The sequence below is a fragment of the Rhinolophus hipposideros genome (genome assembly GCF_964194185.1).
Source record: "Rhinolophus hipposideros genome assembly, chromosome: 4".
Classification (NCBI taxonomy): Eukaryota; Metazoa; Chordata; class Mammalia; order Chiroptera; family Rhinolophidae; genus Rhinolophus; species Rhinolophus hipposideros.
This window is the reverse complement of record NC_138050.1, coordinates 27,584,592-27,656,680: the sequence shown is the minus strand read 5'-3', so window position 1 is coordinate 27,656,680 and position 72,089 is coordinate 27,584,592.

The following is a 72,089-nucleotide window of genomic DNA, read 5'->3' as shown; positions in this document are numbered from 1 at the left end:
TCACCTGGTTTATTTAAGTAAACTAAATATATTTTTGGAATTTGCTGCGAGCCAATTAACAATGGATTGCGGGACGCAGTTGGCCCGGGGGCTGTTTTGACATTCTGGTTTAAGTTATATTAATGGTAGACTGAGGACTGCACATGTTAACATTAACGGATATTTAGTGCATTTGTTTTCAAAAAAGAAAAATATCATGGTGTGCCTTTCCATGGGGTGTCAGCATTTTTTTTCTGAAGAAGGGACAGTTTTTCTTGTGATCTGAAGGCTTCTTCCAGTGACATCGTCACTGTGCTATACACTCCTTGTCAGTTCCTAAGGGATGTGTATCTTGATCAAGAGCATTGCAGAAGGAATAGGTTTTGGAACAGGCAGTAAAACTGTGTTCATTCAGCCAAAGATATTAAGTTTTTTACTCCTTATTGTAGCTTCAAAAGAACCCAACTTTAGGACAGGAGGATAAAAACAAGCCTTTTCCTGAATAAAAATTTCCTTGTTTTTCTATATGAAATTTCTCAACTTAAAGATCAGCTAAGCAGAGGCCAGCTCAAAGGTGATATCTGGAATAAGGTACCCATACCAGACCTTGTCATTTGCTCTGGAATTGGGTGCCATGGCATTCCAAAGAAAACCCCTTGGTATGTATGTGTTTGGAAAAGGACAGCTGTTGGAAGACATGAGTACATCTTCTGCTCCACTCCTATTATAGGGAATCACACCATTTTTCAAAGATTCTCAGAGTTTGTGATCTACCAGATCCTTGCCTTACCCAAGCCTCTCATCTCCCCAGAAAGGGCTTCTGTGTTACCAGCTATATGCTTCTATTCTTTTCTCTTCTAGCAGCCAAGATGGCAGATGCAGTGCAAGAAAGTACACGGCCCCGTTTCTTCTCCTGTGGTTTTCATGAGCCTCACCAAGTTCCTGACAATATGGCAGGGGTCATTGTTTTATATATATATATATATATCACATATATATGTTATATATATGTTATATATGTTATATATATGTTATATGTTATATATGTTATATATATGTTATATATATGTTATATATGTTATACATATACATACACATATACATATACGTACATATGTATATGTATATACATATATACATATATGTGTATATGTCTATATACACAGATGTACATGTATATATGTCTATATATACACATGTACATGTGCATATATACATATGTGTATATGTATACACACACCTGTGTACATATATACACATGTATGTGTATATACATGTGTGTATACATACACACATGTACATATGTGTATATACACATATATACATACATGTTATCTGTATGTATATATGTGTATATATATCAATTCGATAACTGGGGGATGATAAAAAGGTGAGCACTCATAGTGACGTTACAGAAGCTCCATGGTTTCAATTCAAATATTAATTTATTCACTATTTAAGAACAGTGTAGTTGGAGTTGGTATTATTTTTAAATTGTATTTGAGTGTAAATGTTCACATGAAGCTATGTGGTTCTGGAAAAGGAAGACTTAAGGTACATCTACTTAAAGAACAGTTTTTACCAGGTGGACCAGTAAATTCTTCTGAACATTTAGCAAGCTCAATCAGTGAAATCAGTCAAGTTAGTACATTGTAAGTTGCCACATTTCTATACTCATGGGACTTGTTTCTAAAGGCAAAGAAAGACTCATAGACACGGACAATAATTTAGTGTTGAACAGAGGGTAAGGGGGTAGGGGGTGGGTGATGAGGGTAAGGGGAATCAAATATATGGTGATGGAAGGAGAACTGACTCTGGGTGGTGAACACACAATGGGATTTATAGATGATGTAATACAGAATTGTACACCTGAAATCTATGTAAATTTACTAACAATTGTCACCCCAATAAATTTAATTAAAAAAATAAATAAAGGCAAATTATAATGAAGCTCTAGATACAATGGCACACTTCTTATTTTGTCTTACCACAGGAGATAAAGTGTGAAATGGTCGGTTTATTTTATGACCTCTTCTACTCTTCTTGAGAAATTATATTAGAACAAATAGAAATTCCTTTTTAGATTATATCATGAGAAAATATATAGACATTGATTAGAATACTAGGTTCAAAAATACATGTCAATAGCATACTGGGACTTCTGGCCGTCTTTAAATTACAAAAACAGTAACTTTGAGTTTATTTTATAATTTACACTGGCAATTGGGAAATGCATTATCAAAGACTTTCATAGTTCTATTAATGAGGCACAACATAAAACCTTTACAGATACTAATCAATCTAGTAATGACAAAGACAAACCAAGTCTAGTGTGTGAGAATGCACAGGTTTGAGGAAAAAGATTGAGTTAGTGCTCTACAAAATCAACTTGTTTAGATGGGTTTTTCCTAAGCCTTAGCCGATGTTTGTGTAGGCTATCAGTCTTTTACCTTTGACATTTTATTATTTAGTTTTAATGCTGAAATATTGCACTGTACATGAGCCTAGAGGTTTTCTGCTTTGATTTGTTTATAAATCAGAATAATAAATAAACAATGATTTAGTTCAGTATTGACGTCAGTATTGTCATAAGTTTCATATTTTTTAAACCTTTCCCAATTCTGACTGAGAAAAAAGGATTAATTTCTGGTTACTTTCTTGATAGCTACTATTAGGCGGAGAACAGTTTTCAAGTATTATGGGCATTAGGTTATGCAAGTGATGTCAACTAAGAGCTACTTGTATTGAACGTTTCAAATAACAAATTGTTTTCTTGTAACTCTTTTACAAGTTTAATGCAAGTTTAATAACAATGGAGGGGCCGATAATTAATGTGTACTATTAAGAACATGTTCTAATGTTATTTTTGAATTAGAGATCAATCCCTCATAATACAAGTTTGGCACTTTGTGAAACTATTCAAACATTTCTCAGGTGAAGCCACAGTGAAAAAAAGAAAAGTAGGGGAAAATCTGTATCTATTTATTTAAATATGTTTTTTTAACATACCCAACTGTTTACATTTTCATATCGATTCCATATATGGGTATATTAACATATATTACCCATATCTGTAATTGCATCTTTACTAATTTAAATGTTTTTTTCTCTTAAAGAAGATTGAGATAGAGAAATTTTTAATATTCAACAAGTATTAAATATTTGCAAATAATCTTGTAAATGTTGTGACATTTGGAAAGCTTATTTTTATCAGGCTGTTTCCTAAAGATCCTGCAGAAATTATACACAGCTTATTTTAAAAAAAAGTTTTTGGTTATTCTATAGTCCATTTACACTCTGCCAACAGTTAATACTCATATATTCATTCTTCTATTCTCAGTAACTCAAAGAAAGGAGAAAAATAACAGGGATTTTTTTTAAGTGATCTGGAAAATCTTGAGACTTAGGGTGATATATAACCAGTTATACTTTCATATAAAATATGAATCACTTTGAAAATTGGTCTCCTGCAGTCAACATCAGCTAAACAACAAATCTATATCTACATAGATAGGTAGATAGAGTGAGAGAGATAGATGATATAGATATAGGTATAGGTATAGATATAGCTATCCATATAGAGATAGATGTCTACATAGATATAGACATGTATCTATATCTATATCTATATCTATATCTATATCTATATCTATATCTATATCTATATCTATATCATCATCTATATCTATATCATCTATATCTATATGTACATATATACTGTGTTTCCCCCAAAATAAGACCTAGACAGACAATCAGCTCTAATGCATCTTTTAGAGCAAAAATTAACATAAGACCCGGTCTTACTTTACTATAAGACCGGGTCTTATATGATATAATATAAGACCAGGTCTTATGTTAATTTTTGCTCTGAAAGATGCATTAGAGCTGATTATCCGGCTAGGTCTTATTTTTGAGGAGATATATTATATATAAACATATTTATATATAATAAATATAAACATATTTATATATATCTCCAAGTAAAAAGTATTCAACATTTTTCATTGTTAGTGCTAGGAAATATGTGTTCATGGTAGTAATCTTGGGTGGTATAAGTGAGACTTAATTGGTTCATTCACACATGTTTCTAGTCAATGAAATTTTATTGAACCCCAGACAAGTGCCGATCATTATGCTGTGTTCTGGGGATAAAAATATGAACAAAACAGCGGAGGATCCTGCCTTCATTAAGCTTCCATTTTAGAAGACATATATAGTGGTTACTTAAGACCTCCCTCAATACATTGGCACAGTGTCCACATTTATCTATTTTATGTGTCAGGGCATTCTGATACAATTATCAATTTGGTGATTTTCACTTTCCAAAAACATTTGAAAACATACTTTGTGTTGAAGTCTGATTTGCCACATAAGATGATTAAAAATGCAATTCTAAATTACTTCTAGGCATTCAGTATAAAGGGAAATATTCAAAGATACGTTTACGACTTAATAATTAAATCTACTGAATATGCCTGCTGGGACCTTCTGCAATAATAAAATAGACTAGCAGGTTCCAAGCCGCAAACAAAGAACTTTTCCTTTCAAAGATATGAGTCACAGCATATTAGTATTTAATAGATTTTTGCATTTTTAAAATGCATAATACCATAATTTCATGGTAAGGAGTCTTGAATAATTATTCAAGTACAATCCAAAAGGTTATGGAAAGCAAAGAATGGGAAGTAAATACTCAACAACATAACTAATCCTGGGACTCCACGTGCCTAAAACAGTGAGATACAACACTTTGATCTCAATTCTGGAGCTTGCCTTTCCCCCACCCCTATGTCTCATACTAAGATACTCAGTCTTCTTCTTCCTTCTACAGAAAAGTTCAGAGCTGGTAACAACATCCAATAATTTTAAGTGATACCTACAAGAGGAAATGGCTGGCTGGGTACAATATTAATGTTGACCAACAGACCTCAAAGTACTCAAGTTTTATTGAAAGTTAAAAACAGGAGAGCATAAGAATATGCATGAATTAGCAATGTCTCTTGTGACAGTGAATTCAGTCACCCTTTCCTTGATCAAATGATCACAGAAAACTGCCACTGGTCTATAGAGATAAGCAACAGCTAGGATTATAAAGATTATATACTTTATACTTTCCAAATATTTCAATACTATAGCCTAAATTGATTGTAGAGAAGATTTTGGAATACAACTTCATTTTAAGGTCAGATTTTAACTTCAATAGATTTCAGAAGATTAAACTGAATTATACATTTATATCTATATCAATCAACATTATTTCTCTACCTTCATAAGTCAAAGAAAAACAATGTTCTATCTTTTCTCCATGATAGTAACTGTAACTTGGAAAAATTATGTAATGATTTTAATTCCAGAGGTCTAAGGACAAAAATGCAACTCCCACTCTTCATCTGCATTCTCTGGCCACATAAAATCATAACACTTTAGAGTACTCTCAGAACAGTTAGGCGATTCTAATTTGTGTCCATTCTCCTCCTTCATTTCCTTCTCAATAAATAATGGATAAAGCAACAACGGGTCTTTGCTGACTTTTTAATTCTTCTAATATACAAAAATTATCTCTTAGAAATAAATTAATGTCTATACAATAGTCTGCAAATGGTTCGAAAGTAATTTGGTGGTTCTTAAAATGCTCCATGTATTGTATTTTATTTTGAACCAATTAATCACTCCACTTATCTCCTCCCTCTATCCCCACACTCTTCACACCCTTTCCCCACCTCAAAACACAAGCTTCTGTCACACTGAGGCAGAAACTCATTCCATTGTTTTTCCCCTATTTTTTCGGTTGGCTATCCAATTTTTATTAATAGGAACTAACTGACATATCAATAGTACAAATGAAAATATTATGCAAATCTCAAATGGAAAGCTCTTTTTACTGGAAACACAATTGATAACTATGTAAATATAATAACTGTACTAATTACACCCTACCTGATATGAAAAAGGTACTCTGGGTAAGTTATTTTTAAAATAATAGCTGCTTAGCTGTGTAACAATCATTGTGCTCTTTTTTTATCTTTTTTTTGCTTGTTTGGAATCTCAGGAAATAATGAAGGCATTATACACTTCTGTCCATTTAAAAACTATCATAGGAAATAAAACGGAAATAACCTGAATTGAGTGAATAGAGGGATGCCTCTCAATGTGTTGAAATGGATGTGACTTTGTCCTTTCACTAAATGACTTCAGAATTCTGTTTTGGTGTGCTAGTCCTCCTGCAATCGTTACTAAGTTCTGGAGTCATTTCCTGCAAAGGTTGGTTCATGTGCTTCTTTCCTACTATCCATCTCATCTGTTTTGGTCTCCCCTTCTCACCCCCCGCCCCAATCCAATAAATTATCAGTCAATTGCCATAGTTGCAGGGTTTCCTTCCTCAGATTGTAATTAAAGTAAATTGGAAGAGTAGCTGAGGGAAACCTGACAACTAATTTTGTGCCCGATAAGTAAAATATACAGAGATAATTTTTTCTTAGACTCATATTCTTTTTCCTTTCCATTTAATTTTAGATTCCTTCTGCCTTTGAGGTTTTTATGTAACTTAAAGCTTGATATATACATAAAATACAGTCTGTCCAATCCCATTAATCTTATAAGCTCCTGTAAATTATAGAACTCATTCTGGTACCAAGAGAAGTAAGACCATTGGCATAATCATTTTCCATGTAAAGTTTATTTCTAATAATATTCATACTGCTTATAACTACTTTGTTGATATGTAGTGCAGTGGACTGTACTAGTTTTACTTTATTTTATTTCATATATATCTGCCTAGTAAAAAGAACTGGGCATACAGTTTCTTTTAATAGGCCACCCATGAAAAATCAAGTCTTGTGACAAAAGCATTAAATTAAATTAGAATCACATAGTATCTTGCGTAAAGTAGGCATTAATAAATACTTACTGAATTGAATTGAACCATATAAAATATACTTACTTATTAAAAATGTTTACGCACACATGAAAAGGAATCTTCATTAATATTAAAATGAATCTTTAGTAATATTAAAATTTAGCACAGATTCCTATAAATAAGCATATTTATCTATTTCATAAAATAATATAGAACTTTGAGAGTGTTTATTTGTGCTGTTTTTTTGAGCATGTCTCATGTGGTGTTCCTTTTTTGTCCATATCACAAAATGGTATAATCTAGGTAAAGAATCAACAGATTCTAAGTTATGATTCTGACATTGATCATCTGTACAAAAGTGATTTAAATAATCACGAATATTTCTCAATTCATGCCTTTTTCTGGGTGGTCTACAATTCTCAATCTAGAACAGTATTTTTATAATCTTCATACTATCTTCAGAAATGCACATTTTGCATATTGAAAACTACTGTTGAGGAACTATCAAATAAATACTATTATCACAGATATTATCTTTTTAAACACATAAATAGAATTCGGCCACATTTTCACTTTGGTGCCTGAATAGTTTTAATCTTACAACTTAATTTTGGAATTGCAATAACCACATGTACAAATCGTACTAGAAGCCTCTTGAAAATGTACCCTGTAATTATTGTATGTAGCCTTCTATATATAGCTTTTAAGATTTAGATCTCATTAAACTATAAAGGCTACAAAAACTATCAAAATAGTAAATTTTCTATGAATCCTGAGAGATTATAAAAACAAATCACCAAAAATCTATTGGGGCAGATTGATAATTTTTGCTCTACTTTCTCCAAATTTGTTTTCCACTTCTGCCTGGGGACACAGCTGTCTAGCAAGAAAATAATGTTCCAACCTCTCTTGGAAATAGTGTGGCCATGTATTTAAATTCAGGCAAATGGAATGTGAGCATCTCTCCCTGGCCATTGACTTTTTTGCTCTTGCCATTGGCTGGAAGATGGATATAGCAGTGACCCTGCTCTGACTATGGAAGAAAATAACACCCTCCTGGTTTGCATAGAAAGAAGGTTGAGGCACTTAGTTCCCTGAATGACTCAATGGAGAAAAGAGACCCTGCCAGCCTAGACCAGCGGCTCTGCCTTGTCAAAGAGGAATATATCCAGTATTATTTAAATTACATGTTTTGGAGTTTCTCTTGTAATTTAACGTAAACTTTACCTTAATTCATCTGTTAATGACATAACCACAAAAGTTTTTTCTATAATGTAAAGCAAATAAAAACAACTCGATGGCATTTTCAGACTTCTCTGAAGGATGCACTAGCAGCTTTCATATTTTTAGAGTGACTTTATGTGAACAGGGCCTTCCCTTCAGCTTCATTCTTTTCATTTGTTCTTCACAATAAGGACATGAGGAGGGCAGAGCTGCCATCATGACTTTTGCTTCAGAATTATCATGGGAAGCACAGTTAGATTATGTAACTCTCCTAGACGTCTAGACAACGTCTATGGCTCCTACCTATCTATTGAGGCCCAGACCAAATGTCACCTCCTCTGGAAATATTCTTTTGACTTTTTCAACTAAAAATAATATCTCCTTCTTCTGAATGCCCATACAATTGTCTCTGGACATTAGGAATTCCAGCGTTTATTATAATTACAAATATACTTTGTCATTATTAAAATGAAAGGTTCCTCAATGAAGGATTGATAGCTGATTTACTTTGCAGAATTCAGTGTTTTGCATATACTGAGAGTAACATAAATATATGTTGATTATAACAGTGAATTAATTTTATTTTATTAAATTATGAAACAACCCTAATACTTAAGGAAATAATATAATAACATGTCTTGGATGTAAAAAAAAAATAAACTAATCCAGAAGTCACATAAAGTAATAATGATAATGATAATAATAATATAATAATAATAAAGATGATGATGTTTTCTTTTTTGCCATTCAATTTAGGCACAACTAAATGACATAAATATTAGACTGGAATAGTAATTTCATTTAACTTAAACAACATTTCTTTTCAACTGTTTCTAGATAACATTTTTAAAAGGCAAGAGCATGGCTCTACTACAAACTTTATGTCCAATTACAGCTAAACACATAAAGATCCAATTGAACAGAATTTGGTGGGAAATCTATAGCAATTTTAAAAATCATGTCTGATATTTACTCAGTGGATATCTTAATTACTAGGCTTTATAAGATCAAATCATGTGTCACCTACCAAATTAAGTCATAGTAGATTCTTCATTGATTCTAAAGTTAACTTTAGGGCTAGGTATCAGATCTGTGAGTTTTCAGTTCATCCTTATTAGCTCGGTACCAGTTTAACATATATACAGAGCCTGTTAAAAAATGTATACACAGATTAAGAAAGGAAAAAACTGTGTTAAAATTGTAATACTCACTATATACTGATGAACAAAAGATGACTATAAGTCAGTACATATTTTTTGGCACCCCTGGCATACATATATATATGTGTGTGTGTGTGTATATATATATATATATATATATATATATATATATATATGTTAAATATATATACACACACACATATATATATATTTAACACACATATATAAATATATACATTTATTTAACATATATATGTATATATACACACATATATAAATATATAATATACTATATACATTTATATATAAAATAAATATTTTATATATAAAATAAAAAAATATATATATATATACATATACACACACATATATATATATATATATATATATATATATATATATATATATATATATATATAACTTATCCATAATACTGAAAAGTTTGGGAACAAGAAAGATGAGTCCCAAATAGGCCTAGTAATACAAAAATAGATTTTACAAGTGTATTCTCAATTTTCACATTCGAAAATGGAGTTACTATTCACCAAAGAGAAATTAAAGAACTATGTATACACTGAATACTGAAACTACTCTCCTGCTCTTATTTGAACTTTAATCTCGTAAATAACTTGATTAATAAATTATGGTAAGTATTTTCTCTAATATTCTAAATGCTACTTTCCACTAAAAGAAGCTAAAAAAAATTCATGTTCTTAAATAGATTATGTGAATTAGGAAGTATCACCTTATAAAATCGTTGAATATTTTTTCTCAAAGAATTTTGATACTTGGGAAACTAAAAGAACACGAATTTGACATTCAGTAGCGATATTTCATGGTCATGTGAATTTGTGTAAGTTACTTAACCTCTCTGAGCTGCAGTTTCTATATCTTTGAAGATTGATGTGATATTACATATATACAGTGTTAATATTAAGAGTGGATGTATAATTGAACGTAAAATACAAATAATAGGACCTGAAACAGCAGACATTCATTATATATAAAGCCCTCTGATACTTCTGCAGTCTCAGGGAAAAAAAGCTAGTATTATTCCACTCACTTCACCTCCCCAGAGACCTCAGTGAGCGTACTGTGTTTCCCCGAAAATAAGACCTAGCCAGATAATCAGCTGTAATACATCTTTTGGAGCAAAAATAAATATAAGACCCAGTCTTAGACTGGGTATAATATAATACCGGGTATAATATAATACCGCATATAATATAGTATAATATAATAAAATATAGTATAATTAATGTAATATAATATAATATATAATATAATATAATATTATATTATATTATATTATATTATAACGGGTCTTATACAATATAAGACCAGGTCTTACATTAACTTTTGCTCCAACAGATGCATTAGAGGTGATGGTCTGGCTAGGTATTATTTTCGGGGAAACACGGTACTATAGTGGATGGTTAAAAATTATGCATTTTTTATTTTTGAATGAATAAATGTATTTTGTAACATTTTTATAAAATTTGGTAATTTTGTAAAATAAACTTATATTTCTATAATATATAATTTGAATTAGTAATTTTATTTTGGAATGAATAAGTATTTTAAAAGTTTTTAACTCTCTCTTCTTTCCTTTTTCCTTTTAGCATTTAAACACTAAGTATCAATGTTTTTTTTAAGGCAAATAAAAACAACTGCAACCCTTCCCCTGAGACCTGACATCAAGATATTCAGTAAGGGGGGTGGGGTGAGGTTGATGAGGGTAAGGGGGATCAAATATATGGTGATGGAAGGAGAACTGACTCTGGGTGGTGAACACACAATGGGATTTATAGATGATGTAATACAGAATTGTACACCTGAAATCTATGTAATTTCACTAAGAATTGCCACCCCAAAAAATTAAAAAAAAAAGATATTAAGCTATCCCCTAGAAGGATCATCATTAAACTACTACGGTACTAGTATTATGATTGAATGAACTGATGAATGAAACACACTAGGTAGTATTGAACTAGATGTCAGCCTTTAATAACCACAAACCATCACAAACCAAAGGACATAGAATAAATCACCTAAAAATCGTTTTGAAAATCGGACTATTTAAGAAAAGAAAAACAAACAAACAACAACAAAAAACAGTGCTGGGTCCTTACTTTGAAAGTTTAAGTGGATTGAAAAGTTAAATGTAAAAATCCAAATAAAGAAATGAATCAGGTTTCTGGGAAACATGACATGAAAATCACGTGTACACATTTAATATTTTCCTTCCTGACACTGCTTATTTACATCATAAATACAATAATAGGAAGTGAGAGAAGAGAGAATAGCAAAAAAGATTTTGGAGGCTGAGTAAACAAACAATGAGTGGTAATGGATTAATAGATGGGATGATAAAACCTAAGCTAATAATTGCGCAAGCTGTGGAACAGTCCTAATTTGTACTGTGCTAGTGTCTGGTCTGGAAATTTATTCTCTGGATTGTAAAACATACGATTTCTAGACTAAGGTATACCAGGCACATTCGAAAATTGAGTTAATATTCACCAAAGAGAAATTAAAGGACTATGCATACACTGAATACTGAAACTACTTTCCTCCCCATCCCTTTCTTTGATCCCTGATAACTGGCGTTACCCACCAGACAGACCAATAACAGAGGATTTTTTGAGGATTCTGACTTGCCCAAGGACTACCAAAATTATCTAACATTAAATAGCAAAAACAGAAAAAGGCAGCCAGATTTCCCTAAAGTTCAAAGTCAACACAATCCACCTAAATCAGTAGAATTTCCATTTAGTATTTTAGTCCCTAACTTTTAAATATAAACAATTAAAAAAAGTTTTGGTATAAAAGATGGAGATCAAAACATATAATCAAGAAAACAAAATCAGTTGCTGTGTAGGGAGAAGAAAGTCTTAAAATAATTTCCTCATAGAGATAAGAAAAGATACTTCATCCATGAAACAAAAACAGGATGTTATTAAAAATAAGGTACATTTAGAAAACAAAGAGCTTTTGGATATTAAAAACATGACAGCAGAAATGAAAAAGTCAATACTGGGAAATAAATTTGAGACGATCTGAGATGGAAAATAATCAGTAAAATATTAGAGAACCCTTCAAGAATGTACAACCCCTAGAAAGAAAGAAAAAAGAAAATGGACAAGAAGTCCCCATTATTAAGTCAGAAATGATGAGGGGTTTAGAACTTCACTCTACTTGAAAGCTAACAAGTTAGCCTGACAGAGATTTATAAACATAGGTTGATAGAAGACAGAATAGCTCTGCATCAGAGATACAGATAATTTATCACCCAGCTCAAAAGAGTAGCTGGAACAGCATGTTGTGTTGGATCCATATGCCCCAATCCACACAGGGTGACACAACAAGCACTGACTTTTAGCTGTGTGTGCAGTGTGGTACACCACTGGAGTGGCGTCCTAAGTTTTACAACTCTGAGCTTTATAGGCTGCTGGCACATCCATTCATTCACCCTTCAGAAAGAGATAAATTATTCATTATCCTGAAATGTAAGCAAATACCCCCCAAGAAGTAGTAGAAGGTTTGATCTTAACTACTCTGAAATGTATATGGGGAAGCATGTCTCTAACTCTAGATGGATATACCATCTCTAGTTTCCAAGACTGTTTACTACCGTGTTTCCCCAAAAATAAGACCTAGCAGGACCATCACCTCTAATGCGTCTTTTGGAGCAAAAATTAATGTAAGACCCGGTATTATATTATGTTATATTACATTATATTATATTATATTATATTAGGCCTGGTCTTATATTAAAAATATAATTATATTAAAAACATAATATTAAAAAATATATGTATATAATTATATATATATAAATATAATATTAAAAATAAATATAGGCCAGGTCTTATATTAAAATAAGACTGGGTCTTATATATTAATGTTTGTTCCAAAAGACACATTAGATCTGATGGTCTGGCTAGGTCTTATTTTTAGGGAAACGTGGTAATCAAAAATGCTCTTTGCATAAAATGCTCAGACTGTGCAGGTCCAGGCTCTTAGGAATCATGGAAAATTGTCTTCCAATCCTCATCAATAAAGTAATTCAATAAAATTTCCTGAGGCCACTTAACCTGTAGCCCATTAGGTGAATATAGACATGTGACAGGGCACATCACTGAAACTTCAGAACTTGTGGGCAAGCCAAAATTTCAACAAGCTTTCATTTCAGAGAGATAAAAATAGATCACATAGTCAGAATGACTTTTGACTTCCGACGGCACAATGCCTTCAAAATTCTAAAGAACAAGTATTTCTGAGTGCAACTTCTATACCAGGCTAAATAAACAATCAACTGAGGGTGGAATGAAAATATTTTCAGATAGCCAATGTAAATTAAAAAATGTGGCTCCCATATTCCTTTCTGATTTAGTTACTAGAGATTACATTGTACCAAAGGAAAAGAGAAAAATCAAGAAAATAAATAAATGGATTAAAAGAAACAGAAAATTCCACAGAGAAGAAAGGCATCGAGGAGTTCAAAGGAGGATAACAAATGGAAATTCTCGAAAGACAGCTCTATCTATCATAGTAGACAATGGGTCTAGATTACAGTAATTTGAGAGATTTAAGAGACAATGTGGATTTTACCAACGTGCCCAATATCCTTCTACAAACTTCTAACTTGAGAACAGGTTGTCTGGCTGAGTCTGTTCTGGATTATTTTCTGTACTTTGTCTTGACCATTTGCTGATGATATTTCTGTTCTCCCCTCCATGTCCCTCCATTTGGGTTAGTTGAATACACATGTTTTACCAAGGCAGGATCAGCTATGACAAACTCCTAAGAGGGGAGGTTAATCATAGTGAGCTCAGAAACAAAAAAAATTCCGAGAAGCTCCCTCAGCTGATAGCATTCCCACTGTCTATCTCGCCTAGTTTATCGTGGCCTCCCCAGGTACACGACACACGGTTAAGTGCCAGGTTGATCAGGATCACCGAAGGCTTTGCCCAATAAAGTATGTTCCTGAGTATTTTGCAGCAATGAAAATCATATTTTTGAGGAATATTTAAGACTAAAGAAAAAAACAATCATAATGAAATATAGAGATTAAAGAAAGGAGATGAAAAATTGTGTGCATACTATCTTCATAATTTTGTATCTAGGAGTTTCATCCGATCAATATTTATTAATTACTTCCTATGGGTTATGCACTGATCTAGGCTTTTCACACCTCCGCCCACTTTCTCTTCCTCAAAACACTCATTTTCCTTGGATTATATAAACCTGAATCTCCAGTTCTTCTTCTTCTTCTCCTTCTCCTTCTCCTTCTCCTTCTCCTTCTCCTTCTCCTCCTTCTTCTCCTTCTTCTTCTTTTTTTTTTTTTCTGTATGTCCTCTGAAAATCTGTGGCTTCCCAGAGGTTTTCCATGATCTTCTTTTTCATCTCATTTTACAAACTCTTGAATTCAGAAATTGCATTCGAAGTTGAAAAACAAGACCCAATCCATGCCTTCAGGTATGTCCAGTGGGTCAGCCAGCCCTTTCATTATCATTGAATGAAACAAAACAATATAAAAATGTGTGATCACAGATGAGAAGCTGGCCAAATTTAGCCTGCAAATTATGGAATAGCTGACCATAATCTCCCATTTATGGGTTTAATTTCCATTGAGGAAAACCCCCCAGGCAAACTTCAGATTCACTCTGAATTCAAATCCTAGCTTTATCCTTTACTAGTTGTGTGACCTTGGGAATAGAGTAGGTGCTTATTCAATTAGTCTACAAAACAATGTAGGAAGTAAAAGGTAGTATAATCAAGAGCTATGGAAGTTTAGAAAACCAGATGGGTGAGATGAGATTCAAACTGAACCTTTGGTGACATGTAAGAATTAGGTAGACTGAGTTTGTGATAGAAAGAGGCAATTTTGAATATGAGGAATGAAGAAAAATTCAGAGAAGGCAATAATCCAAGTTGTGTGATCTAAAGATAGACAGGTATAGAATTTTCATGCCAAGAAGAAAAAGATATTACATTCCAAAAATCACGGAAAATCTTTGAACGTTTTTTCAGAAAAGATTGATACATTGTCTTTACAAGCTTCTATTTGTCCATGCTCTGACACTCCTCACTAATTTCTTACAAATATACACTTAGAAATACTTAATCGAAGGTAATATTTTACCACCATTTATGGTAATTACTTCCCTTTAGTTCTTTTATTAAGTAACAGCACACTTTTATGTAGAATGCACAGTCCCAATTTTCTCAGCAGTACGTTATCTGACATAACTTGCAAAAAAACCAGTATCCGTAAGTTATTCTTCTAGTATAACGAGAGAACACAACTTAGATTTTTAAACATACAATCTTGCACTATTCTCATCTCACATGGTGAAGGTATAGCAAGTAGTTAATCATCTTATTCAGATATATCATCTCTAGTTTCTTCATGCACAGTGTTTTATTTATTTTTTGCATACAACTGAATTGGCTTTTGTGCCATATAGTTCAGTTAGAAGGAATAGATGCACAGAGCCACACTCTAGACAGAGATATACCAGAAGCAAACAATACCTCTCTGCAAAGATCACAAGAGATTTATCACAATAAAAGGGGCCAGAAGAATCTGGACATTTCTGGGTTACTGTGCTATTCCCTACTGCTATTCTCTAACCACCTCAGACAGGCTGACAGGAACTATTGTTATAACTTCTGCTGGTGTTGTATTTATACCATATTGGTTTGGCTGCAAGACCTCAGGAAAGGCAGGCACTATAATGTTCTCTTTGAATTTGCACACAGAAACTTTAAGAGTCTATTATCTGGTTTACGTACAGTGCCTATCATCACTGCTAAAAAATAGAAAATGGCACCATCAGGTTGAAAAATAGAAGAATGTCTGTTGTGTAGAGAATAAAAGAATATATTTTTAAAAGTCTCTATTGGAACATTTCACACCCTGTGAGCATCCACAATTTTCTCTTTGACATGACAACATTTGTGATAGGCAAGGAAATAAGACAGAACTCCTCTTGGTGACGTGTCAATAATTATTCGCATTCAACTACTAGAACATTTACCTGTTTCTAATGTGGGATTTAGCAGGGAGCCCAACAATGAAAATGTCATGTGAGTGATCTTGCCTGCATACATTCCGCTTACTTAGAAGTCAGCAGGCCCCCTATAGATTCAAATCTATGCATGCCTTAACACATGGTCCGTGGTGAGGGATCAAAATCAAATCAAAGCTTTAAAACTCAGTAGCTAAGAGACCAGTACATTCTGTGCTTCTGTTTATCCACCAAAGTTGGCAAGAATATGTGCTAATGATCCCAAACTGAAAGAAATATTATTAAAAGCAGTTACTGTTGGTGAGGTGTGTGTGTGTGTGTTTATAGATGGGGGGAGCAGGACGGGAGCTGAGGTGGAGAAAGGAGATTTCATATGTATAACAAAATGGTTTTTTTTTTTTGTTTTGTTTTCTGCCCCAGCTTTTGATATTTCCCGTTACTTTAATGATCAACTAACTCCAAATAAATCAACTAAACCTGGAGAATATTAATTAACCTTTCTTTAGAAATTACTTTGTGTCAGTTCTAAGTACTTTACAATGTTAACTCATTTCATTCTCACAAAGCCTTCAGAATAGATTTTATTTTTATGATTACTGTATTATAGTTGATAAAACTAAGGCATATAGAGGTTAAGCAAATAATGCAAGATCACTAATATGTGGTAGAACTGGGATTCAGACTCAGGAAGTCTGGTTTGAATGTGACTAGACTTAGGCTGGACAATATGTAGCCATAGCTACGAAGGGCTATTGATCAATTAAAATAAGGCTGACTGGAAATGAAATATGCTGCAAGTGTAAACTATACACAGGACTTCATTTAGTAAGGAATGTAATGATATCTTATCTTGAGTGTTTAACATCTCATTAAAGTCTTTTGTGTTGATTATATGCTAAAAGGATAATATTTTGGGTATACTTGGTTAAATAAAATGTATTATTAAAATTTATTTCACATGTTTCATTTTACTACTTTAATGTAGATAATAGAAAATTTTGAAATCACAGACGTAGCTAACATTATGTTTTTAATGTTGGCTCTGGTTTGGGCTTTTGACCACTCGGCAGTATTGCTTTTAAAATCAGAGTGAATGTTAACCCAATCATGAATGCTTCCTTCATTTTATTTTATATTCTGTTAATTTAATGAATATGAGCAATAATATAATTTAAAGGAAAACTTTAAAATCTTCAAGCTTAAAACATGAACTAAATCTTTACATAAAACCACCTACTGAACTAAGTATAGGAACATTAGTTATTTTCATAGGTTATGACCAAATGACAAATGAACACTGAGATTGAACAAGATCACCAGCATGCGGGATAAATACGACCCAGTTATTATCTGCAGGGGCATTAATAAAAACAACCATCATATGGGTAACATGTATTAAGCACGTAAAACAAACCAGACATTGGGCTGAGCCAGTGTCATTGCTAGGGTCTGTACTGTCCACTAGGGGGCGATCTGGAAATTTGTGGGTTTGTTTTTTGGTTGTCCTAATGGTTGATGGGTGCTAGCTCCTGGCATTTAGACAAAAGATCACAGTGTTACAAGAAGTCTTGAGTCAATCCTGCACAATGAAGGATGCACTGGATATTCTCATAAATAAAACATTATTTCATAATTATCTCAGCTTAATTGACTCAGTCTAAAACCTTATATAAAAACACAAAATATTTGTTGGTATGGGTTTTAATATGAACTGAGTTTTCCAGGAATGCAGCTACTATGGTATGTAAATCAAGGAAAGACTGTACTTTGGTCAGAGCTTTACAAAAGTCGTTTACCATTTTAGAAAATCGCATCACTGATGTTATTGCTGCTCTTTGTATTAGAGTTGCAAATTCAGCACACCTGTGTTCATATTACGATATTTGCCATATTCAAGATATATAAATGCAGGCATCTGATTACTTCCTATGTCATTTAGATTTGCCAGTCATGACCATTTACATATTCACTACATATTGCTTTGTTATAAATTGCTTTCCTTTTATTTTCCCCTTTTTATTGCAGTTAAGGAATTATATTAATTATATATATATATGTACATATATAATTAGTTACATATAATTATATTAATTACATATACATTATTTAAAATTATATGGTTATGTTATGTATAAATTATTTTTCAGAGAGTAAATAGGGTATTATAAAATACTAATTTGACAAAGGTGATATTGTTCTGGTAAGATTTAACACTGCTAGGCTATGTTCTTTATATGGACTAACTAATATTATCTTCAAAAATGACAAACTCCAGGGAGTAGGTACTACTTTTTTTTCATTTCTATTTTACAGATAAAGAAACTAAGGCTTAAAGAAATTAAGTATTCAAATTTTTCATGGTCAACATCTGGGATTCAAAAATGGAAAATCTGTATCTCAGTCTATGTTTGAACCAGAACAATCGTCTTTTTGTTTTTAACATAAATTAACTCTAAATTTTAAAAAGTGTATTTTAAAATATCCAATTTGAAGATATTTTTTTAAATGTTGCCTATTGATAATTTGTTGTTGTTGTTAAAGTATTCTTTATTCCAAATCTTGAGTAGTCTCCACTGCAAGCACAGGAAAGCAGCTAAATTTTGTTATTTGGGAAAGGCTGTCATAATCTTAAAATTCTGAATATACAGTATTTAAAAAATAGATTGAAGAATAATGGGATTTTTTTTTCAAAACTGTATAACATAGATGCAATATCTTGACTCTTCAGGTAATAGGAAGTTAAACTATTTGCATATGCATCTACCCTATATCCCAGAATTCCCATTTCTAGGACTCTATCCCAGTGGCATTACATTGAAAAACGATTAAAAGAAGTATACACAAGGCTATCCATTGCAGCGCTATTTGTCGTACCAAAAGATTGGAAATGATTCAAATGTGCACATGAGGGAACTAGTAGAATAAACTTTGGTACCTGCTCACAGTAGGAGTAAACTACAGAATGTAACCTTATGTGGAAAAATGAAATCAAGAATACTATTTAGAGCACTTATCCTCAAAGTGTGGTCTCCAGACCAGTAGTGACAGCAGCAGCATCACCATCACCTGGGAACTTTTCAGAAATGCAAATAATTGGGCACTATCCTAAACCTACTGAATCAGACACTCTGGGGGTGGGACCCTGCAATCTGTTTCCGCAAGCACCCTCCCCACAGGTGATTTGTTTGCATCTGAATTTGAAAGCTGTTGCTATACAGCATGCTGCTGTTTATTGTAAAAAGGGAGAGAATATAATTAATACAGACACACGCATGTGTAATTATACTATACATATATATATATATATATATATATATATATTATTGCCTCTTATTTGTTTAATGATTTAATCTTCTATCTTTTAAGAACACATAAGCAAATATATGAATATACAAATATACATATATATGTATATACATATATTTGCTTATGTGTTTTTAAAAGATAGAAGATTAAATCATTAAACAAATAGGCAATAAAATCATATAAAATGGTTACCTGCGAATGAGGACAGGATAAAGGCTGAGGGGACATGCACAGCCCTCTCTGAATATATTTTGACATGTATATTTGAATTTGAAATCATGTTAAATACATATAAAAATAAAAATAAAACAAGTGAACCTATGTATTTAGTGGCTTAGTAAAACAGAATTGTTTCTAGTCACTTTAAAACACAGTAATTTGTACTCTATTAGAACATAACAAAATAGATAAAAATAACTGCAAAGACACCTTAATTCTTTTCAGTAATCATTTTGTTTGCAACTATATTGGTATTAATATTTTTAAACTACAGTAATATTTATATTACTATAGGATCAAGAAAATAATTATGTTAATGTTATTAGGAACTTAGAATTTCATTAAGAGAAACATAAAATCAAATAATTTATGTTAAAAGTGTCATTCTAAATTTAAACCAGCAATATTACTATGAAGTATGATATATGTCCTCTTTTTAAATTGAGATACAATTGTCATATATTATATTAGGTTTAGTAGTACAACATAATGATTCAGTATTTGTATATATTGTGAAATGTTCACCACAAGCAGACACCACCATCACCACACAGCTACAAAATTTTTGTCTTGTGATATACATCATCTTGAAAATATTTCTTAGTGTTGTCCACTAAAACGCCTAAAAGCCAATGGGCAACCCCCTAAGAATATGTATTCTGAAACACAACTGTGATCTCAAAATACCGTCTCCCACTAAAAGTCACCTGGAATCCACGAGAAATAACAGAATACAGGTCTTGGGCAGAAAAGGTACTACATAAGCCTAGTCATCATGTCATATCAGAAGGCAAGGAAGCTATCAAAGACTACAGCGGTAATGTCCCAGCCAAGGGACCCAGCCAAACCGCAGAGGTTTCCATTGAGTTGAGATGGGACATTTTGAATATCAATAAGTGTAAAAAACCAAATAAATCAAAACACATTAAATATACACCGGGGGTACCCAAAAATGTACACATTTTAAGAGATGTTATATCTGTATTACTTTTCGAAGTTGAATTACAGTAGCGATGTGTAGTATGACGTTTGCTCAAAAGATGGCGTTAATCAAATGAAAGCTAACGTCATTCATTGTATTACAATTTTAACACAGTTTTTCCTTTCTTAAAATGTGTATACATTTTTGGGCACCCTCTGTTTTAGAATCCATTAATTCACAATTGTATAAAAAAACAAACAAACACGAAAAGCTTCACTGGTCATCTCTAGAGTTAGGAGAAATTTATCTTAAATATTTTTAAAACTAAAGGAAAAAGCCTAGCATTTAATCTGTGTTTTCTGAACTATTTTTATCCCAAGCCAAGCAAACAAATGATGACATAAAGTCTCTCTTTACAGAGTAATGCAGTTAATAAGTAATGCAGGAATTACAGAATTAGAATATCACCATGTGCCAAACCTTTATGAAATAGTGAATTTTATGTAATGATCATACTGGCCAGTACCTTAATGAAGAGAAAGATAACCTGATAGAATGACACATTCCCTATGAATTATCCCGGAGAAAAAAGAAAAAAAAAGAATTAAAAACAAATTAAAGTATTAGTTTATGTAATTTAGAAGAAACATAAACAACTCTACAGAATCCACTTAAGCATTTTCTCTACTTTTGTATATTATATGGAATTCTTTATAACAAAAAGTTAAAAAAATAGGAGGCTAAAAATGGATACCTGTAAGAACTCTGAAAAATGATTTTTATATAAATTATATTGAATTAATTTGAACAGAAAAAATTCCTATATGCACGGATCATAAGATTGCTATACTATTCATCTTGGTGTCCTCTGTAGGTCCTATCACTATGCATAAGCACATAGTAGGTACTTATTAATTATATAATAATTGTTCTGATTTTTTCCTAAGGCTACTGATTCTCAAAATTATTGAATAAAACATAGATCAAGCATGATAAAATTGTTTATGATATAATTATATAACTTTCATTGGCACACTTAATTTTAAAAAATATCAATATGTAAAGACAATAGATAATTCTAGTTTAGACTAGGAATTTTTTTTTTTCAAAAAAGTGTAATAAATACTATAAAATCAGCTTTGTTACCCAAGTCTTTTAGTAAAATATTTTATTCTTAATAGCAGATATTTTTAGCTCTGTTTAGAATGCCCTAAATATATCTTTAGAAAAGTTATACATATATAATATACACACATATATATACATATATACACATATATATACACATATATATATACATATATGTTCAACTTATGACATTTTTATATATCACTACAAAAATAAGTAGTAAAAAAATACAAGATATAAATAATCTTTTGAAGCATTTTATTAAACATTATTTTTAGTTTCCTTGCTTATATATATTTGTTTTGCTTCCTATTATAAATAAAAACCACATTAATTTTAACAAGTATAATGTGGGTAACACCCACTATAAAACTGATTTTTATTAATTTTACAAAAATCAGTGTTATCCAAATTCATTCTGTAAACTATAGAACAAAAAGCTCTTACAAAAAAAAAAAAACAAAAAACAAAAAAACATTTCATGTTTAAATACATTTGGGAAATACCTTATACTACATTCTGGCCTAAATTCAATAGTCATTTCTAAGCCATTTTTAATTACAGCACACAGATCATATAGATAAATTATTTCCTCAGTGTCATTTTATACACAGGAAAAAACCACAAACAATCAGTGAGCTATTAAAAATCAGAAGAAAATTATTGTTGGAGTTCAGGAAAAGAAATAATACCCTTGAGTCACAGACTGGTATGTATACTTTTCCGGTTTTAGAAACTAAAATATGTACTTACTATTTCAAAATGTCACAATTAAGTGGCTAGAAAAGTTAACATACTTAATTTATACTATGATAGACAATGTGTACTTTATTCATTGGAATAATTATTCCTACTATATGATATTTGTTTTCCAAAAAAGTGGAATAGAAATTCAGCGATAGTTTGAATTTCTGATTTTGTCATATTTTGTCATATTCCATTGTCCTGAATTCCTGATTTTGTCATATTCCATTGTGTAACTCACAGAAAATCAAACAATAAAGTAATTCTCCATAAAACATTAAATGGAACCAAAAATCCAAAACTATAAAAATCAGAAACACTAGTAAATTCTGTGTTTTATGATTTGATAAGGCTGTTTACGTGGACATTGGTGTTCTCTATTTTACTGATACTAGTAACATGCCAAGGCCCTTAGTCAGGCCCCAGGAAGGTACAGGCAGCTTCTTCCAGTGGTTGGCATTGAAACTCAATTTGCAAGGCAAACTATAGCACCCTATCTAGTTCTCTCTGAGGGTTTAAAAAAGAGCAGCAATATGATAATGGAAACATGCACATTTAAGGAAAGTGGACAACCTAAAATTATATATAGATATCTGAACAGAATAGAATGAAACAAAGAAAATCATGTAATGTAACCACTTAGAAAACCTTTAATTTCAGATTACAGCATCTTAACAGGTAATACTTAGTCTTTTTTAAAAACTCTAGGGTCCCTCTGAAGCAAAGAGGGGATAGACAGAAAATGATTTTAAAAAAAAAAAAAGCTGGATAGAAATAATATTTTTTATCTTCCTCCTTAACCTCAGCCAATTTATCTGCCTGGTCTATGTTTTTCAGAAAGTAGTTCACTACTATGTTTTTTACTATGTTAATAATTCACTACTATTAAATGGCTATCAAAAGATGTGTAAAACTCTTCTGGCATCTTGTCATGAGAGAATTAGCACAGGCTCTGAAATTAAAAGTGTGGTCCTAGACCCTGCTCTACCTTGTATGATCAAAGAAATCAGGTATATCTTGGTAAGCATCAGTCTCTTTTCAACTAAAATCTGCAGTAACATTTTAACAAATTACCTGTAAATGAATTTTTTCAAGTGCTACAGGATTGTCAGTTGTTAATACTGAATTCATCACCCCTAAGAACTGCAATATAAATTAACATTTGTTTTTTAATAGATTTTTTTTAAAAAAACACTTTATCAAGTTTCTTTGACTAGACACTCCTCACAGGTGATAAAAATATTTTACTTCTTTGTTTTACATTTTAAAACATAGATGGTTCTCAATAAATATACATTAAAAATGAAACATAACTAGGAACAGTGTTATGGATAGGAGGTGGCATCATCAAGATGGCAACATATGTGTAGGTCATTCCAGACTTCAGTCCCCCTCACGGGAAGGCCAACTAGAAACTATCCACAGACAATACAACATTGTGAAAAACCCAGAACCTGGCAGTGAGGCTGAAGCCCCAGTTTGGGCCACAGAAACTGAGAAGGACAACATTAGAAGGGTAAGAGGACTGGCTACACTTGACTGCATTGCCTATACCCTGGGCTGGCACATTTCTACACTGTGCAGACCTCCCTGGGCTTACAGTTTCTACAGTGGGAAAAGAGAGCTCAAGTTTCATATCGAGCACCCCCAGTGTTGCAAGATGCTTCCTGGAAGGCCCACTTGGGTCCGGCTTCATGGGAATCACTGAAGTAATTGGTGAAACTCCACCACTAGGGATCAGAGAGAGACGGAAACGAGGGAAAGGCTTATAGCAACTAGCATTTAGATCCTGGCAGACCACATTCTTGCTTATTGCAGTGCCCATGCAGAGACCTAAGCCAGAGGCTCTGCCCATCTACAGAGCTGAGCAGGTGGACTTGTCTGGCCAGGAAGCTTGGTTGGCAATTATGCTTGATCTGGGTCCTCAGTCAAAGAGCCATACTGACCATGGAGCCTATTTTACCATCCACTTAGACAGGGAAACAAATTTGCAGTCCCTCAAAACTATTAAATGTAGCCTCCAGTCTGGTGCATTCAGAAAGCATAGACAGAGAACTCTGGCAGCCACAGAGCCATTCTGTAGCCTTGCTGAGACAAGGATCCAGGCCAGCAACCCTAGCCAAGAGTTGAGCATAACCACTGGTCCCGCATAACCAGGAAGCCTGGACAGTTACCCCAGGCAGCCTTAGAGCATTGTCTATAGTACCAGCAAGGAGCAGAGCCCAGCCTAAGGCCCTGCCCCATAAGTGAACACAGCCTGTGGCCTTACCCAGGCAGGGGGACCAGCCAGTGATCCTGCCCAATTGTGGAGCACAGCCTATGACCCCACCTGAGAAGGGAGCCCAGACAATAACCCTTCCTGACCACTAAGGATAGTTTCTAGTCCGACCCAACTACACCCAACAAAGAATCCACAAAAAAAGTCAGAAAACTATGAACAAAATGGCAATGTAAGTCCTTATCTATCAATATTTACTTTACATATAAATGGTTTAATTTCTCCCATCGAAAGACATAGAATGGCAGAATGGATGATAAAAACATAAGATCTAATGATATGATGACTGAAATAAACTCTCTTTAACTTCAAGAATCCTCATAGATTGAGAGTGAAGAAAGCAGGGGTAGTTATATCAGACAATAGACTTTAAGATAGTCAATTGAGATAGTCTATTTAAGATAGAAAGGAGACAAAGAAGGTAATTATATAATGATAACGGGTTCAGTTCATCAAGAAACTATAACAATTGTAAATATGTATGCACCCAATATCAGAGTACCTAAATATATAAAGGAAGGAAGGAAGGAAGGAAGGAAGGAAGGAAGGAAGGAAGGAAGGAAGGAAGGAAGGAAGGAAGGGAAGAAAGGAAGGAATGGAGAAAGGAAAGAGAGAGAGAATAATACTTGTGGCTCATGTGAGTTCTATCTCACATACACTATTCAGAGGCAGGCTTCCATGTCCTTATATGCTGTGACTCTCACGGAAGCACTTAGTAGATTTAAACTAATATAGGATTTATTGACCTAATTATGGTATTTTTAATATTTTCCCTTCTTCTAAGAGATTCTAATTATTTATAATACTTTCCATTGCATTTACATTAGTTCTTATGAACATGTAGCTTATTGGACAGCCTAGCCCACTGAGATAGAATACATAAGCCATAGCATGTGACCTGTAGTTGTTTCAACCCTAGGTAATTTTTCTAATGTAGATAAAGTGGTTTATACTATTCCACCCCTGTCCCCTCCCACCCCCCCCGACGCCCCCAGGTCTACACAATTTTCAGACACTGAATAACTTTGGAACAATTTTGATGTTCACATATTTAACAATATATAAAATGAAAAAAAAAATGTGTCAATGATTTTGACAAGTTTAAGCCTGGCTCTCATTATGCTTAATATCCTTTTATAAACTTGATTGTCTACTTCTCTTTAGCTCGTGTTGAGGTATCTCCATCTTGACACAGTAATTTATTTTAATATATACAAAGTGATCCTCAATATTCATGGATTTCATGTTTATAAATTCACCTACCTGATAAAATATTTGTAAGCTTAGTGCCGAAGTGCTGTCTAGTGTTCCTAAGCACAAGAATGTAATATTTCTTACAGAGAAAATATATGTGTTAAATAATCTTTAATCAGGCATGTTATAGTGCCATTGCTGTGAGTTCAGTGTTAATGAATCAATAATGTACGTTAAGTAGGGTGTCTTTAACAAGAAACACACATGAAGCAAACTCACGTATTGATCAAATGATGAAAATGTTGTGATCAGGAAACATAGGAGTAACCCGATGTTTCCCCTAAGAGCCACGTTTCAGTGTGTTAATTCAGTATTTGTGGTGATTTTATAGAACATAACTATCGCAAAATGCCAAGAACTCACTACTACTTATATTTAGCACATGGTATATATTATATTTAAACGTACCCCCCTCTGATTGCCAATGTGGATGTTGACCCGTGCCCTCCCTAACACCTCATACTGCTCTTTAGCTACCGCATTTCTTTGATCCTCTTACAGGAGAACTTCTCAGTGGCCAAATCCAACATCCAATTCTCAGTGCGTATCTTAGATGATAAGATACAGCAGCATTTAGAAGTTTACTACTTTCTCCTCAGAAATGTGATTTGACTTCCTGAAAAGTTCACGTCTGGTTTTCTTTGTACTACATGGTATTGGCTGCATCACATCAGACACATTTCTTTCTTTCTTTCCTTCCTTCCTTCCTTCCTTCCTTCCTTCCTTCCTTCCTTCCTTCCTTTTTTTTAGTTTCCTCTAACTCCTCTTCACCTCTAAGTATTAGTACCCCAGGACTCAGTCCTCAAACCTCTTCTCGGATTTCTGTCCACAGTCTTATTTGGCACCATGGCATTAAATACTATCTATGTGCTGATGGTTCCCTAATTTCTGTTTCCAGCATTAATGTGTCCTGTGAGCTTGTCAACCAAATAGTCAAATGCCCCCACCCTGCTAATACCTGATTGTATAATATGCATTTCAATCTTAGTATGTCCAGAATAAATTACCAATTGTTCCTGCCCCACCCTAAACATACTTCTTCCTTGGCCTCTACATCTCAGTAAATGGCACCACACTTTACTCAAAAAAGTGCTCAAGACAAAAACTAGAGATTCATCTTTCTCCTTTCTCTCAAATCTACTCCCAATCCATCAAAAACTCTTTTCAACTGCACTTTTAAAAATGAGTCCTGAATCTAATAATTTTCCACCTATCTACTTTTAATCCCGGACTCCCAATTGCTCTTCCAATTGGTACCACAACTGGCATGTCTCTAGCTGTCCCCTACAATCCACATGTGCACAGCTGCAGACCATGTCCCCCCAAGTCCTTCCCAGAACCCCCCAGTCCCGCCCATGCTCAAGTCCTACATAATCTGGCACCCGTCTGCCCCTCTTGCTTCAGTCATGTTGGCCTTCTTACGTCCCATTTACATCTCAGGGTCTTTGCATGAGTGATACCTCAGCATGGAACGCTCCACACCTAGAGAGTCTTAAAATTACTCGCTCATTTTATTCAGGTCTTTGTTCAAATATTAAAATTTTAGCCTTTCCTAGCAGTTATCTCTAAAATGGTCTCACTCTGCCTTACCTCTTTATTCTCTTATGATGGATGATTTTTCTTCATAGGATTCACTGATGTGTTACTGTATATGTCTGTTGCCATAATTTCCTCCAATTAGAATATACATTCCTTGAAGTCAAGGATTTTATTGAAATTAACACAGTATCTCCAGTGTCTAGAAGAGGATCAGACACATAGTAGGCATACAGATACTTGATAAATGAAAAAAAAAAAGTTTTGAATAAATAATTTGAGTTGATCCACAATATACAGTATTTTCTGTAAATATTATAGGACACACATCCTTCTTCTAGCACAGTTTTTATATTTGAAACCCCTCTCCACTTCTGCCTCCCTGCTCATATACCTTTTGTGAGTATTATTATGAACTTAATAGTTTTTATAGATTCCACTTATTTCAACTGAGTGGTTGTTTTCTATTTCATATCAAATTGCAGCAATTTTGGAAGATCTTTTAAGTTTGATTTTTTCTAGATCTTATCCTTAACCCAGATAGTTTTGAAAGTATTCTTGCTTTTCTGAAAACACAAGATGTTCCAGCTCACTCTTGACATTTCTACTTGAAACATAGAAGCAGTTATTCTCCAAGACCCCCACTTTCTTTAAGGTAGTGGTTTTCAAAAGCACATTAGAATCATCTGGGGAGCTCTGAAAGCTCCCAGTTCTCAGAATGTACCCCAAATCAATCAAATGATAATCTTGGTGATGAGATCCAGGTACTAGTACTTTGTAGAATTGTAGCTAAGATTAAAAACAATATTGGAGACCTGGCTCAGGAGAATAATGACATGTTAAATTTTAGTACAAGTGTTGGGTAACGATAGACCACACGAAGATCTCCTTCTGTTCCTTTAGAGACAGAAAAAGAAAAAGAAAAAAGAAAAATAAAACATCCCAAAATAAAAACCTTTAAAGAAAAAACGACACCTTTTATTATCCTGAAGGTTGAATTTATGTTTATTTTTTCAATATAACTTACTCAACTAAGTTCTTTCTTATCTTGTTTTTATAGAAAACTTAAAAATTTATGGCACTTCCAAAGATACCAGCTTTTCTTATCTGACATGTGCAATACCATGCTGTATATTGTGATACTAAATTATCTGTGAGTTACAATGTTATTTAAAATGTTGAAAACATTCCATTTTCCTAATCACTATTGTATCTTGTCTGGGTATATTAAAAAAACACACACAAAAAAATATATATGCACAATTCACTATTCATTTTACCAGGGCATTTGCGTCTAAAGAACAAATAACATGATATAATTAGACAAGAATATTTAGGCAAAATATACATGAGGGCTACTATATGACATATATATATATATATATATATAAATATATATATATATATATATATATATATAATGTCTTGTTAGACTATTAACCCAATGTCTTAGAAATTGTTTCAGAATACATAGGCAATAATGTCACTGTTTTTACTCACTCTAATATACTTTCTGGAATGAGAAGAAAAGTAAAATCATAGCTAAGATGTTGGGAATTTAAATCACTTTGAAGGCACCAATGGGAAGATGTCCTGCTAATGAGTCATTTGTCACAAGAACTATGATTTGTTTGCCCATTTCTGCTACACTTCATAAATTTTCTGTAATCTATCTTTTCATTATCCTTTTATGCACCAAATATTAGCTCTATTAAAATCCATGAGACACTAGACCAAACTATACATGCTGACTTTTGGTTTGTATGTAACAACATTTAGACCGATAAGTCCTCAGTAACATTTAAAAGAAGAGTTCAAAATAGGTAAATAGTATAGAACCTATAATTTTTGAATGTTCACTGAGTCATGTTATCTAGCTATTTCTTCGACATTTTTGATCCCTGACACCTTTGATAATTGTGGGAAATGTATGGACTTTCTATACAGAAAAATTAATAATGCATATAGGATCACACAAAAAATTTTCATAACACTCTTAGAGGTTCAGTCTTGGACTTCCCAAAAGTCCATTCATCGATAAGTAAACCAAAATTTACAAAGGGTTGTTTACTTTATCAAGAACTCTAGATTCATTGTACTAGTATTTCATTTATTATATCTATGAGTTTCAAACTAGTATAAAAGATGGTATTTTTCTGTTTTATTAACCTGTTGAACTCCTGTTTGTCTTCAAAATGTCAGGTTCTTTTTAATCTAGGAAGAAAAATGGGTCCAGCCCAAAACAATTGCCCAAACTTATCATAAAACAGAAGCTACAAAGTAGCCTGCTGCTTCCTGAGTTATTAGAGTGAGTGTATTTTATTTTGTTTTTAAATTTCACCCCATGTGTTGCTTCTCCAAGTAATTCTACTTTGGGTCTAACAAAGCTGATAGCTAGAAAGGTAGAAAAAGGAAGGTTCCCTTCTCCTGTACCCTAAACGCCTACCCATTCAGTTGCAAAACACTTTCTTGTGTATCTCGTGGAGCATACAATGATATGGACTTAAATCTACCACTTCAATCAGATTCTCACTTGTGCAAGGTCAAGAAGTAAAACTCACTGAATGTCCTTGTCAGGAAACTCCCAGAACAAGGGTAATGGGAACCTCATCAATAAATAGGTAAGTCTGCTGGCATTTGGACTCTGGAGATTAGTCGCCGATGAAATGGACACAAATGGAAGCATGAATAATCTAGTAAATAGCAGAACACTTAAGACGGCCTCAAGATAGAGAAAACCAAATCAGAAATCTGTGCTTGTTTCTCCCTCTATCACTTCTTATAATTCAGGTCTTATCTATGATGTCGTTGACCTTAGATAATGAAATGGAGATACTTGTTTCTTTTCGTGCAGTGAGGTTAACCAACGCAGAAGCATTTCTAGTTTATCACATTTAATAAGTATATTATTAAAAACATTTTGATACTCATTCTATTTCAATAAAGAATGTTTATCTAGGGAATACCGCCCATTAATGGGACAGAATTCTAATCTCCTGATTGCGTCTTTCATGTATCTATCTTGTTGATCACTTTGCTGTCTCTGACTTGAGTTTTCTGAAAAGTGGACCTGTTCTGTGCCCCGTCAGTCACAATTAGTCCATGGAACACTTTTGGAAGATGACTGTTATGAGCTGAATTGTTCTCCCTCCCAATACATCATTGAAATCCTAACCCAGTAACTCAAAATGGACTATATTTGGACATAGGGTCATTATAGAGGTAATTAAGTTGAAATGAGGCCACTCGGGTGGGCTATAACCGAATGTGATTGGTGTCCTTATAAGAAGAGGGAATTTGGACACAGACTTGAACAGAAGAAGATGACGTGAACACACAAGAAAACGGCTATCTATAAGTCCAGGAAAGAGGCCTAGAACAGAGTCTCCCTTCACAAACCTCAGGATGAACCAACCCTGCCAATAGCTTTATTGTGAACTGTCAGCCTTCAGAATTAGGAGAAGATAAATTTCTATTTTTCAAGCCAATCATTCTGTGGTACTTTGTTACGGTAGCCCTAGCAAACCAATATAACGACACATTTTTATTAAACAAAACTTGTAAAGAATAATGCGAGGTTACGAGCCAGGTGGCTTTACTCCAAATGAGGCTATGTTATTCAATCTCTCTAAACGTGTTTCCTCAGGAGTGACTGGGGATGATACGACTGTTAAAGAGGTATGTATAAACTTAAGCTAAAAAGAAAAAGAAAAACAAGTCTTAAAGATCTCAGTACTTAATGGAATTGTTTTTGCTTATCAACCAAACTGAAAGACAGAGATGAAAAAGGAATAAGCCATTTTTCATCAGTAAAGATGATGATTCAAACAGCCGTGAACTGACATTTAGATTTCTCCTGTGATACAGACTTCCAAGCTTTCTCTTTGGAGTGTTCTGTAATGTAAGCAAAGGATGAAAAAGAGAACACAGAAAAGATAATTCACATTTTCTAATACATTGTAATTGTCCAAAGCCTTGTATACAATATTTTAAGATATTATTCATTTATTCAGTAAACTTTTAGTAAGAGCTAACCCACTCCTCAGTTTTAGCTGGAGGAGCTTTCATTGTAGCTTTCATTGTAGACTGCACTTTTCCTGTAGTTCCTTTAATAACTAGAATAAAATTATTATGTCAATATTATAAATAAAATAATGTCAATATATAAATAAAATTATGTCAATATGTCAATTATTATGTCAATAATTCATTTAATGATTATTTTCTTTCCATCCACCCACTCGATATCTAATCAGAGCTAAGATGGAGGTCTCTGTTTGATCATTAAAACCCCATCACCTAGTGCCATGCATTACAGACACACATAAAAAAAAAAACAAACCAGTTCCTGAACAAATATTACAGGATGTGAAACTTTCAAAGAACAATTGCCCAAATAGGAGAATTCCTGTATGGATCTATCAATTATGATTTTAGTTCCAGTTTGTAGGCTCACATGCCTACCTTAAGGGGGTGGAAAAAAGTGATTTTTATTTCAATATTTTATTTCAACAAGATTGGATGGGGGATATAGTGAGGATAGGAGAAAAAAAAAAAAGATGACCTACTTGTGAGGAATAAAATATGAGCATTATGCACTTTTCCCTTTCCTCCAAACTGCTATAGAAAATTCCTGTTTTTCTCTTAGCTTCCTACCCACACCTACCACTGACAACATTTCTCTTGGACCACAGTTCTATGACTTTGCAAGGCAGATCAGGAGGAAGAGAGAAAGCAGACTGAAGCCTGGAGCTGAGGAGGTATTTCTTCTTGGACCAGGGGTCAGTAAGGGGAGTGAGTGGGAAGGTAATAAATGGGATAGTGAGAGAATAAAAGTGGTTGCTTAAAGGGGGTGGCTTATATGACAATTTTATAGCCTCAAGCAACAAGAGAGGAAGACGTGAATTATTTTCGTGTTATTTTGGTTTTTTGAATTAAGTTCATTATAGTGCTGAATGACCATACACTCCTTATTGAAGAAGATGGTACTGCCGGGGTGGGCCAGGGACCGTGCTATCTTGCTGTCTTTATGTGTCTCTCCAACTCTGGACAAGTATGCCTGAGAGAAGGCTCCACACACACCTGAGTATTCTATCACATTTCACACCAGTCACTGAACCACTGGGTCCTTTCTCAAGGGTGAAGTGCAAGTGAATAAGCTTGAAGAAAACGTGACACTGCTTTTCTTTATACATACTACAGGAAGGGAAAAAAATCTTCTTAAAGAACTTCTATCTATTAAAGAGGAAGGAAGATAAGACATAGATGCCAAGAGGAAAACGGAAATTAGCTTCGCTAGGCAGATATACACGGCTTCCACCTGCTCCACATGGGGAAACATGAAGTCAGCCAACTCAGCTGCTGTAAAGCGGAAGGAAGTGAGCTCGCAGGAGCCTGTGCACTTTTCGTACTGTAGAGAGCAGGAAACAGATAGAGTGCCCCTGATCGTGTTCCTGAGTCTGGGAGAAAGACGTCACAGTGGAAAGAGGGAGAAATGCTTTAATGTATCAACATCACACCTTGTTCAAGACAAAATCTATCATCAGTTATCAGGTCTTATCTATTTCCCCTCTTAGATCTGTATGCATCCATTTATGTAAAAACTATGCAATCTCACTTTATGTATAGTAGAAACAATATTTTACATTGTAAGAAAGGAAGCCTGCGGGTAAATTATACAAATCCCTGAGCACTTAGCAGAGAACAGAAGGCTGTCTAACAATAGACTGTACAGTCTACGATATGTATGCCTACCTCATCTCAAATCAAGTGAGACCCAGCTGGTATATGGAATGTCAACTTGCAATAGGTGAAAGTCCTCGGGGGTGGTGTCATTTTGTGACCAAGTGTGTATACACTGGCTGATCTGCTTTGGTTAAGTGCAGTTCTTGTACTTAAAAGTGTGATCCTCGTCAAGATATGGCAGCCCTTGGTGCCTTCATTTCCTCGTATGTAAATTGCAATGATAGTATCTCCTACCTCACATATAGTTGAGAGGGTTAATTAAGTTAATATGTATAGAGTACTTAGAATACAGTTAGCACTTAAGTGCTAGCTATTTTTATTATATTGCTCAGGGATGTTCACACTTACAACCATATAAAGTATTAGTTTCATTAGATGCTAAGTGCTCTGAAGTAACCAATGTCTAAAAGTAAATACAATAAAGATTAATGATCACAGAGTTAGAATAGAAAATGTACACACATGATGAACTTGAGATCCATAAAAATAGACTACTACATCTGCGTATGCAATGGGGACTCTGTAATTCATTTTAGCAGTGAGTATAATGTAGTTTTTATAAATTCACATTATGCATTATTATTGGCTAGTTGGATTTTTTTTTAGTTTAATAAAGCTTGTGAAAATAATTTCTGAGAATCAATAAACTATTTGCAAAATAAGTTTTATATAAGAAAACAACTTTTTAAATAAATAAGACATCTGTATATATTTGATCAAATTACTTTCTATTCTACCAAATTTAACTTTTTCCCCTTCTAGTGAGTATCCTGGTTTTGTCTGATAAATGCATTACCCACCGAGAAAACGTTGAAAAGTTGGGTTTAATAATAGGTATTCCTTTTCTGTTTTAGGAAAAAAAAAATCTTTCCAATTTTAATTCAACCTTTGTTAGAAACCCTCTTTGTAGTTAGTGCATAGTGTTGAGTTCTTCAATTTCATGTATCTTTGTATCGACTGAGGCAGTCATGTATATTAGAACTGATCTTGAATCTCAACCACTAAAAGAGAAAATAGGACGAGTGACAGTAAGAAGGGGGCCGAAGACATTGGCATTGTTCTGGTTCCCTCCTCCTGCCATGTCTATCTTCATTGCTGACTATTCTATTTGTCATTATAGCTTATAGACAGGAATGAACTAACACCATAGTGTGGGGGAATAAACACTGCACTATTTTGTCATGTGTCTGGCAATGCTACCACAGCATAAATTTACGGTATGCTGCACACGTGTGTTCTGTACTCAGGTCCACTGACCCGGGCAGACTGCACAGAACTAGGCTGCTTCCTGTAATGGACCTGGACGTAGAAGAACCGCATGTTGTCACGTGCCAAACCCACTAGCACATTTAAAAGTACCATCAATCAATTTGGAGAAGTTTAAAACTTGGGAAGCCCTGATTGGAAAAAAGAAAAGTTTTGTTCATTGTGCATAAATGTAACCATTTATTAAAGAGAGCTGGAAATCGACATAGATTTAAATAAATCCTTAGCTTCCAACGTGTGTACAGCAACTTGGACTTAATGAAATATTTATTCAAAATCAACAAACTGCCCTCTAGGAGTCTTTCACTATAAAGGCAGACATTTTATTTAGTGCACTTGATTCTCACCTATGGCAATCTTGTAGGGGCCTAACATTAGGGAAACTGATTTATTTCAGATTGGGCAATTTAAATAGAATGTAACCTTGCCGTACAGGTAAAAGCACTTGCCGTTGGCTATTACTTAGCCTGACCACGGGCTTTCTGGAAAGAGCAAAAGCTTTATACATGTCAGCTCATGGCTAAATCAATGTTTATGCATGATGTACCTCTGAATAGCAAACACTTGCTGCCTGCAAGCTAAACAATGTTTTTATCTGTTTGCCTATTTCTGGCTCTTCCACCACTGCATGGAGTGTTGCGAATCGCATTTAGCAACAATTATCTGCTGGTAGTTTGTGAAAAGGAAAGTGGTGTGATTAATGAAAAGTGACACAAACCGATTACTTTGTCCCGCCAGTCTCTTTGGGGAGAGAGTGCCTCTGTTGAACCCAAGTCTGACCTCCCTTACCTTTAACAAGGTCAAGGGGAATGCTAAGTGCCTGGAAGATTAGCTCCCGCAAATGCTTCAATGAGACTTAAGGATGCTGCTTCTGCTAATGAACTGCAGGTATCCAATTAAATAGAATGACACTGCTTTCACCTCGGTAGCAAAGGTGGAATTAAAAATAAAAGATGACATGTTTTCTATCAAAATGTATAAAACAGAAAGACTGGAAATGTGACACAGCATTATTACTATTCAAAAAAATAAACAGTTCACACTCAAATTTTGTCCAAACTGATCAGGTGATTTGCTCAACATTCTCCTTTTCTAGTTCACATCAAAAGTATTACTCAACCCCATTCCACTAAGGGGAAGTACATATACTTTTCTTTTTAATTCTTGTGCGGCCCTACAGGGCAACAAACTGATAAAATGACAGTGACTGTTACTCTTAAGGAACTTTACTTTCTAAAATGTATTGCTTGTATAGTTTTTTATAGTAAAATAGTATAAATAGGTCACAGGGAATGAAGGGTGGAGGGGTGGGAGTAGAAATGATATCCTTTGATGAGATTAAATATTTCATCAATATTTCTAGGCTCCTCCTCAAGTACTCAATTTCAGATGGCAAACACACAAAAGTAGCAATGAAATGAGACACAAAATGGAGTGCATTGTACTAACTAAGAAAAAAATGCCAGAACCAAAGTCAATGCCTAATGTGACAAACCAAAACTTATATTTTTCCTCTCCTCATACCCCATGCATTTCAGCGGAGCGATTCCTTTTTGTATAAGTAATATTTCCAACTTCATTTAGAAGGAGTCAATTCTTTTAAACTTGATTAAAATTAAGAAATAAATGCATTCCTGAGAAGCAAAAAATTGCACATCGTTTTGTCACTAACTTCTATTAGGAATGCTTTCCTGCAGAAAAAAAAAAAAAAGACTACAAAATAAAATAAAAATCAAACTTAGAAATGCTGACATTCACTTCAAGGAGGTAATTTTCAAGAGCATCTTATTTTCCACATGCAATCTGAACAATCTAGCAACATTGTTCTATGCTGTCAATGCCTACTTTATTGGAAATCCTCACTGATTCTGAATGTGAATGATGGAGCAGTCACAACAGAGTCACTTTTAAACTTTCGGGAACATTATAATTATGATTATTTTTTTTGTTTTTTTGTTTTGTTTTGTTTTGTTTTTGGAGAAGTCTCCGGAAGATGAAAACAAAACAAATAGACTTCTCATTAAGATACTGTGCTCATTTGTCAATAATCTTTTTTTTAAGGAAAAAATCTTCAGAAAACTTCATTATTAATCTTCCTCTGAATTTAAGAATGTATTAGTTAAGCAGCTATGCATTAATTGTGATGTTAAACTAGTAGGTACTAATTGTTTTACAGAGCGTCATCAATTTTCTTCTGCAATTATTAGACTTCAAATAGTTTCTATAAAGATTTGCTTTGTATGAAAAGGAAACAAAACTGTCTATGTGAGATGACAGCAGGTATACTTCTAATTCAAAGCCCTGAAATGAAACTGCATACATAAATATACTCAGAGTGCTTGGCCTAAATTCCCTTCTCAATTTAAAGAAAATTATATTTTGTACCAGTCTCAACTGTGAAAAAGTCCTCAGCTAATTATTTTCCATAGCTGTATAATGATGTATTAATAATACAGTTACAGTATCTTCTTATCACTGTTGCCTACAGGCCTGAATCTTGATGGAAACTGAGGTGGACACACTAATTCAGCCCCTAATATAACCATAAATTGACACTTTAAGCTTTATCTCAAGACTATTCTCTTTGTTCTTCTCCTTAAAGGCAAATTTATTTTTCCATCTCTTAATCTGCAACAAAATAGTTTCACCTAAGCTCTGTTTCTACACAAAAGTAATTTTCATTTAGAGTCGTTAATCATGTTAGTATCAGTAAATTATATCGGAAGGAACATAGCAAACAGACTTACATTCCTGAGGGTTTTTTGTTTTTTTTTAAAGAAGTTACAACTGCACATTGAATGAATAATTGAAAAAACACTTTTTTTTTCTTTTCTTTTAAATGACAGATAGTTAAAAGGTATAGATAACTTCTAGAACTGGAAGGCACCTTCAAGATCATCCTGATTATACTGGAATGGAAATTGAGGTCCAAAAAAGTTAGATGATTTCCCAAGATCTCATTGCTAGTCTTTGGCAGATTTGAGATCAAAATCTTGATCTGCTGGTTCCTATTACCGTGTTGCATTTTCTCTCTATTCTATACTGCCGTTTGGTGTGTAATCCTGAAACCAAAAAAATAATTTTATTAAGGCCATGGGATGGCTACTCTTCTGGAGTATGATTCTATATTGGGAGTGTGCTGGAGTGATTTTTCTAAAATGAGCTTCTAAATGCTTATGGGAAATTTATGTATAGAAAAGTTTCTTGCCATTGAAATAGATAATTAAAGAATATCTTTAAGACCTGGAATAGACCATGGAGAGCATCAAGGAACTCTGGCATCAGATTTCTACAGTCTTTTTGATGGTTTTCAGTCTTGGACACATTATTTATGTCTTTGAGCCTTACTGTCCTGATTCACACACACACACACAAATGTATTAAGTTCTATCTTAAGAGCTCTTGGCTTTTTTTTTTTTTTTTAAAGATTAGGATCAGAAAATACAACTAAACAGAGCTGTGAGAGTAGGAATCCAATATTTGTCACTTTCTTCCTCTTTACTCTTAGAAATTAATATTAAAGACAAAACAATCTGCTGGGAAATCTGATTATTCTGCACATATGAAGTCTGACAATTAGGTTAATGAATTCATCCTAGGAAAAAGTGCTATATACCTCATTGCTGAATATCAGTGTGGTCACCTTAAAAGTACTCCCTTTGGGAAGCTATGTACTGATGCTAGTGTCTAGTCCACCCTTCAAAGCAATTTTGGAACTCTTTTTCTGAAACGGCCATCAGAGCTCTCGTCATATTACCCTTGATGTCCTGAATGTCATCAAAATGTCTTCCTTTCAATCTTTCCTTTATCTTCGGGTAAAGAAAGAAGTCATTGGGGGCCAGATCAGGTGAATAGGGAGGGTGTTCCAATACAGTTATTTGTTTATTGGCTAAATACTCCCTCACAGACAGTGCCGTGTGAGCTGGTACATTGTCATGATGCAAGAGCCATGAATTGTTGGTGAAAAGTTCAGGTCGTCTAACTTTTTCATGCAACATTTTCATCACTTCCAAATAGTAAACGTAGTTAACTGTTTGTCCAGTTGGTACAAATCCATAATGAATAATCCCTCCGATATCAAAAAAGGTTAGCAACATTGCTTTAACAAGTTCTGGAATTTAATTGTCAGACCTTGTATAAATTAATTGTGGTTACTATAAATGAGATGTGACTTGCACTGCAATATATAATTATCAAACAAGGAAATAGAAAGGAAGATTTTGGAATGATGCACTTCATACATCTGATAGCTTTGGAGGAAAAGGCCCAAAACCTATCCTAAGTCAATGGATATGACAGGAAGGCTTCCATCCTGCTTCATAGACCTCCCTGGTCTCCACGGCAACAAGGGGGCTTGCAAGTCAGTCCACCCAGAACAAATGACCAGGACTATTAGTTTTATTTGAACATTCTTGAGGTTAGGGTTCTGGTTTTAAAATGCTCAGTAACAAGAAAGAGATAGTTATGAGTAATCAAGGACTCTTGATCAGTGAGGGAGACTATGAGCGACACAGAGAGAAGTCAGTTGATCCCAGAACATTTGTGACAGAGAGGAAAAATGAAAAACAAAAGATGAAACCTGGCTTCTGAAGCTGCCCTTGTCCTTCCTTTGTTTCAGGCACTGTCCCTTGGTTCTCTGGCATCCCGAGCACTCTGCACTCTGACGGGTACCCGCCCCTCTGTGCCTTCATGGTGTCACATGCTGAGTGCTGGAGTCCAAGTTCTGAGTTCATCTCTGCCCTTGCAACTCACTGTCTATCACCCTGGACATTTACGTCCTGGTGCCTCAGTCCTTTCATTCATAAAATGGAATTAGTAATATCTGAGTTTGGTTAACCGTTTATTGAGTGTGGATAGCCTAAGGAGTCGGTCCCTGGGCTCGGCACTGAGAAGATAAAAATTAATTCAAATTTGCCATTTTTGAAAAGACTACCTAACCAGATTTGCCTTAGGAACACATAAAAAGAGACAAAGAAGAGTACTCCATACGAGCTATTGTGATATAAAAGGATATGTACAGAAATCTATGGTGTGATTAGATGAAAGTTGCATGTTAATATGCTTATTCACAAGATTAGAGGGCATTCTTGATATATTCTTCATGTGTGCAACAAATTATTGTGGCCTTCGGGAGACAACTTCCCCTTTGTTCAATATATTGGTGAATAAATGTCAGGTAATAAAGGAAGTATTGATGAGGGAGAAGGAGAGAGAGGGGGCGGCAAGGCAGCAGTGAAAAGTAGTGTGGCCTTCTTTCTGCTGTGTGCTATAATTCTAATAGTGACATGCTTTATCATTACACAATTTCTATTATACATGCTATAAAACTATGACTCTGTCAGCGAAAGGGTCTCATTCCATCAGTTCTTAATGTACATTGATACCTGTAAAGTAATTCCACCAGTCTTACAATTCACCACGTTGTAGTGTCATGAAATGCCAAAATAATAGTCTTTGAAAATGCAAACACATGTCCAGCTTTAGGGAGTTCATTTACACATGGCTTTACTTTCAATTATAATTCTAAATAAAATTTCCAGAATAGTAAAATATATTCAGACTCACATCTAAGTTCTGTTTTAACCTCCTATATTAAAAAAAAAAAAAAGTGTTTCTTGTAGAAAGTGCTTAGCCTGTAAAAAGAATACAACCCGTATTACTGACTGTTCCCTTCATAAATTGTCCATTCTCTTCAGCAAGCTGGCAACTGGCTGTGGCCAAGTCCCCATCTACCCCATGGGAGATTAGCAGCTTAACAAAACTAAATACATCTACAAAGTTACCTATTCTGCTTAATAAAGCACTTCTTACCATAAAAGGATTTTTGTCTATTCTGGCTCCGAAGCTGAAAGGCTTTCAATTCAAAACAATGATCTCCCTGCCCAAGAGAGGATGATCACTAAGCAAAGGCCACAGGGATACTCCGTCTCAGCATCAGGACTGGAAGTGAACTCATCACTCTCCACACACAGTAGGGAGCGGGAGAGGATGTGTCAGTGGGAAGGAAGAAAGCAATGTTGGGTAATCATCTAAAAATCCCAGGATTTCATTATTTTGCTTACTCTTCTGTGAAATCCCCCCAAATTAGAAATACTATGCTTAAATATACAGTAACTAATAAAAATACATTTGAATGCTACATTTAATTGATTTGGGGATTATTCATGGTTTGAACTGTTTACATCACTACTCGCCCCCCCTCGCCCCGACCCTTGGGTCTATTATCCAAGAACTGAGTCTATTTGCTAAATCATCTTCAAGTAGATTCTGGATCATAAAACAATGTTAGGGCTTGAGGAACAGAGAAGACATCTTTGGTTAAATATTTTCAGAGACATTCTAGGATCAGATTATTCTGTTTAATACACAATCAGTTGAACAAATAATTTTCTAGCACAATTACTTTTTAGGCAGGTAGTATTTCCTAGAATGTTGAAAATAATTATAATCACTAGAATAGGGGAAAAAAAACCACGTTTTATCACATTTTATATTTTCCATGCTTTCTGAAGGGAGCAAAGTGCTTACAATAAAACCAAAATGGACTTAATCCACCCACATTTTAAGGATGGGTAATGTTGAAAAGTATGGAAAGGGTAAATTCTGACTGCAGTATTTTGGTTTTGAAGTTAAAGTGACAAAAAGGCAGTTGGATCAATATTAAAAGTGAGAATAATTTTCTTTATGCTGTGATGGCAGAGTCTGAAATCACAAAAAAGATAGTGATAAACATTTTATTATCTCGAAATACATAAAATAACTGAGTAAGAGAGAAGACTGGGATGAACAAATCGGTTGGTGTCAAAGATGTGTCTATTTCATTCCAGAAGCCCCTCTAAGGTCACCCCCCTCTTTGGCTGGGTCACATGTGTGCTCCTATCATCATCTAAGCTTCCTTCTACTCAACACTGTACCTTTATTATGATTTACTTGTGGACGTCCCCATCCAGACTGCTAATTCCTTGAAAGTAAGCATGGTGTCTTATTCATCCCTGTATTCTTAGACCTACTACAGGAGTAGGTGCATAGTAAATGTTTGTGTTGCTATACATAATTATGTATTGGACTTGAATAAAGTTTTAAAAAAAATAATTAATAAATGGATTTGATATTTTATAGACAGAGCTTGGGTCTTTAGCATACCTGGAACCGAATCTCAGTTTATTCTGATGAAGGCTGTTTCTTTGTGTACATAAGTCAGAAACTAACTTACTTCTTCTTTAATTCCCCTAACAATAATAGCTAATCTCTACTGAAACCTCACCATGTTTTAGACGTTGTTTTAAGGACTTGGTACAATAGAATAATTTCATGTAATACTCTAAACAATCTTGTGAAAACATTATCCTATTTTTAGATGAAGTGAAAGTTTAGAGGGATTAAGTCATTTGCCAAGATACCCAGGCAATCTGACTATAGACTCTGTGCTCTTAATTACTATATTCTCATCACTCATTTAAAAAATAGCATCGTCCAGGATAGGTTTACTGAAGAAGAACTAGCCAGCCAATCACATCTCTTTTGGTGCCTAGTACAAGGCAAGGCAATTCTCATTCTTTCTACCCCATGCAGAGGCAAGAAAATCTAAGTCGCTGTGCCTCAGGTAGGATTTCCAGAGGGGGCACAGTGATGCTGAACTTGGCAGCATGGCGAGCTCTCAGAGGGAGTGCTAGGTAATTCTGCTCAGACTTCATTCAAGTTTGCAAACTCTGAGTTTCTGGAGCTGCAAAATGAGGACTTCTGAAAATTTCTTTTCTTTTCCTGAGAACGAAAATAATTCAGCTCTGCTTCTTTTGCAAAGTCAAAGTTAGAAGACCACTCAACTGTCCTCTTCCTGGATGGCTACACGTTTCAGTCATGTATGATGTGAGGAAAAATCAGGAATGCTGGGCCATCTCCACTGGGTGTCTAAGGAATAGACTGTCAGTGGTAATTATCATATACAAGAAATAAAAATTATGGCTGATGGATCTGATTAGGAACAAATAAACCTGACAGGTCATCTCTGAAGGCTTGTGAAGTCTCTAAGACAAGTTACAGAGAGACGAATAGTTAAAGCTTGGTTTTTAACCCAGTGGACACCACCTTATACATTTGCCATGGGATATTTAGCATGAGAACTTCACTGTTAACCACCATGTATTCCTTTACAGATCACCAGTTAACATAGTCATAAAGGATGAATATCGCAGGACACCAACTCTAAGACCGGGTAGTTTATGTGGGACTGAAAAAGATTTGGTGCATTTGATCTTCTCCAACTTGTCTATGTAGCCGTACTGCAGGGCTGGGGCTGGACACAAGGACCAGCACACGCCTCGGTTACTCTCCCTGTCCTCCTATGGCCTGGCCCTCTGAGAGTCTCCTTAACTACCCAGAAACTCTCCTGTGCGGTGTCTCTTCTAGAACTCAACTCTTTAAGTAGCTGCTGTGTCTTACCCTTCCCCACTTCTATGACAAAGACAGTAGCGTCTCTCAACACAGCTGATCTCAGAGAACTGATGGAAGGATATCTTACACGATGGGTGTTTAATACTACCATTAAGCAAAAAAAAGAGAGGAACTACTGCTGATAGAATTTCAATAGCAGCAAAGACACCTTGATGCCCCTCACACCATGCTATACACACTTGCCTACTTATTCTAGCCATAGATCCTTACCTAGAATCTTTGGTATTAATTTTCCCCATCCAACTTAGCAGTGTTAATGGCCACAAAGACACACATTATCACAACTGTTGTCATACTAAGCTAAATGCATAGATTATGTGCCATAGCACACTAATGTAAAATCCACATGCTTATGGCCTCCATCGGTGAGAGAATTTGGGATAAACCTTTTGTTTAAAAGTAAAACGCTCAGTTACATGCATTTCACTCGAACTTTGATCTGGTAATTACTTTGAGCATTAGACTACAACCTAAAACCCTAAAACATGACACAGCGTGGTGTTCTGCATTGATTGCAAAGCCTTTGACATCTTACACATTAGCCTCTTAGATTTATAAATGATAGAGTATAAGACAACACAGTGAAAATTAATTGTGTATGCCAAACACTTATTCAACAGTGACTCTTTTGCAGAATGCTTGAATGTCTTTACTTGAGCAAAATTTGCCATGTTGATTATAAATGTGATATCTTACCTCTTAATACATTTTACAATTTGCACATAATGGTTCCAGGGGAACTTGTAAACCATAGTAAATCATAAAATTCATTTTGTTTTGCATCAATTCATTCATCCATGCATCAACTAATCACCTCATTTCAAAATTCAATAAACCTAAATACCTGGATTTATGATGCTTTGTCAGAATTAACAAGGGAATATCAACAATGTGGAATTAGAAGTCTATTGCAACTTAAAGACAAGCACCTAGTTGAAAACAATTAAAAAGACTCAGCAGCAATAATTATATCCACAGTGTTAGCAAATAAAATAAATTAAAACTGATTTAATTTCTGCTCTGGGAGATGGGGGGAAGCACAGAAAAGCCTTAATTTAGTCAGTTAAAACACTGAAGTTGTTTGAAGCAAAACTTTAAAGTGATTGTGAATTGGGTTTATAGTATTAACAGTTCTTAATTGCAAATAAAATGCACACACAGGTGTATTTTTAAGGACGTACCGGTTGGTCACATTGTATACGGGTCACAATAGTTCTTGAAACTTTTATTTTCCTTATAAGAATTTTGATAGTGAATACTTGAGTGCAGAATTAGTTTGTATGAACCTGCTTGCCATGCCATTAGAAAATACAGTCTGGCGGGGCGGGGGCGTACCCTCCAGTTTAGTTAGGCACATTAAGGTCCAATTCATGTAAAGCGGTCCCCTCTGCTAAAGGTACACTTTTACTCACTCTTTGAAAAGAAGTCATTCACCTTCCACATTAAACACTAGTTTTTCACTTGTAGTCTTGTTACAGAAAAAAATGTTGATGATGCTGATATGAAATGTATGATTGTGTGTATAGGCAAGCACACATACATGCACACACAAACACAAAACTCATATTCATCTCTTTGAGTTGGGGAGCCAGAGAGAATAAACAAAACAAAACACAATTATCTTTGATTTTTAGTTCAAAAATAAAATCTGGAGACATCAGTTAAGCAGCTGTTCTTATTCTGTCTCTCAGTGTATGTTTAAATTAAAATAATTTCTCTGCTAATAACAATGGTAGCCTTTGGATTTTATTTCTAATGTTTTCTCAAAAAATTTTTCTTGCAAGCCTAAAATGATTAAAGAGGAAAAATGACATGCATGAAGACGCATGGAGCATTTAGTAAAAACAAAGCAAAGTGATGATATAGTCATATATTTTTCTTTAAAAAGGCTTAAAAAGGCATCTGATTGTTAGAGTCACAAAAGGTCTATATGGTTCTGTTGCTTCTTTAATTAAATTCTTAGAAGTAATCAAATGCAAAATGACAAATGGCAAGAAGAGAACATACTACTGCTGAATAATTTTATCATTTATACCTATAACTGTCAATCCACGAAGGGCTATTTTTTATATGTCACCTAAATCATAAGAGCTGGTACCTTTTTCTGTGATTCATGTTAGCCCTGCTCTATGATTTACTGCTAAATTATTTCCCTTCTCTTTCAGGGAATTTTTTATCTCCTTTCTGTGATTAATCTCTCTGGTTTGAATGAGCAAAGCTTTTTAGATGAGTGAGTGTCACAATTTCGTTGAGTATAAATTTTTTCAGTATGATTTTTTATACATATGTTTTTTTTAATGTGCTCAGAAAAGATAATTATTTATTTAAAGGCTTATATTTCCATTAAAAAAAAAAAAATCCTTCCCTACCTCAGTTATATATTCCTGGCTTTTCTTCCAGAGACAAATGTCTTTTGCTTTGACAAGACGTGATGACAATGGTTTTGGCAATGACACCACACAACCTCAGAGCTTTTTCACAATGCAAATGACCCTGATTTGAGTGATTTAAGAGAACAGAACATCTTGATGTCTACTTTCCTTGTGTGAGAGGTGTGACGGAGTGCTAAATGATCCGTGTGTGCGCATGCACTCACATGTGTGTGCTTTCCTGATGGTTCGTAAATGCTAACAGGCCTGCCCTCTCTGTGAATGACTAACACATTAATCCCTGAATTTTAGTCCTTTGAACAGAGAAAGCAGATATTTCAAACTGCTTTCATGAGCTCCATCAACTAGACTCTGTTGCCATATTGGATGCCTGGGAATCACATTGTATTTCATTGACACGTCCAATATGCACATGGCAATCTTTCTGAAGGCAACTGAAACTGCATCCCCTGACCCACCTTCTACATACATCTTTTCTTCCTTCTTTTATCAAAAATTTTACCTCAACTTTTCATGTTTATATATCTAATGGTCATGTTTGCTATGTAAGCATCAATTCGCCTCAGTGTTGTGGCGGAATGCATACCTAACCTGCCTTAGTAACAGCCACCAAAAAAACAAAAATACAAAAACAAACAAACAAAAACAAATTAGCCACGTTTTTTTTTTTTTTTTAGTTCATTATACCTTTATCATGAAGCGTTGTTATTGTTATGTGAACTTTTATCTGCCTTCTCTTTCTTTGCCCTTTTTTCTAGTGAAAGACTATAAGAGGAACATTCTCAAAGGAGTCTATTCTTAAATACAGTAAAGGGAGATTATGCTTCAGTTTTACCCAAAACTGGATTATCCTCCACTGAGTAATCTGAGTTTGACCAGCAGTTTAATACCTGCTCCCCTAACCCTACTTCACCAGAATCATAAATATTGTCAAGAGAACTCTGGACATAAGAAAAGCACCTAGGTACTGAGTCTGGGCTCAATAAATGTTAATTATTTTTTCCTTCTTTTCTATGCCTTTTGACCTGAAAACCCAGCAGAAAATAATCGTTCCATGCATGGCTTCTCCAAGTTGGGTAGAAATTCTACTTGGGTCACATACTTCTGTCAGATTTCAGTCAATCAATCAATCAAATATCAAATTTAGTTAGATAAAAACAAGCACTGTCAGAAACCAGATTTTTAAAAAACAGCTGTGTGCTATAATTTTCAGCTGACTTTTGCTCTACCTACAACAGGAGCATACAGATTCTGTACAAAACTATATTAGAAAGTGGAATTCTAAAAATAGGAACTGGTCATCTATGCAGAAAATAGTATTTCCTGCACTGTTCATGTCTGTGCGCATTCGTCCGTTTACTCCTCGAACACAGGCCTATTATTCTACCCATTGGACAATCCATGTGGATTTAAAGATGAAGAAAGTTTATGTATGCCAAGTAGAGGGGAAGAAAAAGCAGCAGAGTAAAGGTAAAATAATTTGATATAGCCTCACTTTGAAGCAAAGTGTTCAACTAGAGACTAAGAGTCACTGGGGTGAATGCAATCCTCTGAAAGGGAGAAGTGAATTGGAAACAGAAACGATAATCTGGTATTTTCAGAAACTTTGTTGTGTTCTATCATCTTGCTCAATAGCTGAAGATATGCACTTAAACCCTGAGTGTTGCAGTTTCTCCCATCTGTGCTGCACTTCCTTACGGACATATACACATACCCTGTCACAGTCCCCTTTTTCAATAATAAAAAAAAAAGGTTCCCATTGTTCACTTTACAACAGGAAATGTTAAAGTCAAATGCTCAGTGGACCACAGTGACATTTATGGGTCAAGATTCACATTCAAATGCAAGTTGATTTTCACAATAGGCAACATAAGACACAATGACATCTACTTCTAAAACCCTAAGGGCAGAGGGAACAGAGCACAAAAATAAATACATAAGTAAAAAAATGAAACAACAGACTACAGTATATGAATTGGTTTCTATCTAGAGAAAAACTTTGTTGAATTTGAAGACCTAACTTGCACTCAAAGTACCGATTTTTCATTTTTCCCCTAGTTGTTCTCTATGTGAAAAATACAAATTTCCTTTGTGAAATAAGTAGAACTGGAATGGAAATTTTAAGAAAGGTTTAGACTTAGGTGAAGAAACTTAACCAAGTGAACAGACTTACGATCATGTGAATGAGTACCTTTACTCTGGTTGTAAGACTATGACACTTTCATAAGAATCATATGAAGGTGATTACAATACCCCCTATATATTAGCAAATCTATCTGTCAAAAATTTCGGGGGTTCATTCATAGCTTCTGAAGAATAAATACGACCAGAAGACGACTGCATTGCTGGATTTTCTGAGTGTGGGTTAATCTATGTAAATCACGCACAACAGCCCCACTTACAGCTATATAGTAAGCATTCAGGAAATGGTTGCTAGAATCATTGATTATTTATGGAATGCATTTAATGTTTCTATCACAGAAAAACTTTATTACTCACATTATCACAGAAGTACTAATTTAAGTGGAATATAAAGGGTTTACACTGGGGTTGGTCTTGTAGCTGCCTGATAGGTAGCCTTAGCTGATCAGACTTTAAAACTAACTCAGGAATCAGGATAGAAGAAAGTCCCAATTCTATCCCATGGAGAAAATGGTTTTATGGGAATTTGTGACATGAAATAATTCAGGTTGGATCTCTGAACACCACTCTCAGCAAGATGTGCATCTTGAACTTTGCCCAGACTGGCAGACTTTACAATGGCCTCCATAAGAAAGTGGCCTAGGTCATCTCCAATACCTACACAGAGGTGACATTTTCGCGATATGGAAAAATAAAAACAAGTATTGAGGGGGATTCTGCAATTTTTAAATAAAATACTTTGTAAAATAATAAGAAATCAGCTTTGTGTAAGAACATGCAGCTGTGAAGAGGAGAACAAAGGAAAACAATTGCTTTTAGTTTCTAAAAAAGTTTGTGCTATCTTCATGGCACAGCTAATTTTGATGAAATGAAAATCACTATATACCACACAGATTAGTCATTAGAGTGTGGGATTAAATAGTTTCACTACAACACAAAAAAAGGAACACAATAACCACCAAATAATAGTCATTTTCAGTTAACAGCTGGCTTGATGTCTTTCTACTAACACGTGCAATGGTCAGCCTTATTTAAATTGGTATTCTTCTTCCATTATATGACTATTAAATGGTTTAATAAAATTTTATTTTAAAGGTCTATAAAATCACTAATTTGGTGTGACAGAGCATAGTTCTAAAACTCATTCAATAAGTAAACTATGTGCTTCTCTCTCTTTTAATAAGAAGACCCAGAATATCAGTATATAGCTATTAAATAGTAAATAGATCACTTTTGTATAGTAAGCAATTTTTCATTTAATTAATGGAAGAGAGTAAAAAGAAAAACAAAGTTCAAAAGAGAGGAAGAAAAAAAATCTAGTTTGTTCTAAATGGGGAAGCATTTTCAGATCAAAAACTATGGAAACAACCATCTGAAGTCTTTTTTTTTTAATTTAAAAATTTACAGCCATTTTTAAAATGAAAAGGGACTTACTAAATGATTTCCATAAAAGAACATAACAAACGAATTAAATGAACACAATTACTTAAAGACTGTAAGTGTATTAATTTAAAAAAAATCATCTTTCTCTATAAGTACATGTATACATTGTATCCCCTGACAAATTTAAAATCAGGAACCATGCCATACTTATCTGTGGATTTCCATAACATCTAGTAGAGAGCTTTCCAGATAAATGTGCTCAATAAATGTTTACTGAAGAAGGGCTAGGAAACGTTTGTCCTTTATATTATGTTAAAAACAGACCATCTGAAATATAAAGTTCTATCTGAGGAAAACCAAGTTTAGTTTTTCTCATTGAAGGACAAGAACAAAAATATTTCTGACTTGCCACAGTTACATGGCACTGCTTCAAACACAAAACAAAAAGATTTCTGAAGTATCCTTCCAAAATAAGGGCATTATCTCAAGGAGAATGGTTCAACTAAGAAGTTTGAAATGATCCTAAAATGTTTAGCATAAAAATCTTGTTCCCTGTGATTTATGCTGTCAGGGTGTTTGGGTAGCACATGTTGGTATGTGAATCATTCTACTATCTGCAGCTGCTGACTTCTAAACTGTAGATGTTATAGTCACTGTTCATTGTGTGTCGCCTACAAAGATGAGTAAAACTAGCTTGCAGAGCTCTGCAAAGGGCAGGGTGACTCAAAAAAATATGCATACTGACTCAGCTGGCTTGATTTTCATTTGTCAGCCAGAGTTTTGTTTCCCATGCAAAAACACCTTCTATTGCAAAAATGTCAGAACGATACAGATCCATAATACTAATACCCCGGGAATCATATTTTAAAAGTTACAATTCAATGCATGCCCTTGGAACACCTACTAATGGGTGAGAAAAGGTGCAGGCATGTATTGGGGTAATTTCTGACACTGACAATCTCTGAACAACTGCTATACATTTTAGGAAACGATTTGACTTATCATTAATTCCATACTGCCTTTCTAGGAATAGAGGGCACACAATCACATTTGCAATGGTAGAAACTCATTCCTGGGGGGCTGGGCAAAGTGGGAATTCATGCCTTGACATTATTCTCAACTGTTTGCTCTTTAAATATTATTCAGTTTGCATTAGTTTTGGACTTTTGGAGATCGGCTCACACAATGCTCTTATATAAGTATGAATGTCAAAACTCCTAACCACCTTGTTAAAATATTACTTCTAAAATATATCTGAGAAAAAGATTTTTAAAAAGTGTTTACTTGCCTAGGATAATTGAAAGTGGGCTACTCATACATTACAAAATGCAATGAGATTAATGAAATCGTATCAACTTTCGGTACTTTACAGTAGCATCAATGAGTATACAAAGATATCTCATTGAATAAATTGAGATGATATAGTGTGTTTTTGTGGACACGACTTTTAATAGTAGACATTTGAAATCTCAAGTTTCATTTAAAATTTTGCCCCTAAAAATATAAAATTAATGGGATATAATTACATAATGTTAGACCTAGAGGAGCAAAACATCATGTTCTTTGTTGTTGTTGTTGTTGTTGTTTGTTTTTCATTAAAGTTTATTGGCGTGAACATAGTTAAAGTTACATAGGTTTCAAGTGAACAATTCTGTAATACATTATCTATATATCACATTGTGTGTTCACAACCCAGAGTCAGTTCTCCTTCCATCACGATATATTTGATCCCTTTGACCCCTTATCTACCACCCCAATTCCCCCCTTACTCTCTGGTAACCACTTAACTATTGTCTGTGTCTATGAGTTTTTGTTTCTTTATTTGTTTGTCTTGATTCTTTATTGCTTTCAGTTTTGTATCCCACACATCAGTGAAATTAAAACACCCTGTTTAAATAAATAAAAATCTTCACCAGAAGAGGAATATTGGAATGAATTTTGCCACACATTGAAAACTAAAAGAAATAATTTTAATTACATTCCACACTACTAATGGTTTCCTGGCATCTTGTTACGTGACTATATTAAAGACACGCATTAATTTATATCCTTGATGTCCCCAAAATAAATGGATATTTTATATACCACTTTTTCTTTTCCTCAGTCTTAATCATAAAATATCACTGAAATTAGTTCCTATAGAATAATGGCTCTCCCATCAGAGTTAGATAACTCACGATACAATCTAGCTCTTGACAACAATGTGTATTTCAACACATTTAGAGATTGCCTAAGAAATCTAATGTATGTCACTAACACTAATGTATCTCATATTCATTTGCTTTAAAAACACATTCCCTACGGCTTTACACAGAGTAGGAAGGTAGCAGAAGGAAAAAAATTCTACATCACTTCAAAAACAATGGACATTTAAACCTTGCTTTTTTAGATAAACGTTTGGTGAAAGGTTTGGGCTTTTGGCTACTAGCGTGGCTTTTACTCCTTCCCCTTCCGCGTGTGCCTTGCATCATACTGAACGGGAATGGAGGGAGGATGAGTAGAATACAGGACACAGCAGAAACGAAGACCTACAAGTAAAAACCAGTGTGGAGTCTACTAGGAACTCGAAGCAAAGCGCTCTCCTTAACTTTCAATCCAGAAACTGCCTGGAGTTATCCCAGACTCCCTCTCCTTTCGATAATGATAACTAATATTTATTAAATGCTTCCTCTTGTTAGACATTATATTAGTTTGTTTGTTTTTTTGGTTTTTAATCTATTTGATTTTCACAAAAACCTTACGAAGACAGCATTGATGTTAACTTCAGCTTACAGAAGGAAGACTCCCTCAAGTTGGGTACTCAGAGACTACCCAGGTAGTGGGGAACCTACTCATTCGTAACACAGGCTCCTCACCCCCATATATTTATTACCTGTTGCAGTCACCATGGCGTCTGTCACCAGGTAGACCCCTCTTTCACTCCTACTGCCACAGCTTGGGATCCTGCCTGCTTCATCTCTCCTAGACCAGTGCCGGGGACGGGAACTGCTACGTCATCTGACCACTGCTCTTCTTCTGATTCAGTAGCTTCACCTGCTGCCTATTTCCTAGCGCGGAGGACCTCAAAGGGCCGTCTGAGAATCCATAGCAGCAGCATCACCTGGGAAATTGTAGAAACACATTATTGGGCCCAACCCCAGGCCTACTGAAGAATGAGAAAACTGGGAGTAAACCCAGCAATCTGTGTTTTATAAGCCTTCCAGGTGATTCTGACTGATTGCAATGGGGTTGACAAAAGGCTGGCTCCATAGCCTGAAGTTTTGAGGCGAGAGGAGGCAATGGTGCAGAGGTTTGTTTTCTACTGCAGAGCGTCCTATAATTAGGCTAGATTAGATTGGCCTGAGCCCACATCCATGCTCAGCTTTCTCCTCCCCTATGCTATTTACATGTTTCTGCTGAAGAGAACTTCCCAGCGGAACCTTGGACTCTTGACTCCTGTCCCAGCTTTTACTTCCAGGGAACCCCACCTCAGACAACCCCATTTCCCTGGCTAAGGAGCTGAAGCTCAGGGGCCACCCAGGAGAGAACAGGACGTAGGAGGGTGAGGTTCTCATCTCAGATTTAACAGAGTCTCTGCCGCTCTGCCCACTCCCCTACCCCATACAGCCTTGGGAAAGCCACCTAAACTCTCCAAACCACCTTGATCCATCCACCACAAGGGAGTACATGCTTATATCTGTCCTGTGTACCTAAAGAGCAGGCATGGGGTTCAAGTAAAATAACGATGGCAAACACGTTACATAATATAAAGGCTTACACATTTAAGGGGCCTATGCTGTTCTCTAATAAGCCACCTAGATTATCTGACCTTTCCTCACACATTTCAGTCTGAGAATCTCTCTCAGTCCCTCCTGAGACCTCAGCTCCCCTCACTGCCCTTTCAGCTGGGAGTCAACAAGGGCAGCCTGTTGCTGGTTCCACGCTGCCCACCACGAATTCCAGCGAGTCCCTATATTTCACCCACTTTAGCTCCAGTATATAATCATGTTTGATTGGAATTTGTGCTCATTGTTCCTCTTCCACACCATTTTATATATATATATATATATATATATATATATATATATATATAAACAATCCACTTGGGGTGTGGAAGAGGAACAATGAGTACAAATTCCAAATATATATATATATATATATATATATATATATATATATGTATACACACATATATACATTTCTTTTGTTTCCCCTTATTTCATTTCATTCTACTTATTCCCAACACTCTTACAATCTACTTAGGTCATTTAAAAGTCTAATTGTATTATGCATGATACAAGTCACTCTTATGTATGAGTGTATATGTGTTTTTTTCTCTTCCCACCTTGGTGGTGTTATTTTGAGTTAGACCCAAAAGCAAGCCCGATTGTTTTATTTTAAATAACAGAGGCCATGTCCAGGGTTCACACAAAACGTCAGTGTCTACATGTACAGATGTCATGGGGTCAATTATTTTAACAATCAACCAATCAATTTGATGAAACAACTGCTTTTTCTCATTTTTTCACTGAATTGACTGGTAAGCTGCCACAGATGCAAACTTAAAGGGGAAAACAAAGGGAAAATGTCTTGGAAAAAAACTGCTGTCACTGAACAGAAGATCTCCACAAAAAGGGGAATTCAAAATAAAGGCTGTAGCTGGTTTAATGAGGTTTCTAGTTCGATGATATAAACAGCCTCTGTGACTGTGGCAGAATACTCACAAGGACTTCTTGTTGAACTATTTATTGAGTTCTTTTCTTTGTTAATTGTTGTAGTTGGTTTCAATTTTACTATGTTCCTTGTTAGGATCTTCAGTACCAGTCAGATTCACATGTCTGATAACTCACATTTAGTCAGTTGCAAAACCTGAACAATATTATCACAATATATTTTTCTTAAATTCAGCTAACCTGGATTGCTGAGTAAATGGTAACAAGCTTTCATTTATTTGAGTTAGAACACAAGGAATTGGAATATTCTTTCAAGTCACATCTCACATGTGCAGATAATTTTGAGAATACTGATTAATATATGTGTGTCATTTCATTACAATATAGCCATCTTTTAAATGAATTACTTAAAAATATTTAGAAAAATAACCTGCTTTATATTGTGTTTTATCTCCAATGGGGAAAAAAGCTGTGTCTGCCTAAAACCAGCTTTTGCATGTATATTTCTTTCGCACAGAAAGGGAAAGTATTTACTGATTTATGGTCGTGAGTTAGTAATTCCTTGAATCGTTATAATCCTAAGGTTGAAGTAATATTTTTGGTAGACTGAAGAAAAATTCTGGACTAGACAGTAAGCATTGGCTAACTTTATTGTAAAGTTACTTATACAGAAAAGATATTACGTCTAGGCAATAAAGAAAAATACCTTCTAGTTGTGGATAGTAAAAACAGTACTCATATAATAATAGACAACTGGAACCCTAAGGCTTTTCTGAAATGAGCAATTTTAGTGATAAATGTCTTTAGAATAAGAGGGAAAAAGTCTCCAGTGCCCTGTACACCTGTATATGACCACTGCAGTGGTTTCTTTCAGAGATAAGAAAATATCAAGGCCCTATTAAATGTTAGCAATTTCTGGGTTTTTTTGTTAGTTTATTTTTAAAGTTAAATTAAAATAATCTCTTTGCTTGTTTCCGATTAGGCCACTTCTCCATCTTTGCAACTGTAAGATTTGACTTGCAAAGTATTTTTTCAAATGCATTCATTGTCTCTTTCCTCTCACCACCTCTGTTTTGTCTGGCTTGGAAATTTTGCACATGCGCTGTTTCCATTTAGCAAGGAGACTATGTTTATCTTGGGCACAGTCTGTACTAATTCTCATATAAGCTAAACAAATATATAAAACATTTATAATAACATTTACTATAGTTCTACATATACAATTTCCATGAAAAACAAATGAAAAGGACAGAAAGATGATGTCCAGTGTATCTTCTAGCTCACAGTTTTAGCTTTTAAGATGTCCCAATTTCCATAGACCTTCTGCACATGATTCAGTATTTCTTTTCATGAACAATTGACATAATTCTTGGGATAGTTGAGGTTGAAACCCCTTTTGGGAAAACAAAGTCAATGGGAAATGTAGAATGTTAGGATTAAGGATGCATCTGTAAAATCTGACAGTTTGGATTGATTTGAGTAGTAGCAGTACTTCCTATCTGTCTAGCCCTTAACGGTTTACAGCACCTTGGTTCCACATGACAGCACTTTGTAGAGGGGAGAAAACTAGAATAACTTATGATATCTTTGCAATCTAGAATTATCCTATTTTTATGACTCCCTGCGTGGTTATTTGAACTACAAAGTAGAACATATCCTAGTAAAGATCTCAACGATCGGGCAACAGAGAAACAGTTTGACAGATTAAAAACACAGAAACAATACAAAACATTTTTATAGGGTTGTAGGTGGCAGTAATACTTGGTTCTCCATTTTTTAATTATCATCACTTAAAAAGCTTTGTAATTGCTTTGTATAAGAATAGAATCTCATCAAAATGTCCTGATGAGTTGTCAATGAAATGGCTTCTGGATAAATTTACAAGAATGAATTGGAGCTATTAATAATTTATGTGCCATGTGAATTATCTTTAATGCTCTTTCAAAAAAGAGAATCACTACAAGCCTTTGGAAACTTAGGGTCATACCATGTATTTTATTTTGGATAAAACTGTCATGAGCAAATCAACAAATGTCATGAACTTCTGGAAGGAGGGGCTGTGACGAACATGGGTCTACCATGTTACTCTGGCCAGGACATCTTTAATGAACTTTTCCCTCTATCCATTCACCTGTAGTTTGACTGGTTTGTTCTAGCATATTTACAGCACCAATTAAATTTCAGTTTGAAAATGGCTCTGACAAATTAAAAGTGATTAAAATCATCATATATATAAAATATATATCATATATATATATATATATATATATATATATATATATATATATATAAAGATGAGTTAAATATTGGATACTCTTGGGGACAACTTTTGTAAAGAGAAAGGCAGAAAATACCATAGGAATTATTGTATTGAAAGAATTAATTATTTATAGCCTTCATACTTGAAAGAAAGAGTGAGAGCGAATGAGAGAGAGAGAGAGAGAGAGAGAGAGAGAGAGAGAAGAGAGAGAGAGAAGTTAGTTTACAGATCATAGAGATCAGATATATTTCTGGAGAACATTAGCCCAGAAATAAAGTTTTAGTAGGAAACAGGTTTAATTTCACAGATATAAAATAGAATGTTTAAATATAGGATATAGTGTGGCAGTAAACTGTAGGTAGGTTTAGCTGAGAGCTACACCTGGCATTTTTTATGGAGATAGGTATTTGCAACAGTGAGACACAATTTTGGAAAGGAAATTGATTAGACATGATCATGATATACATGAGCAATTTGCCAGGTAAAACTCTGTCTACTGAGTAAACCAACTGAGAGATTCAGACAATGATTTGTGTATCAAGTCTCATCCTGCCTGAACCCTACTTTGAACAAACTACATAAATAATGCAGAAGTGAAGGTTTAAATTATCTAGACAAACTCCCACTATATTTTCAACATAGAGACTTAGTCTTATGTATTATTTATAATACTATAACATATGTGCTGTTTAGTATAATTCAGTCCCAATAATATACTTAATCAAATGTTTTAATTTGTCATACTTTATGAAGTTATACCAGTTTTACAGTGAATTAAATCAGTATCTTACATATATTTCTTCAGAAGGAAGGTGAGTTTTTTTAAGAATGATTTAGTTTAGATAAAAATAGTTTCAAAACTATCAGTTTAATTGAATTTCCATCTAGAACAGTGAATCAAATCATAGAAATATTTCAAATGCCATATAACATGTATTTTGCTATGTGTACTCAACTGATTTTGGAAATTTGCTTGCTTTAAGGATCTTTATAACAGAGTAAACATAAATTTTATTTTAAGCTCATTGTGTTAAGAGGAAGGCTTATCATTTACTACTGAGAAGTACTGGGATATAAAAAAGATTATGTGTATTAGCATTATATTGCTCTTATTTACAGCTTTTATTGATAGACAATGCTAATCCAAAATTATGTTTTTTTTTTCTTTTTTGTTTTATTTAAAGCCTTTCTGAGAAGTTTTCCATTCAAATAGCATAAGAGAGATGGATGATATGGACAGATACAGACATAGATATTGTAAAAAAAATTATGCAGATATATTTTTTCAGTGCAAGTATATGTATAATAATTTAATAAAGAACGTTGGTAAGTAACATTTTCATTAATAGTTACAAAATAGTAATTAAATAACACATTTATTTGAAACCTGAATTACACATTTTTGTTTTAGGTGATTTATATCTGTATAAATCAGTGATTCATATCTGTAAATCTATTTTCTTTCTGTAACTATATGCCAGAGTTTGCCACTAGTTTCACACATTGTGTAAAGTGATTTATATCTGTAAACCTATTTTCTTTCTGTAACTATATGCCACAGTTTGGCACTAGTTTCAGTAGAGAGCAAAGCAGGCATGCCCCTCATTTTCAGAGCTCACAGACTAGACACAAAAAGGCCTCCTTTAGAGTCTTTATATACAACTAATTCTTTCCTGCCTTGAGACCTTCTCAATACTCTTACCTCTGCCAGAAATGCTTTTCCCTTTAATAGGGTCCTTCAATCCCATCCCTCATATTTTTAGGTCTCAGTGTTAAAGTTACTTTCTCATAGAGGTCTTTCCTGACTTCCTAGAGCAGGCCTTGCCACAAGTCCTTTCCCTTTTACTGAACTCTATTCAAAACTGTTATTACAATTTAAAATTTACATACATTTGTGTGGTGTATTTCTCTATTTTCTGTCTTTTCTATTAGATTATGTGACTATAGAACTGTAAGGGCAAAGAAAAGGCATTCAATAGTTTTAAATCGTGGTGAAACATAATTAGGTTTGAACTTTTTGAGAAGCACTCCACTGTAGTGTGGAAATTGATAATTTGGGAAGAGCATGAGTAGAAGAAAATAGAATAATTAGGAGGATATGTTGTCATTTAGCTAAGGGAAAGGGGTATCTTAGAATACGGAAGAGGCATTGGGCATGGTTACCAGGAGATACACTTAAATGTAAGCTGACTTGATAATATGAAGTGAGGGGGAAACATTTCAAAGCAATGTCTGTCTTGTGTATAGCTGAATGATGACTACACTAACTTGGGCAGCGGGTTAGGGTTGGAGAAAACCAATTCTAAGAGTTTGGTTGAAATGAGGTAAGTTTTAGGTTTGTATGGAGATATACAGATAGAGGTAGCAGGTAGGTAGTTGCATGTATGAGTCAGAATGTTGGAGGTCAGAAATATAGATGAAGTTTGTGAATCATGGACATTAGGTGGTAAAGAAAGCACGGGTATAGATGAGTTCTCTTAGGACAGGACTAGAGTGTAAAAAGGTAAGGATGCTAAGACCAAGCTTTGAGATTCTCCCAATATTTAAGGCATTGGTCACTTTAGGAGAGCTATTGTGGTGGACTTTTTGGGGCCTGCATGAGATAGGATGTGTTGAGGAAGGTTTAGCTTCATTATTTGTGACTAATATAACATCGTTCACACGTGTAATCCAATTTAAATATACATTTTAATTTTAACATACTTGTGACCGTTAATATCGATGGGAGTTTTTGGCTTGTCCTTAGAGAGTCATTAATTTTTTGTAATGAAAAAATGATCCATTCTAATCCAAACACTATTTTATAGATGAGAAAAAAACAGATTAAGGAAGTGTCTGGGCACTTTTCCAAGGTTACAGTCATCCATAGAATCTGAAATAGAGCCCAGGTTTCTGAACTTTTAATCATTTTTACCCCTTCATTACTGTTTATCTCCCATAATATATATTATTTGTAGAAAGCCTTTATATAGATTCCATACCAACTGTAATTTTGAGATTCCATACCAACTATAATTTAGGTCAGTGTGCATTTCACTGCGATAAGTTTTCATTTGGAATTGTGAGTCCAATTTATAGCACACTTTGAAGATCAAAGCTACCCTAGAAAGATGGTTCCTGTCAATTAAACAATAGAAAAAAAAAATGCCCTGTACCCAAGCCTCACATAACACTTTAAAAGAGCTCATTAGTAATGGTTTTATTGGAAAATATATTGAAAATGAGTCAGTGGATGAGGAAGAAACTTGATTTATGATGCAACAATTCTGTTGTTTATGTACTCTTTTCTAAGATATTTTCAGCGTAAGACATTTCCATATAAGGTACATTTATTCTCAAACCCACCAATTTTAACCTGACTCAAACTGGAACACTTAATATGAAATCTGAAGTCACTGAACTGGAGAAGTCCAACTATATGTATTCACCAATTCTACCTCCATTTTGCATGAAAAAAAAAACAAAAACAATTGTTTCAGAGAAAAGTGCTTCCCTTTTATGCTGCCACTTAAAGCAACGATACTGATTTTCATGTGGCATAAGAAAATCAGGCTTGCTTCTCGAGGGCTACATAGGAGGGAAATGCTGTCCTGATGGCCTGTTGCAGACGTGGAACATGTGTCAGCCACATCTCTTTCTGCAGTGCCCATCATGATACCTGGCATAGTGAACAACGAATGCATGTCTGTTAAAAAGGTGATGAAATATATTGCCACCCTGCAAATGTGATACACGCTTTAATTCCATCTCGCCTCATATTTAATTAATGTTTATTTTCCAAATTATGACAGATAAAGTTAATCTAATAAATGTTTATAAATCATATTAGTGGGGGGATAGAGTAAGTATATTGCTAAGTTCTGAAACAATAGAAAAGCCCACATAAAACATTCATATTTATTACTACCTAGAAGCTACAATTCCTCCAGCATAACTCATTTTCCAAACTGCGAGGAAACAGTTCACATTATAAAATATGAATGATTACCTTTAAAAAGCTGTGTCTTCCACATAAAGCACAAGTCTTATATCTTATGTTTTCAAAAGGCCATTCTACCTGCTCTTTGATTTGATAAAATTTCTGGGAAATAACTTCAATTCAAATAAACCTAGATTCAGGAGAGTGTATCAGGACAGGCAGACCCAGATTTGCTTTTTGGCTGGTAGTCTACATGAGAAGTCTTCAAGGGCTATAAGTCATTATCATCAAACAGCTTTTATTTGAGTACCTTCTGTGTCTACAACACTGAACTAGGTTTTGGAGTGATTTATGGGGCAGTGTTAAAAACATAGAAATCTGTTCCTAATTCAACTTTTTATTTTGTCATTAGTTTCAAGTGTACAAAACAATATGGTGATTAGACGTTTACACCCCTCACAAAGTGATAACCCCAATGAGAGTACTACCCATCTGACACCATACATGATCCATAGCTATTACAATACCACTGACTGTATTCCCTATGCTGTACTTTACATCCCGTGACTATATATATTTTAATTATAGTTGAAATTCAATATTATTTTATATCAGTTTCAGGTGTATGGTGTAGCGATTAGGCATTTATGCAATTTATGAAGTGATGCCCCGATAAGTCTGGTACCCATCTGACACTATACATCGTTTTTACAACATTATTGACTATATTCCCAATACTGCATTTCACATCCCCACGACTATTTTGCAACTACCAATTTCCTAATTCAAATTTTGAGTGAAAAAATATGTGATACTAATATGAGAAAATTTGATGATTATGCAATATATATAAAGGGTCGCCATTGTAAATTTTGATGTGATTTCTGGTAATCCTATTTTAACAAAAGCAATATATTTTGAAAACACAGAGTGTTCTTTGAAACATGGTCCAAAACACTAACAGACTACGTATAACGACCTGCTGAATATCGTACAGTTTACTCAGAATAACTCTGGTCCAAAAAAATTCATCAGGGGCCTCACCGATCCGTTTTCCTAAATCAGCATTTCCAAGATTGTGTTATGGGGCACATTCAAAAGCCAGGTTGTGGAAAAAAAGATACATATTTACGTAATTTTATGAACTGCTGTCTGCTGAACTACCTTCTTGGAATTTCACAATACATTGTAGCTTAATAAGGTTTCCAACAACTCCTGCACAGAAGGGATCTGTTTGAGTTTGTCTTACTCAGCATTTCCCAAACTGAATTAAATATGGAACAGATTTTTAGATTTTTTTTAAGATCATTTACTAACATCCCAATAAAGTCCAGTTTTGAAAACCTAGGCTAGATACATTAACAAGATTCTTTCTGTAATTGTGAAATATCTATTTTGTGCTGGGTAGAAATTGTGCAATACCCCACTATGGCTGTTGATTTACAAGACTGCAAGCCCAATCATATATAATGCGATTTTGCTATAATTCTAAATTCACACACACACACACACACACACACACACACACACACACACCTGTCTTTCCCAAGATGGGCCACCACACCTTTGCTCAAAATGACCCTATGGAAAGTAGTATAATCCAGGAGAATTTTGAATTAAGAATAAATTTAATGCACCATACTAAGAAACAATATGAAGTAACAACATATTTATTTTATTATTCTTATTCTTAGTTCCTTCATTTAAAAGGAATTGTTAGCAGTAATCTACTTATTTAAAATATACTTGTCAATGACCATTAATATTTATTTAACTGCTTGCTTTTACATAATATTTTACTCCACTCTTAGATATCTAGTTTTCTTTTATCAGACTTTATTTTCTAGAGCAGTTTTGAGGTTCGCAGCCAAACTGAGCACAAGGTTCTGAGATTTCCCACGACGCCCTGTCCTTTCATACACGTAGCCATTTCCATTACCAACAACCTCCACCAGCACTCCATTTATGAGCCCCATGTCAAGGGCGAAGGACTCAACTTTTTGAGCCTCAGTTTCTACTTGTATAAAACGAGGATCACACCTGTTGTGTAATTTTTTTTGAAGATTGGTTACATTATATACAAAGTACCTAGCACAGTTCCTGGCACATAAGAGTAAATTAGTGCTAGGACCTATAACGCATGTGAAAACATTTTTGTAAAATGCTACACAAATAAAATATAATTAGAAATAATCACAACACGTCATACTAACTGCTAGAATATCCTCCCATTACTTTGAGTAGATTTTATTCAGTATGCAGGAGAGAAGAAAGTTGCATTTGAATCTGGCCTAATTGCTTATTCATCATGTGATTTTGCTAAATTTCACTAAGCACAGGTTCCTTGGATAATAAAGGAAGTTAGTATCACTTCATTCACAGAATTAGGTTTCAAGTAGATGATATTTGAACAATCTTTAGCACAGTGCTCAAGTGGCAGAAGGTAATAAATGTTAATTTAATTTTCTTCATGTTGTCTCAGAAACTAGTATTATACAGAAATAACAAAGCAAATCTTGCATTTTTAGAGTGCCTAACATGTATTCAATCTCACTTAAAAATCACAGTGGGTTTTGTATCATTCTGTACGTCACTGGAAAAGAAAGTTAAGGCTCAGAAAGGTTGAACTATATGTTCAAGAAAGGGGCCTGGAATCTCATGCGGTGGTGGTTTTATCACATTACAATTTCCTCTGGACAGACTCTCACAGCATTCTTATTATACGTAGTAGAAATGCATATACATTTGCAGGATAAGCTCCATTTGTAAACATGGTTATTGACACTCTAGAGGGACCACTATACTTGGGCACTATTAAAAGAATATATTTTGAAATTCTACCACTTAAGTTAGAATCTAAGAAGTTTCAAGGGGTATCTTTTTATTAAGAAAAACAAAAGAGGGAAACAATCCTATTCCATCTTGGGATACAGATCTTCACCTCTGTGAGAAACATGTCTGAACTGTTCCCCTGAAACAGACCAAGGGCTGCCCCTGTCTGAGATACCAGAGCTCGTCAGAGGGAATAATATTATGTGTGGATCAGAAGTGCCAGGTGCAGGCTCTTGCCACTGCAGGGAATGCAGTGATGGAAAGGTAAAGTTTACTTCCAATAATAACTGACTTTCTGGGGAAACAGACAAACAGCCTAGTACTAACCTGCTATGCAGTAAGCATTCATCTTGGGCGTCAAAGGCCATAGCAGGAAATAAAATGTTTGTTAAGCACCAAAACCTAAAGTGCTTTACATAGTTTCCTATATTCCATTCCCCTATGGCCTCTGTGAGTCAGGGATTACTGCTCAGGTGAGGAAAAGGAAAGTCAGAAAGGTGGGAAAAACGTGCCCCAAATTACACAACAAATAAACAGTTAAGCCAGGAGTGACTGAGGTCTGTTCGCTCCCAAGATCACACGCTGCCCACCTATTGCAGGGACAGCTGGGCGATCTACACCCAGAGTGGTTTCTCCATCAATCCGCGCTAGCAAATACAGCTTGAGTATGGCAACCTCAAAGGAGTAAATAGGAGCGTAAAGGCGTTTTCCTATTACTTATATGTATTTAATATATGGATCAATTTGCTCATGACAAACCTTAGTGATAATTTCTCTCATATTCATAATCGAAGGCAAGCTGATTATGACTTTTGGAAAATATGAAGTAACTTGTTAAGGAGTCAAATTTGCTCCACCTACTATTAGGCAAATCTTAGAGCTCTTCATCACTTTCCAATTCTAACCATTTTCTTTCATGGAGAACATTACCTACCCATGTCGGTAGATCATTTTCTATAAATTATGTACAACTCAAGTAGCAATGTGTAATACCACTACTTAAATAAATATGTATTATTTATAGTGTCACAGGTGAAGTATTGAAAGAAATGATATAATTTGCCAAGAATCCTATTTTGAAAATAACTTGTCCAGAATGCTGAACCTGTGCAATCCTGGCTTTTTTCCTGCTCTTTAGATTTTTTAGTAATAAATGTGCTATAATAAATATATTTCAAATAAATAATGCATTATTAATGTACCTTGTATTTGCCCTAGGGCAGCAGAGGCATAAATGGTTCATTTAAATTCTGGGCTCTTCCTGCAACACACACAGTACTTCTAATAGTTCTCTAAGTGAAGACTGGAGCTTTATTGTTTCCATTTCTACACAAATGCTCCACACTGATGTGATACCTTCAGTATTTAATGTCCTACAGCCACGTGGAAATCTTTTTTCCTATTACTTCAGGTAGTTATGGCAAAACCAGTATTATTTAGTATTAATAGTATCTTCCAAGACTACACTTCTAAGTGAATTTCTTCTCTAGTTCCATAAAATTCATTGTGCCTTTTTTTTCTATCTTTCACTGGGTTCAAAATAATCCATTTCAAATGGCAACAAAATGCCTGGGTCTTAAATTGTGTTATAGATAAGTTCAAGGCTAAAAGAATTAATACAGCAGTATAATTTTGTGCTTTGGGACATTAATTATCTAGAATTATCAGAGAAGAAAACACGGTAACAAACTGGTCACTCCTGGCAATTACTTTTTACCACAATGGACTAAGGGACAGAACCTTTTTGCCTTCCCATTTTTCAAATTCATATATATTGCATTAGGTAGTTTCCATTAAATATTACCCAGTGGTTAATTAAAAATTATAAAATGGCATTCATTCCAAAGTATTAATCAATACTTGCAATCCATTTACCTTGACTGTAGAAATCAATTTCAAGAAGTAGTATTATAAGCTGTTTGTCTTCTACGTTTTTCTGGCTAAGATATGCTTTTGGATAACCATGAAAAGCAAATTTCATATCTAAAATTAGAAATTGTAGACTGCTTTTCAGCAGAATAATCATAAAATGATTCTCATTAATAGCATTCTAATAAAGCCATCTTTTATGTTCTATGCAGGGTTTCAACTTGTTACTGTTGTTGTTGAAATATTTCCGCAGGCAGATGCAGACTCGAGTTCTCTCTAGAAGTCCTATCAAAGAAACATTTCAACAGTCATAATGTTCTTAAACACATCGGGCTTTATCTGTGGACTCCAAAGTCAAGGTCAGACTAATTCACTGAATAGGCGACCCAGTGTGGAGGTACTGGACAGACATCTCTCCAGGTCTGCAAGTCAGCAAGGGAGTGGAAGCAATCAATCCTCTTAGAGAGGTTCGTTATTTGCTGATAGACTGGGTCTTGCCTGACCTAGCTTAAGTGATTCTCAATTTTGAATGTGAGACGTTAGAAGAGGGAAGAGGATGGATGACAATGGGAAAAGAGAATAAGACAGCCTATTTACTGAAAACCCTAACTCCATTTCTCCATGATTCCTGATAACATTATCTTCAATAATTTCTCCTTAAAGTGTATATGACTTAGGGGCATATATTTTATGTGTTTAATAAACAGGGAATTTAGAAGACAGACTTGGAGTATATGGTCGCTGGAGACAAACAGCCTTGGTATAACTCCCCCCAAATCATTAAGGGGCATGGAACTTTGAAGAAGTTACTTAACCTCTCTGCGAATTCCATCATCAAATAAAGGTGGATGATCATTACATTATCTTTGTGGTGAAGATTAAATACAGTAGTATATAAGGAGTTTAGATCAGTTTCCAGCATTTGGCATGTCTTCAGTAAGTCTTAGCTATTATTACAATCAAATCTTCTTGGCAATTTGAAGGATTTAAGCCTTTGCTTCCTAAAGAGGGCTAGATTTCTACTGGCAAAATGTTTCTCAGGTATCTTCTTCATTTCTGATAATGGTATAGATTGTGAGGAAGCTTCAGTTACTCATTACTTACCTACTATTCGTGTTTTTTGAACAGAGCACTTCACTAGGCAATGGGGAATGATTTGTTCTTTATTTCTCCCTCCCTCCCTCCCTCCTTCCCTCCCTCCCTCCCTTCCTCCCTCCCTCCTTCCCTCCCTCCCTCCCTCCCTTTCCTATCTATTTATCTATCTATCTATCTATCTATCTATCTATCTATCTATCTATCTATCTATCACCTACCTATCTATAATAGTGTTCTCAAGGGCCTTGCTAACAAGGAGAAGAAACAAAATGAAAAGATATCAAGCTATTAAAGTGTAAGGCAAATTTAACTTTCTGATATTAGGAAGTCCTTCAGTGAGAGATAGATAGGTAGGGGGCAAAACAGGAAATTCCACAGGAAAGAACAGCAAAGCAGAGAGCAGGAATTCTTACGGGTTGAATTGTGTGCTCCCCAAAATCCATATGTTGAAGTTCTAATCCCTAGTACCTCAGAATGTAACCTTATTAGTAAATAGGGTTGTTGCAAATATTAGTCAAGATGAGGTCATACTTGTGTAGGATGGACCCCTAACCCAATATGACTGGTATCCTAATAAAATGGGGAAATTTGAAAGAAGACACATCGCCATGTAAATATTGGAGTTATGCTGCCACAAGCCAAGGAACTACTGAAAGCTAGGAGAGTGGCCTGGAACAGTTCCATCCCCTGTACCCTAATCTTCTGACCTCTAGAACTGTGAAATGATAAATTTCTGTTTGTTAAACAACTTAATTTGTGATACATTGCTATGACAACCCTAGCAAACTAATAAAATAATACAGATGGAGCACGAAGAGGACTGATCAATGTCAGATGAGTAAAATTAATGGAAAGTAAGCCTACATGAGGTAGAAACAACTATGGAGGGATATGAAAGCCATATAGAGAAAAGTGGGCTTTACGTTTTAATCTTCAAGGTCTGTCAATTAAGTTCACGAACTTGTTGCAACAATGTTGCTAACCTTTTTTGATGTCAGAGGGCTTATTCACTAAGAATTTGTACCAACTGGACAGTTAATCAAGTTTACTCTTTGGAAATGCTGAAAAGGCTGCATGAAAAAGTTAGATGACCTGAACTTTTCTCCAACAATTCTTGCATCATGACAATGAACCAGTTCACACGACACTGTCTGTGAGGGAGTTTTTAGCCAGCTAAACAAATAACTGTATTGGAACACACTCCCTACTCACTTGATCTGGCCCCCAATGACTTATTTCTTTACCCGAAGATAAAGGAAAGATTGAAAGGAAGACATTTTGATGACATTCAGGACATCAAGGGTAATACAATGACAGCTCTGATGGCTATTCCAGAACAAAAGAGTTACAAAATTGCTTTGAAGGGTGGAGTAGGTGCTGACATCAGTGCATAGCTTCGCAAGGAGAATACTTCGAAGGTGACCATAGTGATATTCAGCAATGAGAGCTGTAGCACTTTTTCTAGGATGAGTTCGTGAATCTAATTGTCTGACCTTGTATATATTTGAAAGCTGCTAAAATTTATCCCAAAGAAGAATAACATGAAAAAGACTAAAATTTCAGGAATTTTTTGTGAAATAAGATTATATGAATCTCTGAGAGATTTCTTCTTTTGCTTAAGCCAATCCTTAATTAGTGTATATATTGTCTTATGTAGAGGAAGCTTTCTAAGAATGAAATTAATAAAAAGCATACTTCAGTCAACAATAAGAAAAGATAGTTTGATAAGCGTGGCCATACTTTCAACTAAACTTCACAGAGCAAAATCATTGGTAAGTTTGTAGAAGTTAATGTTTGAAATAGAAATGTTCACTACTGTGACAGACCAATATGTAGGTATATTTTCTTTTTTTTAAGAATATATATGCAGTTAAAAAGTGTTAATTCATTATTTTTCCATTTATGTCCAATAATATTAATTTTACTTAATTTTAGATTTTTAGTATTTACATTATATATGAAGATTAATGTATATTTATTTATATATTATATATGAAGTTTAATAAACATTTTTACATCTTATATTTCTTTCTTGAACATTATTTCTATCTTATGATTATTACCAAAAATAAAGAAGGATGTTAAAAATTATCTTTAGTATCAAATGTGCTAGGTTTCCATGTTTCTGTGCAGAAGAATGTGTGTGTGGGGGGGTACACACGCACATACATACCTGGGGGTGCCAAAAATGTATACAAGTGGACACTTTGGTCAATGTTGCTCAAGCCGTAGTTTACCATAATCAGAAGTGTCTGGATGCTGATGGTAACCACTTTGAGCACCTCTTGTAATTGCAGAAGTCAAACGTGATTGTATTCATCTTTTGTTATCAGTATATATTCAGTGTTACAAATACAGTTTTCCTTTCTTAAAATGTGTATACATTTATTGGATGTATATATTAATGTAGATTTATACATTCCATACATTTACACACACACACATATATATATAGCTGTAATATATACATTCATATTGTATGTATAATTGCACACATACCTTTTATATAGGCATTCAAATATGTGTTGAAAATTTTGGAAGGATGCACCAGAATATGTTTCTTTTAAGGAATCATATTAGTAGAAAAAGAGAAGGACACTTTTAGTTTTTGTGTGTGTCTTCCGTTCTTTGCATTTTAAACAATGTTTATATATTACTTTGGTAAAATTTTAAATATTAGTTTAAATTTTAAGAGAGTATAGCCTAATTAAGATCTGTAATGTTTCTGGTGTTGCTTAGAAGTTTACAAAAGAGACAATATCGTAGTGCCTGAGGCTGTAGGTTATGGATGCTCTCCAGCTGAGTCTGCAACCTGACTTGGCCAACCTCTAGAATGTCAGCTAGAGATCCTGCCTCATCTATATGAGCTTTACTTTCTATTTCAGTGAAATAGAAATAAGAATGGCACTTACCTAATCGAACTGATGTGAGTATGAAATGAGTTCATCTCTATTAGATACTTGGAAGAGTACTGGTACTCCTAATGTTACCTACTAGTAAGATTGTTATCTCACTTTTAGAAAAGAAATATCATGACTAACATAAGAATTTAAAAAGTTCACAAACAGCATAGAGGACAAAAAGCATTCATCACCTACAGGGTTCTTCATGTTTCTCTAGCAGAAGTGTGAGGTCTAAGAACCAAGATGGAAAAAGCAGATGGTAAATGAGCAGTCAGGGGGGTAAAAAGAATGTCACCAGACAGAGGACATTGCTGCCATGATGAGCAGTTGAGTCTTGTAAAGAGGCTGGAAATGAGGGGTGGGGGTACACCGAATTTTAGATTTTTGTCTATTGAAGCACTGGGCTGACAAGGTGTGGCCAATACAGAAGTTGAATAATGAACTTGAAAGTCTGTAGGAACATCTATGATGCTGACAGTGATAGCTAATAAGACATGTCAGGTTATACTTCTAAGCACTTTTCAGGTACTAATTCATCTAAGCCTCATACCAATAGTCTTCTATGATAGGTACTATTATTACCCCTGTTAAAAAATTAGGAAACTGAGGTACAGAAAAGGCAAGAAACTTGCCCGGGTTGTTCATCTCCAGAGACCAGTCTCTTAACAACAACACTAAATTATTTCTGACCTATAATGAAGGATTACATGTTCAAAGAGTCCTGAATGCTATTAACTGACAATTGAAGTCATCGAGGATAATGGTGTAAAAGAGTAAGACGAAAACAATAAAATCATCTGGAAAGAGGATCAGTTGCTAGGAGAGGAAAAAGATGGCAGCTTTGATAACTGAAAAGAGATTGCAAGGAAATCAGTTACTGGAAGCTGAGGAAAGCCTGTTAATCAATGTCTAGGGAAGTAGTAAGTAATGTGAATCAAGGCATAGTTGACTTTCCCATGCATGTTTCTTTCCATTGCTCATCCCCCATACCCATGGGGTACGTTGGAGTCAAATTTCAATCTGAAAATGTGTTCCCTTAATTGTGAAGGATGATCTCTCCATCTTTGCTTGCTGAAATCATAAAGCACTTGTAAGTCTATGATAAAAAGTTGTGTTTCATAAAACTTTTCCCAATACTCCCATTTGGAACTAGAATTAATTTTGCCTAACTTTGTGTTCCCTAAACTCTATTTTATAATATTTTCCCTTAAAACAATAACCTCATTGAAGAAAAAACATAAGGGACACGAGGTGTCCGGGAGAGATGAAAAATGGAGAATTAGAGAGAGGAAAGGAAAAACAGGAGGTTTGGAATTGGAGAAAAGAGTAGATAGCCTTCAATTACTTATGGTATAATTTTGATGAATTTTTAACACCATTAAAATACTATGTGCAGTTGTCCCAAATCCATGTACATTTGGAGAAATTCAAGCAGTTGCTGTTGTGTTAAGTAAGGGGATGTGCATAACCCAGGACGGAGACAACCAATGGTCTGTGGAGACAGTTAAACTAGGAACAATAGCAAAAATTTCAAAGGCACTTTGAGAACTGGGAAATTAAGCCTTCCATACAGAATATTGTCCAATCCCTTGGAAAGTATCCATGAAGCACATCATTTGTTTAACTAAGTCATCAATAACCAGTAATAGTCTTTTCTCCAATCCAATTGAAAACAAAAATACTAATTAGAAATTGGCTCCCACTGACATCAGAAACACGGCAGTGTGAGGTGTCCCCCTTGAACTCTCCCCTTGAAATTACAAGTTGAACATCTATAGCTCAATAAAGTACTCCCTACACATCACACAAACATGACTGAGAGATATGTACATCAAAACATCTCAAGGTAGGCAACTTGGCGGAAGGGGGAAAGGAGGAGGGAAGAGAGAAGTACAGAGACAGGTCGTGCATGCAACCCACAGCTCACTGTGGTCCTGGGAAAGGGGAGGATTGATACTGCAGTTGCACTCTCTGTGTCCCTGAGCAATTCTTCAGAGTAATCAGCACATTATTTTGCTGAACCCCACAGATCAGGAGCAGAGACCTTGGGGCAAAAACTGAACACAGAACTGTAACAACTATGTGGTCTAACAGCCAGCCCTTATTGCCAGGCAGTAAACACAGCCACAGAGTCTGGTCTCTTCCCCCTACCCTCACAGAGTTGGACCCCCCCACACTCTCCCATTGCAAGCAATGGGCCAATGAAAAATATGTAGCAGAGTCAGATTAAAGAGCATAATGTCTACAGGCCTGACAACTGGAGAGATGGTTCCTGAGCAGCAGATGCACACTGTGGCTAATTCCAGGGACAGGGGAGTAGATATAGTAGTGAGGCAGCTGTGGTCCCTCAGTCACCATTACTCAGAGGAGAAGAGATACAAACATACCAGCAGCCTCTCCCATCAGAACCCGCAACCACCTTTTACAGCTGATCCCAACAAGGGTACCCAGGGCTGCTGAGGTGCACAGCTCTGTATCTGGCTGCAGAGGCAACACTGGGATCTCAGGGTTTCAGAACCCCATCGCTCACCATATTCTTCCAAGGGGGTGGTGGCCAGAGACCAAGGCAACCTAATCAGAGGAGATGGCTGCCTACCCAGGAAATTTTCGGCTACAAGAAGCCAGATCAGGGCAAGAGAAAATAAAATGCCCTAGCACTACCTAAACTAACGATCTCTTCATATCAACCTGCTGCAGATATCATTCCCACAGATGCCAGGGAGAGAGGTAATCTATGAATTACCATGAATAACCAAGGTAACAAAGCAACTCAGAAAGGAAATGAAAAATCTTCAGAAAATTAACTTAAAGACATGGAAGTATGTTACTTAAATGAAAGAGAAGATGGCAGTACAAAAAAAAGAAAAATCAATGAGCTTTAAGAAAATTCAGGCAGCTCAATGAACTCAGAAATAAAATCAACAAACAAAATGAACACTTTATCAAAGAGATTGAACTTTTTAAAAAAAGAACCAAATAAAAATTCTGGAGCTGAAGAACTCAATAAAAGAGATGATGAATGAAATAGTGAGCTAAGGAAATAGAGGTGACAAGATGGAGAAAAGAATTAGTGATATTAAAGATAGAAATCTGGAAATGACACAGATGGAAGCAGAAACTTGAGAGTTAAAAAAATGAAAGAACTCTACAAGAACTATCTGACTCCATCAGAAAGAGCAATATAAGAATAATGAGTATACTAGAAGAAGAAAGGGAGAAGAGCACAGAAAGCCTATTCAAACAAAAAATCAATGAAAACTTCGCAAACCTTTGGAAAGAACTGGATCCTCGAATCCAAGAAGAAAACAGAACACCCAATTGCCCCAATTCTAAAAGGCCTTCTCCAAGGCACATTATATTGAAACTGTCAAAAATTAATGACACAGAAAGAATTTTCAAGGCAGCTAGGGAAGAAGACAGTAACCTATCAAGGAAAGCACATTAGATTATAATAAGATCTTTTCAGCAGAAGCTCTACAAGCCAGAAAGGAGTGGAATCAAATGTTGAAATTATTGAAAGAGAGAAATTACCAGCTAAA